The 72,089-nt window shown below is 37.2% G+C and overlaps 3 protein-coding genes and 3 long non-coding RNA genes across 6 annotated transcripts; all 6 read left to right on the forward strand.

The window, feature by feature from the left end:
- Positions 1-9,920: 9,920 nt before the first annotated feature.
- On the forward strand, positions 9,921-13,176 carry LOC113327797. The gene is made up of 3 exons (XR_003349218.1): positions 9,921-10,001; positions 11,694-12,850; positions 13,006-13,176. It is a non-coding gene; the product is annotated as an uncharacterized LOC113327797 (long non-coding RNA).
- Positions 13,177-21,553: 8,377 nt separating this feature from the next.
- LOC113283652 (polyadenylate-binding protein 4-like) lies at positions 21,554-23,022 on the forward strand. Its single transcript, XM_026532985.1, has 2 exons — positions 21,554-21,828; positions 22,109-23,022. The coding sequence occupies exons 1-2, from the start codon at positions 21,726-21,728 to the stop codon at positions 22,708-22,710; spliced, it is 705 nt and encodes a 234-aa protein (XP_026388770.1). The 5' UTR covers positions 21,554-21,725; the 3' UTR covers positions 22,711-23,022.
- Positions 23,023-29,902: 6,880 nt separating this feature from the next.
- LOC113283660 lies at positions 29,903-31,347 on the forward strand. Its single transcript, XR_003327568.1, has 2 exons — positions 29,903-30,157; positions 30,434-31,347. It is a non-coding gene; the product is annotated as an uncharacterized LOC113283660 (long non-coding RNA).
- A 6,863-nt stretch (positions 31,348-38,210) lies between these two features.
- On the forward strand, positions 38,211-39,607 carry LOC113283667. The gene is made up of 2 exons (XR_003327574.1): positions 38,211-38,417; positions 38,696-39,607. It is a non-coding gene; the product is annotated as an uncharacterized LOC113283667 (long non-coding RNA).
- A 6,961-nt stretch (positions 39,608-46,568) lies between these two features.
- Positions 46,569-48,014, forward strand: LOC113283684. The gene is made up of 2 exons (XM_026533016.1): positions 46,569-46,817; positions 47,098-48,014. Exons 1-2 carry the CDS (start codon positions 46,715-46,717, stop codon positions 47,697-47,699), a joined length of 705 nt encoding a protein of 234 aa, XP_026388801.1. The 5' UTR covers positions 46,569-46,714; the 3' UTR covers positions 47,700-48,014.
- Positions 48,015-54,882: 6,868 nt separating this feature from the next.
- On the forward strand, positions 54,883-56,229 carry LOC113283674 (polyadenylate-binding protein 4-like). The gene is made up of 2 exons (XM_026533004.1): positions 54,883-55,035; positions 55,316-56,229. The coding sequence occupies exons 1-2, from the start codon at positions 54,933-54,935 to the stop codon at positions 55,915-55,917; spliced, it is 705 nt and encodes a 234-aa protein (XP_026388789.1). The 5' UTR covers positions 54,883-54,932; the 3' UTR covers positions 55,918-56,229.
- Positions 56,230-72,089: the final 15,860 nt, after the last annotated feature.

Consider the following 72,089-nt stretch of genomic DNA (forward strand, 5'->3'; position numbering starts at 1 on the left):
TGTTTGTCTTGTAGGTGCAATCCATCATAAGAACATCACAACATGTATGAGCCAATTGTGAAAGCAAAGGATGTGCAATGAATATTTGAAGGGGTTTGTTGTCCTGTCCTCTTTTAATGATACGCGTGTAGTTGTGATCCCAATATTTGAAGGGGTTTGTTGGTTCATCATATAACTCCAATTTTGAGTTGTTATCATTAACCAAAGATTGAAGATATGAATGTTGTTGTAGTTAAACTAAAGATTCAGCAGCTGCAAGTCTCTCATCACAATCATCTTTCATTTTCAAAAAAAAAAAATTCCACTCAAAATTTGTTTTCCCTCCTAGTACTCTCAACTAACCCACTCAAAAATTCAAATAAAAATAAATACACACTAATTTATCCCCCAAATCATTAAAATTTTACTAATTATAATTAATCACTAAATCCTTATTAGTGGGGGCAAGATTAGAAATAAATAATTTAATTACATAATGGGTGACCCAGCTAGGATATTTGGATCCCTATTTTGTCTTGTAGATATATCCCCCAATTAATTCCCATATCCCCCAATTGCCGTTCATAAAGAAGTCTAGGCCAAAAAATATTGAAGGCACGTCTAATCCCTTGTATTTGCATAAGTTCGAACCACTGAAACAAAAGACATAAGACATACATGGTTAGAGGAAATCGAAATATTTCTCAAAAAAAAAAAAAAAAGAACACTACCTGGTAAGAGACCAGGGTACGTTTCACTTCGACTTGTATAAATAGGTCTTACCTATTTCCACCGAACAAAAAGTTCAGTCAGCAGCAATACAATACTCAGAAATATTTTCTAGCTTTCCATATGTTAGCTTCCCATTTTCTGATACAAGTCTTGAAACAACTACTCTTCCAGAATCAACCTGGTCTAAATACTTTCTTCGCTTCCCTCCCCCAAAACAAACCCATTCTCCTTCACTTTGTGACCGAATCAAGTATGGAATGACCATTTCTTGGTTTAGGCCGGACTTGTACAGATTTATCTCTCGAATCTAAAGTACTTCCGTGCATTACATTTTTTAGGGTTTAAATTCGTTTCTCACCCACACACCCGAAATTACCGAAATCGGCATAAACCATTTTCACCACAAACACTTTCATAAGAGATAATTGCTACCATCGAGGATAGTTCATATTATCTAAATAAATAGTTGACGAACTACGGTCGTGCTTGATCCTTTCGGGGTACGTAGGCATCCGCTCTGCGGTTCAGCACATGGTTGTTCATATCGTCTAAGAGGGGTGGTTGCTGCTTGACAGTTCATCCCATCAGTTTGAGATGATTGCAACCCTTTCGAGGTAGTTGTAGCCAGTTTAGTGGTTATTTATACGGCCTGGTAAGAGATAATTGTTACCATCCTAGGTAATTCATATCATCTGTCCGATCAACACGTGCGATAGAGATGATTGTTACCATTCGAGGTAAATCATATCATCTAACTCCTAACATCAGATAAGAGATGATTATTACCAATCGAGGTAATTCATATCATTTGTCTCGGTACTTGAGAAGGGGTGGTTACTTCCTATAGTGGCATTTCATACCACCGATCCAGTAATGACTACGAACTCCTTGGGAAGTTCATATAATTTTAAAAATATGTTCTGTTAAGCTTGACTGAGTAATGTGAGTTTGCCAGGCCCACTGGCCCCCACACCTACGGGTGGAAACCCGGAATACCGTTAGTTGTAACGGTAGCTGGTATCGTACTACCATGGCATTGAATTACCGTTTGTTTGATAACGACGCGTTCTGTCATGCCTTAATTGGCATCCCACCTAAGGGTGGCAACCCGGAAGACCGTTAGCTGTAATGGTGGCTGGTATTCTATTACTCTGGCAAGAGATAAAATGTATCCTCATAGTAAAAATATGGAAATTATTTATCCAATTCGATGACCCTTGAGAAGTTGGGAAATGTTTGTGGGATTATGAGTATTATGGTATGGGACATAAGCTCAAAAAACCTAGAAAATTTGAAAGCCTTATTTCTCACATGACGTATTGGGAAGTTAGAGCTTGCGAAACCGGTCGTAACCCGTTCCATTTAGAAAAAAAATACTGGTCTGTCGCATCTTTGATATTAGGAATGAATATTCTATATTCGAACAGCGGATTAGCACTTACAATTTGATAAAACATGTTTATGATTTAATCAAAATATTTCAGGAATCTAACTAAATCAGGATTCTCATCTCCAATCTAATCAAAGTTCTAAAATCATTTATTTTAAGGTTTATTGTTTGCAATCCCGAATTCATTTTATTCTCTTGAATCTTAATTACATTGTTAAGGAATCAAACAGTCTTACATCGGATTGTTTAGGGTTAAAACTTGAAATGGGTTTCTTTCTAAAACCTAAACTAGTTCTAACAACCACCACATAAATTCTTTAGATAGATAGTATATAAGACAACGGTGATGGAAATTCAAAAAAAAAACAATTTGATTTTGATCAAACGTATCGTTCTCGGAGAAACAATGTATAAAAAAAAGTGGTTTCAAACCGATTTACAATCCAATAAACACGGATGGAATGTACAAACCGGTTTTAGAGGGGTGCACAAAGTTGGACTCAAGTTGCATCTATATAAAAATAAAAAAGTTAAAGGGTATATGCATTTTTCTAAAAGTAATTTTACGTTGATTGATTTTATAAACACTAAGAAAGGTTTGTTGATTATTTAGAATTAAGATCTTGATCTCTGTCATATTTCTCCAAGAAAGTAAGACACATTTGTTTCATTATATAATTATATAATGCGTAAGGTGGAAATATCGATGTTTTGGTTAGATTTGTGGAGTGGTGGTTGAACTTAGGGTTACGGGTTTCCATGTTAACGATCACGACAGCAAGGATGCTTCCTTAGAAGTCAGTTAGAATCATAATTCTTTTGGTACAGATGAATTAAGTCAGTTTCCCAAAAGTAGAAATACATATTAATGTGTTTTGGTTTCTTAATACGAGGAGACACTGCAAAAAAACCTCTGATGCTAAAACTAGATAGAGTTTTTCACAGGAGATTTTGTGTGGAAGATTGCTTACCATTTGGGGTTGTGAACCTCTGTATTTATATGGTGCGCATTAGGTTCATAACCTTTTTCTATGATGAGTAATTATTCCAATGCATGCCTCCCTGCAATAATTTCCCTGCATGTCTCCCTGTGATAAATGCCATTTATGATTCCCTGACATAACTGGCCCTTGCATGCCTCATGTCATGAATTTGATTGACTGGCCCTTGCATGCCTCCTAGAAGTTTTCAGAAACTTATCCTATGGTTATGGAAAAATCTAGCGAGCCAACTCGGATGAGTTTCCTTGGCTTGGCTCAGCTGGGGTGGAAACATACCACGTTTCACTCAGAGGGGCGTATAAATCAAAGAGCTACGGAATTAAACTAGACCGCGATGCGTTGAATCAGGGCCACAATACTAAATAGCGTCGCGATACACAGAAGCAAATTAACAGGCCGGCAAGGGTAGGTCGCCAGCGGTGACCGCCGGCCGTGGTCTCCCGACGTGATCGCCGGTGGTGGCCTCCCGCCGACCTTGACCGTCGGTTGTGGTCGTCGACCGTGATCGCCGACGTGTTGATAACTCGGCGTTCTGCCGGCAAGTTGTTTGCTGACGTGTCATGCCGACATGGCACTCGGATGCTGACGTGGCATGCAGGTGTGGCACTTTTGTGCTGACATGCCATCCACCGGTTGGTCATTACTGTTGATGTGGCACGCTGATGTGGCACCTTGTTGTTGACGTTTCATGCTGACGTGGCAATGGTAATGGGGCTCCTTACTTGATTTAGACCTTTGCACATGGGCTTCTATGTATGGTGTTTGTGTGGCATTAATTAGTCGTACTTGGCTTTTAAAGGAAGAATGCTTAGGCCCAATGAACCATACTTAGCTAATTTGAGGAGCTTTTTAGGCCTAAGTTAGCCCATTTTTGGTGTAGAATATTAGGGGTACAAACACATATTGCTTAACTAGATGCAGGAATTGATAATTGAAAAAACATTTCCCAACCAAACCGTAGTTCAGTTACGTCGCGAAAAACATTTCCCAACCGAACCTTAGTTCGGTTACATCGCGAAAAACATTTCCCAACCGAACTAAGTTTCGGTTACGTCGCAAAATATATTTCCCAACCGAACCTTTGTTCAACTTTTTTAATTTAATCTTGCACTAATCATTTAGTTTAGTTTATTTTTTTTTAGCTTAATCTTTTTTTTATTTAATATTGCAGTAATCACTAAATATATTAACCGAATGATACAACTAATCACTACACTAACTTAATTGAAATGGGTAATTTTGATATTGCTACTAACCTCCCTAAATAGATTAAACCCCCTGATTTCAGGGTCGCTAATTGCTAGTATTTATGTTTAACTAACACCACACCTATCTTGCTCTTCACTTCAAATCTCCAAAGATCTCATTTTTCTTCTTCCACAGAACATACACCACACCCATCTTGCTTTATCGAGTCTTTCTTGGATGTTGTCTTGGCCATGTTGATTGTTCGTCCATGTGAATGGGTCCCCTTTGAAACCAAGAACAATGTGTTCCATCTGATCCATTAAATTAAGAAAAGGATGTGTTTGTGCATTGGTGACTGGTATGCCGTCTTTTTTCTCTGATTGGTCTGTCACTTCGTTGAAATCTCCCAGGAGTAATCAAGGTGTTAAAGTGCTGGGAAAAATTGTTGGAAAGTCTTCCCAAAAGAATTTTCTTAGGTCTGGGTGTGAAGGGCATACATACCTGTATAATTCCAAGGAGGGCCTGGAGTAGGGGTGTGAAGAGTGCATGAATGTAATTCAGGGACTTCAAGATGATTTGGACATTGACCTCGTTTTCCATAATAGGCATAAGCTTACCTTTCCACCTTCTTTAGGAACAAAATAATGGTTTTGAATTATAATGTTTGCGCGATGTGCATTATTTGAACTACATTGGACAACGTTTCTGAAAGCAATAAAATGGTCGGTTTATACGTCGAGATAAGTCATGTAGGTGCTGAATTGTTGTTGGTTGGTTTAAACCTTGATAATTCCATGTTAGAGTAGTCATATTCCGTGGTTTGGAATGATATTGATGGTAATCTTGGTGGAACTATCTTGACTGGACTTGGTGGGTTCAAATTTGTGTGTTCCTCGAGGTTCTTCTAAATGAAATGGTATAAGAGATTGAGTGTTGAATTATAGGCTTGGGTATGGGAAGGTGTTTCGTAATTGATGTTGTGAAATACTCTGTGATGTAATTTTAAAGTGGTAAGTAAGGTTGTCGTTCACTCGGACTTGTGTAGACTCGATTTTAGACTCAAAAATAGAAAACACTAAAAATAAAGGAAATATATTCACAAAAGGTTATCACAGTATCGAGAGGTACTGAGACTCAGGATTCCACCAAATTCCATTCATGTGATTCAAATAATAATTCCAATCAATTACAGTTCAAATAATAAAAATATGGACTCTTGTTCTTTGCCAAAAATAGATTTTTGAAAAGCAATGACTGTAAATCACAAGCATGATGTATCAAAAATACATAGACCAAGCATACACTATCAAACGAAATCACACCCATTTAATAAAAATCATAAGTGAATTAAAAATCAATGCAAATAGTCATAAATTAATTATTAGAATTACCACATGCGTGAAATATGGCTTCCTCCATCATCCCAGTGTTGGGGTTTAGCTCCTCATATAAATCACTTGCTCAAAATACATGTTTATAGCTCAGAAGTTGATTAAAAGAGTGAAAAGAATAAAATCAGTGAATCTGAGAAGCACAGAAAGCGTCCAGAGAAGAACGATAGAAAAGAAGTGCGTCTGTTTATGTTGTTTTAAGACTGAGCCACGTCTCTCCTTGTTACTGTTGAAGAACGACTGTCTCTGAGAGTCTGCTCTTCGTGTTCTTCGTGCTCTTAAATGGCAGCAGCAGCAACAACAGTGTACAGAAATCTCCTTATTCACGCCTCCTGAGCTCTCCTATCGACCCCAAAATCCTCGTCCCCCCTTCTATATGACCCAACCAATCTATTTATATCAAAAAGACCGATTAAATCTCTCCCAAATCTTCCAAAATCTCTTCCTTTCTCTTCACGGAAAAGTTGCGGCAATTTCTTGTTTTAGAATTTATACGCGTTTATGAGCTTCCCCACTTATCTAAAACTCTTCCTTAGATAGATACAAAACTTTTGGAAGGTTTATAGCACTTTAATCTCTCTAAAATTTCCTAAAACAGGTCACACACGTGACTTTCCATATTTTGCTGTTGTGATAAAAATCCGTCGATTGAGCCCAAGTTGATTGAGTTAAACATCCATATTAGATTCCTAGACCCATAAGGCGTCTATCCTATGAAAATCAGAGGTTTAGTCGACCTCAAACTCCTCCAAATCACGATCACCAAATCTGCCAGTTAAGTTCTTTATTTTCCCGCCAAAACAGTATTTGAATGTCAAAGGGAAAGGTTACCCCTTATCCGGGATGCTGGGGTCCGCATAACACTTATCCCTTGGGTTCCTTTTGTAAATTTTTTTGGATGTTTGTAACACTTCTTCGGGGTTCCTCTGGGGTATTTCTGGCATGTCTCCAACATACTTCTGGGGTGCTTCTGGTACGTTATCTACGGAGGTTCAAATGCCACATTTTGAGCCAATTTCGCTGCAAAAGCTTATTTTTCCAAAAACACCTACAAAGACACAAAAAGCCATAATAAATACAAAATAGAGCACCAACAATATATACAAATGAGATTATATAAGACACAAAAACGTGTTATCACTCTGGAAGATCAATATTGATGAAATTATCTAAATTTATTTGAATAAAAGAAGATTTTATATTATGTTAATGTCATTTACTGTGGATGAAAAATTTATTTAATGCTCTTTAGTCGTCATCAAGATTAGCGTGCGATTCAGGATGATGGGTATTCAGGGTTTGACCGAGTGATAATAGTCAACTTATGGAGACTCACAAAAAAAAATCATGCAAAATACATAAAAAAATTTGAAGAACTAAACTACAGCGGAACCTATGGAATTCATATGTGAAAAGGTATGAGAGTAATATGATGTCAGTTACCCGCAAATATATTCTGAAGGGTAACTGAACATATCTTTTTCCTACACCTATGGTACACCACTTATATGAAATTCAATTGATATCGACATCCGACCGACTTATGTTCTCTAGTGAAACCGTATACCAAAACCAAGAACGTTGTGTCCATAGTACGATGAAAACAAAAGAAAAGAGACAGCCCCCGTCTTCCATCTCTATTTTTCTTAATTATTTAGTCATGTAAATTTCCGTTGGATGTTTTCATCAAGAAATATAAGCACCTCAAGAAAAGAAAAAAAAAGATGGACCATAAAAGCGAAGGAGTTGGTTCAGCTGTCGAAGATAAGAATCTTAGTTCGTTTTAGGTCACGATAAGCCTCAGACAATCTTGTACTCTCCAAATAATAACACAAAAGGCTATAACAAGGTTGTTAAAGGGTTATCATAAGAGAGTATGCGACGCCCTAACATCCAAACACAATTGGATCAAAAAAATATAGTAACATGATAGTAAAGTAAAATACGAATAGGGTTAAAATCGTAACATTAGTAAATGTTAGAATTGATGAAGTGGATGTGGATGATGTACTCTGGACTAGAGGTTCGTTTAGAGATGAAGGCTGTTTTTAGGCATACCTAAAAATTTCTTTGCATACCAAGTGAAGACAAAAAAGGGATACCAAATAACAAAATCAGAAAGCCCCTTAACCAAATTTTTTTATAATGACAAATCTTCCCTTTATGTATTAGTGTTAATAATCTGGATTAGTGATTAAAATTTTTGTTTAGTGATTAGGATAATTTTCAGAATTATAAGGTTTGTTTGCGTAGATGAAAAATTTTGGGGGAAAAAAAATTTATTGAGAAGGAAAGAAGGAGAAGGAGAAAGTGAGAATAAAAATTTCTTGATTCAATGGAGGATGAGGAGGGTCATTCTTCATACAAAAAACCTAGAAAAATACATATCAACTACAACAATGATTCCCAAATGCCTGATTTCTTAGATTATGAGAATGATTTTGCGAATCATGAACAGTTCGGCTTACATCTATAAGCCGAACCAATCCCTTGATGAACAGTTCGGCTAGCTGAAACTGTTTAGGTATGTGCCGAACATATATTTTCCACTTCCAACCCATTTGCTAGACACTAGTTCGGCTTGTATAAAATTTTTTAGAAAGCCGAACCTATTCCTGAGAGTTCTGGAATAAAAAAAATTAACGGTTCGGCTTATATAATGAAAATCGTATGAGCCGAACCATTTCTTTCATGAATGAAAAGGGTATATTCTGCACAACCAAAATAATGAAGGGCATCTCATACAGTTTATTCTTTCCATTCATGAATGAAAAGGGTATTTCGTGTACTTCAACTAATGAACAGTTCGGCAAGCTGAAAGTGTTATTATTATGAGCCGAACCTACTAGTTCGGCTTGTTTAAAAATGTCATAATGAGCCGAACCTAATCCTGTGTGACCTGGAAGAAAAATTATGTGAGGTTCGGCTTATATTGAGAAAATCGTAAGCGCCGAACCTTTTGGTAGTACATGGTTCGGCTATTTATATAAGTATTATATAAGCCGAACCTGATCATTTATATTCCTGATAATTTTTGGGGTAAGAATTTTGTATTGGTTCGGCACGTAATGTGAATATCGTAATAGCTGAACCTCGTAAATGTGCAAGGTTCGGCACATATTATGATTATCGAATACGTCGAACCCCTATGCATCTTTATCTGTGACTAGGTTCGTCTTGAAATTTCATGTCGAACTGTTCATATACACTTACAGGATGGTTTTGTGAAGAACACTATATTACCACCTGGGAAGTTCGGCTATCGTTTATAAATGAATTATCAGCCGAACTGTTCATAAGAACTTTCAAAACGAAGAACAATGAACAGTTCGGCTCATAATTCATCTCGCTAATCAGCCGAACTTCGTTCTGTAACCACAACAAGTTCTAGTTTTTTCTCAATTAATCATATTTCATCAATCAAGAACAATAAAATAAGAGAGGGTTTATAGAAAATACATTCTAATCATCATTTTAAGAGTTGGTTCTTCACTCCGTTGAATTTATGCGTCCGATCCTTCAATTTCTTCGTGTCATTCAATTGGCGGATTCGAAGAAGATTTAGAATGATTACCTACTACTGATTTCTTTGTGCCTGTTATTTTTGTAGTTGTGTTTGATCAACGATAAAATTTTCACCAATCGACGATTAAACTTTCACGATCAAATATTTTGTCGATGGTTTTGGGAGAGGGGATTGGGTAGAGAAGAAGAGAAGATGTTTAAGTTTAAAACTGATTTTGATTTTTGATTTTTAAATTAAGAATAAAGGTAATTTTAGATATGCCTAAAAACAGCCTTCTTAGATATGCCCTAGAAAGTGCTAGAGAGGTTTGTCGGTTGAACAACTGGGATTGGATCATAGATGGACGAAGTTGAAGCCCAACACACTCTATTATGTATATATAGACTTTACTATATATAACAGAAACATAAGCCAATTTCTCTCCATATTCTTTTTCTTCTCAGATTCAGTTTCTCTCTCTCAACCCCCCCCCCCTCTTCCTCTCCTCTTCTCTACTGATGCGGGAAATCTTGTTTTTTCTTCATTCATTTTCTCCATTCTTTAATTTCTAGTTTTTTGTATTAAGATAATTCTAGTTCTCATTAGATCTGATCTCATCTCATCTGAGTATTTGCTTGTTTTTCAGGGAAGGAGATGTGTTTGGAAGGAGAGGAAATCGACAGCTTAAACAACTCTGGAGACTTCGTGGATTATTAGAACGATTATATGTTGCACTCATTGTTCTTTTGATCTGTTGTATCTCTCTTTTCACTACTTTCAAGAGTACTACCAATCGCCCTGGGATTCACTCCGGTGTAAGTTCTCTCACTCTCTTTAACTCATTTCTGTTTTAATTCGCGTTCATAGACATGAATCAAGTTAAGCCCCAGGTATTCAGCAAAAAAGATTTTTATATTTGATGAGATTTAGGAAGAAATTATCATCATCAATCAAATTATTGTTGTATTGTGTGCTGGACACAATCTGAATGATTGGAAATATTGGGAATGATGATGGTGATGATATGAATGGGAACCTATTTTCTTTTTCTTGATCTTGCATTGTTTGGTGATTTTTTCGATCCGTACATATATATGGTCCTTTTTGATGTTTGATTTTTCGATCTCCATGCTTTGTTAGTTTATTCTCGTGAAAATAGGTCAGATCTAGATGGATCCTCACATTTTTTGTTTATTTCGTTATGAGATTTTCCTATACTAGTTTCTTTTTGTTAGTTTTAGATTTTTTTCACTTTGTTTTTCTTTATGAACCATCAATACATATATGATGTACTGGTAGTTTTTGATGAAAATAGTTCAGATCATGCTTGTTTGTTGTTACAAATTGTTTGGACCATCAGTACATATATGGAATACTGATAAAAATATCTTTAATTTTGTTGTATTTATAGTTTTTTAAATTTTTTTTGCTTGATCTAGAAGTACATATATGCAATACTGAGATATAACTATTTTGATTTTGTTGTATTTGTAGATTTATAAGTTTTTTTTGACATGCAGTTGATTTTTACTTATGAATCATAGGTACATATATGGAATACTGAAAAGAACTTCCTTAATTTGATTATCTTTTTGTTTTTCGCTTCAAAACCACGCTTGTTTGTAGATTCAGATGTTATTATCCACAAGTACATATGTCAGATACTGATATGAAGTGCTCTTTGTTGTGTTTGATTCATAGTTTTGTCACCTTTTTAGTCTTATCCTTCAGTAAGTATGTTAAATACGGTAATATGTCTTTCTATTCTCTTATTTTTCATAGATCTGTCACCTATTCTTGTCATGCAGTTGATTTGTAATTCAAGAATCTTTAGTACATATGTCACATAGTGATAGTAAGTGCTTTTTGTTGTGTTTGATTCAGTACGTGTGTGAAATACTGAAATAGATTCTAGTTTTGTTGATGTGTTTTACGCGGTACGTATTCATATACAGGTTTGTACTCGCCATTTTGCAGGTACAACCATGGTTTAATTTCCCTCCTTTTGGTATTGCTTCTTTTTCTCCCGCTGATGTACCTATGAAATCCATGAAAAGTAGATTACTGTGTAGAATAGGCTTTCATTGGTGTTTCCTTTTGCCGTGTGTTGTTTTTGCTGCTCAAAACCACCGTTACTCCATTGGTACTGCCTTTTGGTATTGCTTCTCAACCATATGTATCAAACGACATCAAAGTTGGCTGGGAGACAACCGGCCGTTGATGATGAGCATATGGAGTTGGTACTATGGTGTTGAGCTGTTAATATTGAACTAAAGCCCCAACTGCTATGGAGTTGCATTAGCCAATACAGTCTACATGAGTCGTGTATACAAATAACTAACCTTAAGTTAATTACTATCAAAGAATATTTCTATCTTGCAACGATTGTCGTTTTTAAGAATGCATTTTAGCTCCAGTCTGTTCTCCCTGACACCAATGTTGATCTTTTTTTTATCAACTCTATATACAACTAAATGGTTAACCATTTCTTTATTTTTCCTTTGCAGGAAGAGTCGACCAAAGATGAGAAAAATGCTATTGAAAAATTGCCACAATAATAGGGATTTTCCGGTGTAGAATGATTGCTCTCACAGGTTTGGTTCAGTTAATATGTTAACTTAACTTTCTTATTTATCATCTGGACAGTTGTTAATGCTGACTAAGTTGAACACATCAGATGAAACAATGGTTTTGATAAAGCTTAGGAAATGAGCATAAATTGGAGACATGGCGCAGAACTCAGGAATTGATTTAGATGTCTTTGAAAAGAATTCTTCTTCAATGGAACATTAATTGATTTTTTCCATGACCATTGTCTTCTATATTGATATTTTCAGGAGTTTGGGTTTTGCTATTTTATTATCCTATCGAGTATATATTTCCATGACAATAATAGAGCCTTGCAAGCAGATTAAATTTATTAATATGTGCGCATGTCTGAGTTGCATAACAAATGTGACATAGAGAACTTCGTTGTTGGAACAGATGTGTACTTTTCTCAGTAACACTCAAGGTTGGGGTTCCTTCATTGATCCACCTAATTGCAATCCCTGTGCTTGCTTAGAACCATTTTTATTTTAGATGTTAAATTAATGTCTCCTGCGTTTCAGATTCGGCTCTTCTTAGATTTGATTAAGCTACTGTTGATAAAAAAATTCTCATTATGTGGTAACAATCGACAGGTAAAATCATTGATAACCTCCCATGGTAATTTGAATTTAATTACACCCCTTTTAAATTCTTTATGGCTATGATTGAGGAAAACTATTAATGTTAGATTTGGGGTAAAGCACAGCTTATGCTGTAAATGTCTTCTCATTGTTGATACTAATGTTTTTTTTCTTTTTCTTAATGTATTAACTGTTTGTGTATTAGATGCTTTGGATTAATGACAGGGGCATCAAGAATGCCAATTATGTGCTTCCAGTTTAGTTTTTTGGTTGTCGATTAACTGTAAGAAACTAACAAAAACAAAGAACATAGTTGCACGACTTATTTCAGCAGAAGTAATATGGTTTTTCAGTTATATTATGACTGGATTTCTATGAGATTGCTGCTTTGTTGACCAGACTTCGATGTATTTCTGCAGGATTTATTGGTGGAGACCGCGACAGATCAGGATGGCTCAGTCAGTAATATCACCGTGCAGCCCACAGTTTTTCAGGTTCATTAAATTCTGGATTTATTGGTGTAGACCATTTGTCGTGCATTATGAGTTTTATTTGCATTGGTTTGTATGGTTCCTCAAATTAGACTCTGTATGTTTGGGCATAAGTTATGGCCCCTATGATGAACGTTTAAATTTTTGTGTGTCTGCAGGCATTGGTACTAGTAGTACGTAAAGCGAGTCAATCTATATGCAGTTAAGAAGAAAACGATAATAGAAGATCCTTGCTTTGCCCCCAGAAGCATGGCAATACAGTCGAAGAAAAATTATAATCATCACAATGTATGTGATGTAACACGTTTTCTAATTTATTTATCATTGATTCTTACAGATTTGTATTCTACCTGGAAGCAGTGCAGCAAATATGTACTCGAATTTGTAAGCATTCAGATATATAATCGGATTTGTAAGCAGTACGACAGATATGTACTCAGATTTCTAAGCAGTGCGACAGATATGTACTCAAATTTGTAAGCAGTGTAGCAAATATGTACTCGAATTTTTAAGCAGTGTACCAGATATGTACTCAAATTTGTAAGCAGTGTAGACACACACGTATGGTAGTAATGGGCATTATGAACATTTCCATGTTTTAATTAATTTTGGACCTCCGGATAAAAAAAAATCCGGTTGGACCCTACTATAAATAACTATATGGGCCTAGGACCAAACAAGAAATTTTCCTTCCCCTATATCGGTTGAACTCCCTGATTTGAGGTTCGCTATTTTGCTTGTATTTTATGTTCGCTAAATAATCAATTGATGTGCTAAAAACCACAGGTGTATTTAGATTGATACTGTTAGTAACCCCCCTAAATCGATTAAACCCCCTGATTTGAGGGTCTAGTATTTATGTTTAAATAATCAATTTCAATTTTGAGATCCCAAGCCACCAATTAAAATTTCCTAATTCTCTAGTCTAAAAACCACAGGTGTTGATACCAAGAACCTCAAGACCCATACCTGCGGCAATTGTGGGATTATTGGTGATCACTGGACAATAAACACTATCCGTTTTAAAAACCTCCCAGCAGGTATCCTCAACAGTAACCTGAAACGGCTCTGCCTTGACTATGGCCCGGTTGAAGTTGAGGTAATAAGAGACGTCGGTCTGGTATCCTTTGAGAACAGGGAAGATGCACAAATGGCAATTGACAAGCTCAATGGTTCGACTTTTAAAGGTCACGTTATCACAGTCGAGTGGCCTTCTAAACCAGAACCCCAGATAAACTCATGCAGGCATTGTTTAAAGACCGACTCGGATTTGATAACTCGCAAGACATTGTTGGATTTGTATGTCCATAACACTATCCGTGTTAGATATTTATCAGGAAAGGACAAGTCAGACATAGCCACACTATGTGGTACTATTGGGCCAGTTTCTCGTGTTATTGGGCCTGGATTGTATGAGGGCCCGGAACATCTGAGGTTGCTGGTGACCTTTGAGAACAAGGAGGATGCAGTGAAGGCAGTTGACACGCTCAACGGTTCTCTTTTTAAAGGTCGCGTTCTCACAGTCGAGCGGCCTTAAGGTTATATCTGTTCTCCCGCAGTCGAGTGGCCTTCCACGAAATCGTATAAAGTTATCTCTGTAGTTTGTTATTTCTCGTATGTATTAACTCGTATCACTCATCTAACCCAACTTATGCCTAAACCAAATTATGCCCTTGCGCAGGGTATGTTTGGGGCATATCTTTGAGTGCTATCTGTAGTTAGTTTATTTATGTTATCTGTTAACTGGAAATGCACACTTGATGGAAGTGTTTTATGAGCCGACCTCTCAGGCTGGATGATATTTTCATGTAGTTCAACTTTAATGCATGGTTTCCTTATATTACTATATAAACAAGAGTGTCATCTGTCATTATCCCTCTCAATTCAGATTAGAACGCTTTTGGGGTGTCTGTTGGGTCGAATCAACAGATTGACTATCTTTGCAAGGGCCTATAAGCTTCACTGTACCGTTTATCATCAGATGGTGGCAACCACATTTTGGAGCATATTTTCAGTTAAAAGTAGTATGTTTTTTTAGCACTGCAATGCGGTTAGTAGACCAAACAGTAGTGTTGCACCAAGTTTCCTCTATCCAATTCGAGTACAACCCTGTCTTTCATTCATAAACCTAACTTCATTGAAATCCCACGGATACACCACGGAATGGGCCAAATGGACTTCATTATATAAAGTTCTCTCCAAAGTCTTCTTCTTTCGGCAACACTGCAAGAAGCATAAACTCAAGAGAAAAGCAAAGAAAAATAACCAATGCAGTTTTTAAAGGGTTTTTGGCCGAAACTATGTTTGATTTCAATAATAGGGTGAAAACTGGATGGGAATAATAGGGTGAAAACTGGATGGGGTTGGCGAACGTGACCAAAACTAAATGTATTTTGGTATTTGGACGTTTCTGCCCTTACCTTTTTATTTTATGACCTGTTTTTCCTTGTCCGTTCCCAACATCCGATTTTATTTTTTAACAGTTACCGATTATTATTTGACTGTGGCTTACGTGGGTTTTGGGATAACTCATCCAGACACCGTATAAATGTCGGGAGGATAGGTATAAGGGATATCTATCAGAGTCTCGACATCAATTTTGTGGAGTCCCGACACTGCATATTTGGATCTCATTATACGTTTACTAAACGTGATTATCAAAAAATTATACAATCATTAGCGAAATAGTTATTATTAATCGGCCTCGATGTCTAGATGTTGTTACTCAAATCTTTTATTTCTCATCTTGCTCTTCACTTCTATTTCTTCAACTTCAGGTCTCCAAAGAGCTCATTTTTCTTCTTCCACAGAACATACACGACACCCATCTTGCTTTATCGAGTCTTTCCTGGATGTTGTCTTGGCCATGTTGATTGTTCGTCCATGTGAATGGGTCCCCTTTGAAACTAAGATCAATGTGTCCCATCTGATCCATTAAATTAAGAAAAGGATGTGATTGTGCATTGGTGACTGGTATGCCGTCTTTTTTCTCTGATTGGTCTGTCACTTCGTTGAAATCTCCCAGGAGTAATCAAGGTGTTCAAGTGCTAGGAAAAATTGTTGAAAAGACTTCCCAAAAGAATTTTCTTAGGTCTGGGTGTGGAGGGCATACATACCTGTGCAATTCCAAAGAGGCCCTGGAGCAGGGGGTGTGAAGAGTGCATGAATGTAATTCAGGGACTTCAAGATGATTTGGACATTGACCTCGTTTTCCATAATAGGCATAAGCCTCCCTTTCAACCTTCTTTAAGAAAACAATAATGGTTTTGACATTATAATGTTTGCGCGATGCGCATGATTTGAAATACATTGGACAACGTTTCTGAAAGCAATAAAATGGTCGGTTTATACGTCGAGATAAGTCACGTAGGTGTTGAATTGTTGTTGGTTGGTTTAAACCTTGATAATTCCATGATAGAGTAGTCATATTCCGTGGTTTGGAATGATATTGATGGTAATCTTGGTGGAATTATTGCACTAATCACTAATTATATTAACCGAATGATACAACTAATCACTACACTAACTTAATTGAAATGGGTAATTTTGATATTCTTACTAACCTCCCTAAATCGATTAAACCCCCTGATTTGAGGGTCGCTAATTGCTAGTATTTATGTTTAACTACACCACACTTATCTTTCTCTTCACTTCAGGTCTCCAAAGAGCTCATTTTTCTTCTTCCACAGAACATACACCACACCCATCTTGCTTTATCGAGTCTTTCCTGGATGTTGTCTTGGCCATGTTGATTGTTCGTCCATGTGATTGGGTCCCCTTTGAAACCAAGAACAATGTGTCCCATCTGATCCATTAAATTAAGAAAAGGATGTGTTTGTGCATTGGTGACTGGTATGCCGTCTTTTTTCTCTGATTGGTCTGTCACTTCGTTGAAATCTCCCAGGAGTAATCAAGGTGTTAAAGTGCTGGGAAAAATTGTTGGAAAGTCTTCCCAAAAGAATTTTCTTAGGTCTAGGTGTGGAGGGCATACATACCTGTGCAATTCCAAGGAGGGCCTGGAGTAGGGGGTGTGAAGAGTGCATGAATGTAATTCAGGGACTTCAAGATGATTTGGACATTGACCTCGTTTTACATAATAGGCATAAGCCTACCTTTCTACCTTCTTTAGGAACAAAATAATGGTTTTGAATTATAATGTTTGCGCGATGTGCATTATTTGAACTACATTGGACAACGTTTCTGAAAGCAATAAAATGGTCGGTTTATACGTCGAGATAAGTCATGTAGGTGCTGAATTGTTGTTGGTTGGTTTAAACCTTGATAATTCCATGTTAGAGTAGTCATATTCCGTGGTTTGGAATGATATTGATGGTAATCTTGGTGGAACTATCTTGACTGGACTTGGTGGGTTCAAATTTGTGTGTTCCTCGAGGTTCTTCTAAATGAAATGGTATAAGAGATTGAGTGTTGAATTATAGGCTTGGGTATGGGAAGGTGTTTTGTAATTGATGTTGTGAAATACTCTGTGATGTAATTTTAAAGTGGTAAGTTTTTTTCATTCACTCGGACTTGTGTAGACTCGATTTTAGACTCAAAAATAGAAAACACTAAAAATAAAGGAAATATATTCACAAAAGGTTATCACAGTATCGAGAGGTACTGAGACTCAGGATTCCACCAAATTCCATTCATGTGACTCAAATAATAATTCCAATCAATTACAGTTCAAATAATAAAAATATGGACTCTTGTTCTTTGCCAAAAATAGATTTTTGAAAAGCAATGACTGTAAATCACAAGAATGATGTATCAAAAATACATAGACCAAGCATACACTATCAAACGAAATCACACCCATTCAATAAAAATTATAAGTGAATTAAAAATAAATGCAAATAGTCATAAAAGAATTATTAGAATTACCGCATGCGTGAAATATGGCTTCCTCCATCATCCCAGTGTTGGGGTTTAGCTCCTCATATTAATCACTTTCTCAAAATACATGTTTATAGCTCAGAAGTTGATTAAAAGAGTGAAAAGAATAAAATCAGTGAATCTGAGACGCACAGAAAGCGTCCAGAGAAGAACGATAGAAAAGAAGTGCGTCTGTTTTTGTTGTTTTAAGACTGAGCCACGTCTCTCCTTGTTACTGTTGAAGAACGACTGTCTCTGAGAGTCTGCTCTTCGTGTTCTTCGTGCTCTTCAATGGCAGCAGCAGCAACAACAGTGTACAGAAATCTCCTTATTCACGCCTCCTGAGCTCTCCCATCGACCCCAAAATCCTCGTCCCCCCTTCTATATGACCCAACCAATCTATTTATATCAAAAAGACCGATTAAATCTCTCCCAAATCTTCCAAAATCTCTTCCTTTCTCTTCACGGAAAAGTTGCGGCAATTTCTTGTTTTAGAATTTATACGCGTTTATGAGCTTCCCCACTTATCTAAAACTCTTCCTTAGATAGATACAAAACTTTTGGAAGGTTTATAGCACTTTAATCTCTCTAAAATTTCCTAAAACAGGTCACACACGTGACTTTCCATATTTTGCTGTTGTGATAAAAATCCGTCGATTGAGCCCAAGTTGATTGAGTTAAACATCCATATTAGATTCCTAGACCCATAAGGCGTCTATCCTATGAAAATCAGAGGTTTAGTCGACCTCAAACTCCTCCAAATCACGATCACCAAATCTTCCAGTTAAGTTCTTTATTTTCCCGCCAAAACAATATTTGAATGTCAAAGGGAGAGGTTACCCTTTATCCGGGATGCTGGGGTCCGCATAACATTTATCCCTTGGGTGCCTTTTGTAAATTTTTTGGGATGTTTTTAACACTTCTTCGGGGTTCCTCTGGGGTATTTCTGGCATGTCTCCAACATACTTCTGGGGTGCTTCTGGTACGTTATCTACGGAGGTTCAAATGCCACATTTTATGCCAATTTCGCTGCAAAAGCTTATTTTTCCAAAAACACCTACAAAGACACAAAAAGCCATAATAAATACAAAATCGAGCACCAACAATATATACAAATGAGATTATATAAGACACAAAAACGTGTTATCACTCTGGAAGATCAATATTGATGAAATTATCTAAATTTATTTGAATAAAAGAAGAGTTTATATTATGTTAATGTTATTTACTGTGGATGAAAAATTTATTTAATGCTCTTTAGTCGTCATCAAGATTAGCATGCGATTCAGGATGATGGGTATTCGGGGTTTAACCGAGTGATAATAGTCAACTTATGGAGACTCACAAAAAAAATCATGCAAAATACAATTTTTTTTTGAAGAACTAAACTACAACGGAACCTATGGAATTCATATGTGAAAAGGTATGAGAGTAATATGAGGTCAGTTACCCGCCAATATATTCTGGCAGGTAACTGAACATATCTTTTTCCTACACCTATGGTACACCACTTATATGAAATTCAATTGAGATCGACATCCGACCGACTTATGTTCTCTAGTGAAACCGTATACCAAAACCAAGAACGTTGTGTCCATAGTACGATGAAAACAAACGAAAAGAGAAAGTCCCCGTCTTCCATCTTTATTTTTCTTAATTATTTAGTCATGTAAATTTCCGTTGGATGTTTTCATCAAGAAAAATAAGCTCCCCGAGAAAAGAAAAAAAAGGATGGACCATAAAAGCGAAGGAGTTGGTTCAGATGTCGAAGATAAGAGTCTTGGTTCGTTTTAGGTCACGATAAGCCTCAGCCAAGCTTGTACTCTCCACATAATAACTCACAAGGCTATAACAAGGATGCTAAAGGGTTATAATAGGAGAGTATGCGACGCCCTAACATCCAAACACAATTGGATCAAAAATATATAGTAACATGATAGTAAAGTAAAATACGAATAGGGTTAAAATCGTAACATTAGTAAATGTTAGAATTGATGAAGTGGATGTGGATGATGTACTCTGGACTAGAGGTTCGTTTAGAGATGAAGGGTGTTTTCAGGCATACCTAAAAATTTATAGGCATACCAAGTGAAGACAAAAAGGGATACCAAATAACAAAATCAGAAAGCCCCTTAACCAAATTTTTTTATAATGACAAATCTGCCCTTTATATATTAGTGTTAATAATCTGGATTAGTGATTAAAATTTTTGTTTGTGATTAAGATAATTTTCAGAATTATAAGGTTTGTTTGTGTAGATGAAAAATTTTGGGGGAAAAAAATTTTTATTGAGAAGGAGAAGGAGAAAGTGAGAATAAAAATTTCTTGATTCAATGGAGGATGAGGAGTATCATTCATCATACAAAAAACCTAGTAAAATACATATCAACTACAACAATGATTCCCAAATGCCTGATTTCTTAGATTATGAGAATGATTTTGCGAATCATGAACAGTTCGTCTTACATCTATAAGCCGAACCAATACCTTGATGAACAGTTCGGCTAGCTGAAACTGTTTAGGTATGTGCCGAACATATATTTTCCACTTCCAACCCATTTGCTAGACACTAGTTCGGCTTGTATAAAATTTTTCTAGAAAGACGAACCTATTCCTGAGAGTTCTGGAATAAAAAAATTTAACGGTTCGGCTTATATAATGAAAATCGTATGAGCCGAACCATTTCTTTCATGAATGAAAAGGGTATATTCTGCACAACCAAAATAATGAAGGGCATCTCATACAGTTTATTCTTTCCATTCATGAATGAAAAGGGTATTTCGTGTACTTCATCTAATGAACAGTTCGGCAAGCTGAAAGTGTTATTATTATGAGCCGAACCTACTAGTTCGGCTTGTTTAAAAATGTCATAATGAGCCGAACCTAATCCTGTGTGATCTGGAGGAAAAATTATGTGAGGTTCGGCTTATATTGAGAAAATCGTAAGCGCCGAACCTTTTGGTAGTACATGGTTCGGCTATTTATATAAGTATTATATAATCCAACCTGATCATTTATATTCCTGATAATTGTTGGGGTAAGAGTTTTGTATTGGTTCGGCACGTAATGTGAATATTGTAATAGCCGAACCTCGTAAATGTGCAAGGTTCGGCACATATTATGATTATCGAATATGCCGAACCCCTATGCATCTTTATCTGTGACTAGGCTCGGATTGAAATTTCATGCCGAACTGTTCATATACACTTACATGAAGGTTTTGTGAAGAACACTATATTACCACCTGGGAAGTTCGGCTATCGTTTATAAATGAATTATCAGCCGAATTGTTCATAAGAACTTTCAGAATGAAGAACAATGAACAGTTCGGCTCATAATTCATCTCGCTAATCAACCGAACTTCGTTCTGTAACCACAACAAGTTCTAGTTTTTTCTCAATTAATCATATTTCATCAATCAAGAACAATAAAATAAGAGAGGGTTTATAGAAAATACATTCTAATCATCATTTTAAGAGTTGGTTCTTCACTCCGTTGAATTTATGCGTCCGATCCTTCAATTTCTTCGTGTCATTCAATTGGCGGATTCGAAGAAGATTTAGAATGATTACCTACTACTGATTTCTTTGTGCCTGTTATTTTTGTAGTTGTGTTTGATCAACGATAAAATTTTCACCAATCGACGATTAAACTTTCACGATCAAATATTTTGTCGATGGTTTTGGGAGAGGGGATTGGGTAGAGAAGAAGAGAAGATGTTTAAGTTTAAAACTGATTTTGATTTTTGATTTTTAAATTAAGAATAAAGGTAATTTTAGATATGCCTAAAAACAGCCTTCTTAGATATGCCCTAGAAAGTGCTAGAGAGGTTTGTCGGTTGAACAGCTGGGATTGGATCATAGATGGACGAAGTTGAAGCCCAACACACTCTATTATGTATATATAGACATAGTCTGTTCATGGAACCCTAAATAAAATCTAGAGCCGCTTCAATTTCTCGATCCATCAAAAGATAAAAGAAAAGAAAATCCGTCGATTAGTCATGTCGAAATCCACCGGCAGGTTTCATGAAGAAAAAGAAGTTCTTGAATTGAAAAGGCAAAAGATCGACCATGGAAGCCAAGGTGTTGGTTCTGCTGCTGAAGGTATTATCAATCTGAAATATTGCTATTAGTAATTCCCCTAAATCGGTTGAACTCCCTGATTTGAGGTTCGCTATTTTGCTTGTATTTTATATTCGCTAAATAATCAATTGATGTGTTAAAAACCACAGGTGTATTTAGATTGATACTGTTAGTAACCCCCCTAAATCGATTAAACCCCCTGATTTGAGGGTCTAGTATTTATGTTTAAATAATCAATTTCAATTTTGAGATCCCAAGCCACCAATTAAAATTTCCTAATTCTCTAGTCTAAAAACCACAGGTGTGGATACCAAGAACCTCAAGACCCATACCTGCGGCAATTGTGGGATTATTGGTGATCACTGGACAATAAACACTATCCGTTTTAAAAACCTCCCAGCAGGTATCCTCAACAGTAACCTGAAACGGCTCTGCCTTGACTATGGCCCGGTTGTTTCTGTTGAGATAATGAGAAACGTCGGTCAGGTATCCTTTGAGAACAGGGAAGGTGCACAAATGGCAATTGACAAGCTCAATGGTTCGACTTTTAAAGGTCACGTTATCACAGTCGAGTGGCCTTCTAAACAAGAACCCCAGATAAACTCATGCAGGCATTGTTTAAATACCGACTCGGATTTGATAACTCGGAAGACATTGTTGGATTTGTATGTCCATAACACTATCCGTGTTAGATATTTCTCAGGAAATGACAAGTCAGACATAGCCACACTATGTGGTACTATTGGGCCAGTTTCTCGTGTTATTGGGCCTGAATTGTATGAGGGCCCGGAACATCTGAGGTTGCTTGTGACCTTTGAGAACAAGGAGGACGCAGTGAAGGCAATTGACACGCTCAACGGTTCTCTTTTTAAAGGTCGCGTTCTCACAGTCGAGCGGCCTTAAGGTTATATCTGTTCTCTCGCAGTTGAGTGGACTTCCACGAAATCGTATAAAGTTATCTCTGTAGTTTGTTATTTCTCGTATGTATTAACTCGTATCACTCTATCTAACCCAACTTATGCCTAAACCAAATTATGCCCTTGCGCAGGGTATGTTTGGGGCATATCTTTGAGTGCTATCTGTAGTTAGTTTATTTATGTTATCTGTTAACTGGAAATGCACACTTGATGGAAGTGTTTTATGAGCCGACCTCTCAGGCTGGATGATATTTTCATGTAGTTCAACTTTAATGCATGGTTTCCTTATATTACTATATAAACAAGAGTGTCATCTGTCATTATCCCTCTCAATTCAGATTAGAACGCTTTTGGGGTGTCTGTTGGGTCGAATCAACAGATTGACTATCTTTGCAAGGGCCTCTTAGCTTCACTGTACCGTTTATCATCAGATGGTGGCAACCACATTTTGGAGCATATTTTCAGTTAAAAGTAGTATGTTTTTTTAGCACTGCAATGCGGTTAGTAGACCAAACAGTAGTGTTGCACCAAGTTTCCTCTATCCAATTCGAGTACAACCCTGTCTTTCATTCATAAACCTAACTTCATTGAAATCCCACGGATACACCACGGAATGGGCCAAATGGACTTCATTATATAAAGTTCTCTCCAAAGTCTTCTTCTTTCGGCAACACTGCAAGAAGCATAAACTCAAGAGAAAAGCAAAGAAAAATAACCAATGCAGTTTTTAAAGGGTTTTTGGCCGAAACTATGTTTGATTTCAATATAGGGTGAAAACTGGATGGGTATAGGGTGAAAACTGGATGGGGTTGGCGAACGTGACCAAAACTAAATGTATTTTGGTATTTGGACGTTTCTGCCCTTACCTTTTTATTTTATGACCTGTTTTTCCTTGTCCGTTCCCAACATCCGATTTTATTTTTTAACAGTTACCGATTATTATTTGATGGCTTACGTGGGTTTTGGGATAACTCATCCAGACACCGTATAAATGTCGGGAGGATAGGTATAAGGGATATCTATCAGAGTCTCGACATCAATTTTGTGGAGTCCCGACACTGCATATTTGGATCTCATTATACGTTTACTAAACGTGATTATCAAAAAATTATAAATCATTAGCGAAATAGTTATTATTAATCGGCCTCGATGTCTAGATGTTGTTACTCAAATCTTTTATTTCTCATCTTGCTCTTCACTTCTATTTCTTCAACTTCAGGTCTCCAAAGAGCTCATTTTTCTTCTTCCACAGAACATACACCACACCCATCTTGCTTTATCGAGTCTTTCCTGGATGTTGTCTTGGCCATGTTGATTGTTCGTCCATGTGAATGGGTCCCCTTTGAAACTAAGATCAATGTGTCCCATCTGATCCATTAAATTAAGAAAAGGATGTGATTGTGCATTGGTGACTGGTATGCGTCTTTTTTCTCTGATTGGTGTCACTTCGTTGAAATCTCCCAGGAGTAATCAAGGTGTTGAAGTGCTAGGAAAAATTGTTGAAAAGACTTCCCAAAAGAATTTTCTTAGGTCTGGGTGGAGGGCATACATACCTGTGCAATTCCAAAGAGGGCCTGGAGCAGGGGGTGTGAAGAGTGCATGAATGTAATTCAGGGACTTCAAGATGATTTGGACATTGACCTCGTTTTCCATAATAGGCATAAGCCTCCCTTTCAACCTTCTTTAAGAACACAATAATGGTTTTGAAATTATAATGTTTGCGTGATGCGCATGATTTGAAATACATTGGACAACGTTTCTGAAAGCAATAAAATGGTCGGTTTATACGTCGAGATAAGTCACGTAGGTGTTGAATTGTTGTTGGTTGGTTTAAACCTTGATAATTCCATGATAGAGTAGTCATATTCCGTGGTTTGGAATGATATTGATGGTAATCTTGGTGGAATTATTGCACTAATCACTAATTATATTAACCGAATGATACAACTAATCACTACACTAACTTAATTGAAATGGGTAATTTTGATATTCTTACTAACCTCCCTAAATCGATTAAACCCCCTGATTTGAGGGTCGCTAATTTCTAGTATTTATGTTTAACTACACCACACTTATCTTGCTCTTCAACTTCAGGTCTCCAAAGAGCTCATTTTTCTTCTTCCACAGAACATACACCACACCCATCTTGCTTTATCGAGTCTTTCCTGGATGTTGTCTTGGCCATGTTGATTGTTCGTCCATGTGAATGGGTCCCCTTTGAAACCAAGAACAATGTGTCCCATCTGATCCATTAAATTAAGAAAAGGATGTGTTTGTGCATTGGTGACTGGTATGCCGTCTTTTTTCTCTGATTGGTCTGTCACTTCGTTGAAATCTCCCAGGAGTAATCAAGGTGTTAAAGTGCTGGGAAAAATTGTTGGAAAGTCTTCCCAAAAGAATTTTCTTAGGTCTAGGTGTGGAGGGCATACATACCTGTGCAATTCCAAGGAGGGCCTGGAGTAGGGGTGTGTGAAGAGTGCATGAATGTAATTCAGGGACTTCAAGATGATTTGGACATTGACCTCGTTTTACATAATAGGCATAATCCTTCCTTTCTACCTTCTTTAGGAACAAAATAATGGTTTTGAATTATAATGTTTGCGCGATGTCCATTATTTGAACTACATTGGACAACGTTTCTGAAAGCAATAAAATGGTCGGTTTATACGTCGAGATAAGTCATGTAGGTGCTGAATTGTTGTTGGTTGGTTTAAACCTTGATAATTCCATGTTAGAGTAGTCATATTCCGTGGTTTGGAATGATATTGATGGTAATCTTGGTGGAACTATCTTTACTGGACTTGGTGGGTTCAAATTTGTGTGTTCCTCGAGGTTCTTCTAAATGAAATGGTATAAGAGATTGAGTGTTGAATTATAGGCTTGGGTATGGGAAGGTGTTTTGTAATTGATGTTGTGAAATACTCTGTGATGTAATTTTAAAGTGGTAAGTTCTTTTCGTTCACTCGGACTTGTGTAGACTCGATTTTAGACTCAAAAATAGAAAACACTAAAAATAAAGGAAATATATTCACAAAAGGTTATCACAGTATCGAGAGGTACTGAGACTCAGGATTCCACCAAATTCCATTCATGTGACTCAAATAATAATTCCAATCAATTACAGTTCAAATAATAAAAATATGGACTCTTGTTCTTTGCCAAAAATAGATTTTTGAAAAGCAATGACTGTAAATCACAAGCATGATGTATCAAAAATACATAGACCAAGCATACACTATCAAACGAAATCACACCCATTCAATAAAAATTATAAGTGAATTAAAAATAAATGCAAATAGTCATAAAAGAATTATTAGAATTACCGCATGCGTGAAATATGGCTTCCTCCATCATCCCAGTGTTGGGGTTTAGCTCCTCATATTAATCACTTTCTCAAAATACATGTTTATAGCTCAGAAGTTGATTAAAAGAGTGAAAAGAATAAAATCAGTGAATCTGAGACGCACAGAAGCGTCCAGAGAAGAACGATAGAAAGAAGCGTCGTTTTTTGTTGTTTTAAGACTGAGCCACGTCTCTCCTTGTTACTGTTGAAGAACGACTGTCTCTGAGAGTCTGCTCTTCGTGTTCTTCGTGCTCTTCAATGGCAGCAGCAGCAACAACAGTGTACAGAAATCTCCTTATTCACGCCTCCTGAGCTCTCCTATCGACCCCAAAATCCTCGTCCCCCCTTCTATATGACCCAACCAATCTATTTATATCAAAAAGACCGATTAAATCTCTCCAAAATCTTCCAAAATCTCTTCCTTTCTCTTCACGGAAAAGTTGCGGCAATTTCTTGTTTAGAATTTATACGCGTTTATGAGCTTCCCCACTTATCTAAAACTCTTCCTTAGATAGATACAAAACTTTTGGAAGGTTTATAGCACTTTAATCTCTCTAAAATTTCCTAAAACGGTCACACACGTGACTTTCCATATTTTGCTGTTGTGATAAAAATCCGTCAATTGAGCCCAAGTTGATTGAGTTAAACATCCATATTAGATTCCTAGACCCATAAGGCGTCTATCCTATGAAAATCAGAGGTTTAGTCGACCTCAAACTCCTCCAAATCACGATCACCAAATCTTCCAGTTAAGTTCTTTATTTTCCCGCCAAAACAATATTTGAATGTCAAAGGGAGAGGTTACCCTTTATCCGGGATGCTGGGGTCCGCATAACATTTATCCCTTGGGTGCCTTTTGTAAATTTTTTGGGATGTTTTAACACTTTTCGGGGTTCCTCTGGGGTTTTCGGGCATGTATCCAACACTTCTGGGGTGCTTCTGGTACGTTATCTACGGAGGTTCAAATGCCACATTTTGAGCCAATTTCGCTGCAAAAGCTTATTTTTCCAAAAACACCTACAAAGACACAAAAAGCCATAATAAATACAAAATCGAGCACCAACAATATATACAAATGAGATTATATAAGACACAAAAACGTGTTATCACTCTGGAAGATCAATATTGATGAAATTATCTAAATTTATTTGAATAAAAGAAGAGTTTATATTATGTTAATGTTATTTACTGTGGATGAAAAATTTATTTAATGCTCTTTAGTCGTCATCAAGATTAGATGCGATTCAGGATGATGGGTATTCGGGGTTTAACCGAGTGATAATAGTCAACTTATGGAGACTCACAAAAAAAATCATGCAAAATACAAATTTTTTTTGAAGAACTAAACTACAACGGAACCTATGGAATTCATATGTGAAAAGGTATGAGAGTAATATGAGGTCAGTTACCCGCCAATATATTCTGGCAGGTAACTGAACATATCTTTTTCCTACACCTATGGTACACCACTTATATGAAATTCAATTGAGATCGACATCCGACGGACTTATGTTCTCTAGTGAAACCGTATACCAAAACCAAGAACGTTGTGTCCATAGTACGATGAAAACAAATGAAAAGAGAAAGCCCCCGTCTTCCATCTTTATTTTTCTTAATTATTTAGTCATGTAAATTTCCGTTGGATGTTTTCATCAAGAAAAATAAGCTCCCCGAGAAAAGAAAAAAGAGGATGGACCATAAAAGCGAAGGAGTTGGTTCAGCTGTCGAAGATAAGAATCTTGGTTCGTTTTAGGTCACGATAAGCCTCAGCCAAGCTTGTACTCTCCACATAATAACTCACAAGGCTATAACAAGGATGCTAAAGGGTTATCATAGGAGAGTATGCGACGCCCTAACATCCAAACACAATTGGATCAAAAATATATAGTAACATGATAGTAAAGTAAAATACGAATAGGGTTAAAATCGTAACATTAGTAAATGTTAGAATTGATGAAGTGGATGTGGATGATGTACTCTGGACTAGAGGTTCGTTTAGAGATGAAGGGTGTTTTAGGCATACCAAGTGAAGACAAAAAGGGATACCAAATAACAAAATCAGAAAGCCCCTTAACCAAATTTTTTTATAATGACAAATCTGCCCTTTATATATTAGTGTTAATAATCTGGATTAGTGATTAAAATTTTTGTTTGTGATTAAGATAATTTTCAGAATTATAAGGTTTGTTTGTGTAGATGAAAAATTTTGGGGGAAAAAAATTTTTATTCAGAGAAGAAGGAGAAAGTGAGAATAAAAATTTCTTGATTCAATGGAGGATGAGGAGGATCATTCTTCATACAAAAAACCTAGTAAAATACATATCAACTACAACAATGATTCCCAAATGCCTGATTTCTTAGATTATGAGAATGATTTTGCGAATCATGAACAGTTCGTCTTACATCTATAAGCCGAACCAATCCCTTGATGAACAGTTCGGCTAGCTGAAACTGTTTAGGTATGTGCCAAACATATATTTTCCACTTCCAACCCATTTGCTAGACACTAGTTCGGCTTGTATAAAATTTTTCTAGAAAGACGAACCTATTCCTGAGAGTTCTGGAATAAAAAAATTTAACGGTTCGGCTTATATAATGAAAATCGTATGAGCCGAACCATTTCTTTCATGAATGAAAAGGGTATATTCTGCACAACCAAAATAATGAAGGGCATCTCATACAGTTTATTCTTTCCATTCATGAATGAAAAGGGTATTTCGTGTACTTCACTAATGAACAGTTCGGCAAGCTGAAAGTGTTATTATTATGAGCCGAACCTACTAGTTCGGCTTGTTTAAAAATGTCATAATGAGCCGAACCTAATCCTGTGTGATCTGGGAAAAATTATGTGAGGTTCGGCTTATATTGAGAAAATCGTAAGCGCCGAACCTTTTGGTAGTACATGGTTCGGCTATTTATATAAGTATTATATAAGCCAACCTGATCATTTATATTCCTGATAATTGTTGGGGTAAGATTTTGTATTGGTTCGGCACGTAATGTGAATATTGTAATAGCCGAACCTCGTAAATGTGCAAGGTTCGGCACATATTATGATTATCGAATATGCCGAACCCCTATGCATCTTTATCTGTGACTAGGCTCGGATTGAAATTTCATGCCGAACTGTTCATATACACTTACATAAGGTTTTGTGAAGAACACTGTATTACCACCTGGGAAGTTCGGCTATCGTTTATAAATGAATTATCAGCCGAACTGTTCATAAGAACTTTCAGAACGAAGAACAATGAACAGTTCGGCTCATAATTCATCTCGCTAATCAGCCAAACTTCGTTCTGTAACCACAACAAGTTCTAGTTTTTTCTCAATGAATCATATTTCATCAATCAAGAACAATAAAATAAGAGAGGGTTTATAGAAAATACATTCTAATCATCATTTTAAGAGTTGGTTGTTCACTCCGTTGAATTTATGCGTCCTTCAATTTCTTCGTGTCATTCAATTGGCGGATTCGAAGAAGATTTAGATGATTACCTACTACTGATTTCTTTGTGCCTGTTATTTTTGTAGTTGTGTTTGATCAACGATAAAATTTTCACCAATCGACGATTAAACTTTCACGATCAAATATTTTGTCGATGGTTTTGGGAGAGGGGATTGGGTAGAGAGAAGAGAAGATGTTTAAGTTTAAAACTGATTTGATTTTGTTTAATTAAGAATAAGGTGTAATAATATATATTGTTTTTATAGGTCATTTCATTTAGAATATAAAGTTAGAATAAATGGTATGTAATTTTAGGTATGCCTAAAAACAGCCTTCTTAGATATGCCCTAGAAAGTGCTAGAGAGTTTTGTCGGTTGAACAGCTGGGATTGGATCATAGATGGACGAAGTTGAAGCCCAACACACTCTATTATGTATATATAGACATAGTCTGTTCATGGAACCCTAAATAAAATCTAGAGCCGCTTCAATTTCTCGATCCATCAAAAGATAAAAGAAAAGAAAATCCGTCGATTAGTCATGTCGAAATCCACCGGCAGGTTTCATGAAGAAAAAGAAGTTCTTGAATTGAAAAGGCAAAAGATCGACCATGGAAGCCAAGGTGTTGGTTCTGCTGCTGAAGGTATTATCAATCTGAAATATTGCTATTAGTAATTCCCTAAATCGGTTGAACTCCCTGATTTGAGGTTCGCTATTTTGCTTGTATTTTATGTTCGCTAAATAATCAATTGATGTGAAAAACCACAGGTGTATTTAGATTGATACTGTTAGTAACCCCCTAAATCGATTAAACCCCCTGATTTGAGGGTCTAGTATTTATGTTTAAATAATCAATTTCAATTTTGAGATCCCAAGCCACCAATTAAAATTTCCTAATTCTCTAGTCTAAAAACCACAGGTGTGGATACCAAGAACCTCAAGACCCATACCTGCGGCAATTGTGGGATTATTGGTGATCACTGGACAATAAACACTATCCGTTTTAAAAACCTCCCAGCAGGTATCCTCAACAGTAACCTGAAACGGCTCTGCCTTGACTATGGCCCGGTTGTTCGTGTTGAGATAATGAGACGTCGGTCAGGTATCCTTTGAGAACAGGGAAGGTGCACAAATGGCAATTGACAAGCTCAATGGTTCGACTTTTAAAGGTCACGTTATCACAGTCGAGTGGCCTTCTAAACAAGAACCCCAGATAAACTCATGCAGGCATTGTTTAAATACCGACTCGGATTTGATAGCTCTCAAGACATTGTTGGATTTGTTTGTCCATAACACTATCCGTGTTAGATATTTCTCAGGAAATGACAAGTCAGACATAGCCACACTATGTGGTACTATTGGGCCAGTTTCTCGTGTTATTGGGCCTGAATTGTATGAGGGCCCGGAACATCTGAGGTTGCTTGTGACCTTTGAGAACAAGGAGGACGCAGTGAAGGCAATTGACACGCTCAACGGTTCTCTTTTTAAAGGTCGCGTTCTCACAGTCGAGCGGCCTTAAGGTTATATCTGTTCTCTCGCAGTGAGTGGACTTCCACGAAATCGTATAAAGTTATCTCTGTAGTTTGTTATTTCTCGTATGTATTAACTCGTATCACTCATCTAACCCAACTTATGCCTAAACCAAATTATGCCCTTGCGCAGGGTATGTTTGGGGCATATCTTTGAGTGCTATCTGTAGTTAGTTTATTTATGTTATCTGTTAACTGGAAATGCACACTTGATGGAAGTGTTTTATGAGCCGACCTCTCAGGCTGGATGATATTTTCATGTAGTTCAACTTTAATGCATGGTTTCCTTATATTACTATATAAACAAGAGTGTCATCTGTCATTATCCCTCTCAATTCAGATTAGAACGCTTTTGGGGTGTCTGTTGGGTCGAATCAACAGATTGACTATCTTTGCAAGGGCTCTTAGCTTCACTGTACCGTTTATCATCAGATGGTGGCAACCACATTTTGGAGCATATTTTCAGTTAAAAGTAGTATGTTTTTTAGCACTGCAATGCGGTTAGTAGACCAAACAGTAGTGTTGCACCAAGTTTCCTCTATCCAATTCGAGTACAACCCTGTCTTTCATTCATAAACCTAACTTCATTGAAATCCCACGGATACACCACGGAATGGGCCAAATGGACTTATATAAAGTTCTCTCCAAAGTCTTCTTCTTTCGGCAACACTGCAAGAAGCATAAACTCAAGAGAAAAGCAAAGAAAAATAACCAATGCAGTTTTTAAAGGGTTTTTGGCCGAAACTATGTTTGATTTCAATAATAGGGTGAAAACTGGATGGGAATAATAGGGTGAAAACTGGATGGGGTTGGCGAACGTGACCAAAACTAAATGTATTTTGGTATTTGGACTTTCTGCCCTTACCTTTTTATTTTATGACCTGTTTTTCCTTGTCCGTTCCCAACATCCGATTTTATTTTTTAACAGTTACCGTTATTATTTGACTGTGGCTTACGTGGGTTTTGGGATAACTCATCCAGACACCGTATAAATGTCGGGAGGATAGGTATAAGGGATATCTATCAGAGTCTCGACATCAATTTTGTGGAGTCCCGACACTGCATATTGGATCTCATTATACGTTTACTAAACGTGATTATCAAAAAATTATACAATCATTAGCGAAATAGTTATTATTAATCGGCCTCGATGTCTAGATGTTGTTACTCAAATCTTTTATTTCTCATCTTGCTCTTCACTTCTATTTCTTCAACTTCAGGTCTCCAAAGAGCTCATTTTTCTTCTTCCACAGAACATACACCACACCCATCTTGCTTTATCGAGTCTTTCCTGGATGTTGATTGGCCATGTGTGAATGGGTCCCCTTTGAAACTAAGATCAATGTGTCCCATCTGATCCATTAAATTAAGAAAAGGATGTGATTGTGCATTGGTGACTGGTATGCCGTCTTTTTTCTCTGATTGGTCTGTCACTTCGTTGAAATCTCCCAGGAGTAATCAAGGTGTTGAAGTGCTGGGAAAAATTGTTGAAAAGACTTCCCAAAAGAATTTTCTTAGGTCTGGGTGTGGAGGGCATACATACCTGTGCAATTCCAAAGAGGGCCTGGAGGGGGGTGTGAAGAGTGCATGAATGTAATTCAGGGACTTCAAGATGATTTGGACATTGACCTCGTTTTCCATAATAGGCATAAGCCTCCCTTTCAACCTTCTTTAAGAACACAATAATGGTTTTGAAATTATAATGTTTGCGCGATGCGCATGATTTGAAATAATTGGACAACGTTTCTGAAAGCAATAAAATGGTCGGTTTATACGTCGAGATAAGTCACGTAGGTGTTGAATTGTTGTTGGTTGGTTAAACCTTGATAATTCCATGATAGAGTAGTCATATTCCGTGGTTTGGAATGATATTGATGGTAATCTTGGTGGAATTATTGCACTAATCACTAATTATATTAACCGAATGATACAACTAATCACTACACTAACTTAATTGAAATGGGTAATTTTGATATTCTTACTAACCTCCCCAAATCGATTAAACCCCCTGATTTGAGGGTCGCTAATTGCTATATTTATGTTTAACTACACCACACTTATCTTGCTCTTCACTTCAGGTCTCCAAAGAGCTCATTTTTCTTCTTCCACAGAACATACACCACACCCATCTTGCTTTATCGAGTCTTTCCTGGATGTTGTCTTGGCCATGTTGATTGTTCGTCCATGTGAATGGGTCCCCTTTGAACCAAAAGAACAATGTGTCCCATCTGATCCATTAAATTAAGAAAAGGAGTGTTTGTGCATTGGTGACTGGTATGCCGTCTTTTTCTCTGATTGGTCTGTCACTTCGTTGAAATCTCCCAGGAGTAATCAAGGTGTTAAAGTGCTGGGAAAAATTGTTGGAAAGTCTTCCCAAAAGAATTTTCTTAGGTCTAGGTGTGGAGGGCATACATACCTGTGCAATTCCAAGGAGGGCCTGGAGTAGGGGTGTGAAGAGTGCATGAATGTAATTCAGGGACTTCAAGATGATTTGGACATTGACCTCGTTTTACATAATAGGCATAAGCCTACCTTTCACCTTCTTTAGGAACAAAATAATGGTTTTGAATTATAATGTTTGCGCGATGTGCATTATTTGAACTACATTGGACAACGTTTCTGAAAGCAATAAAATGGTCGGTTTATACGTCGAGATAAGTCATGTAGGTGCTGAATTGTTGTTGGTTGGTTTAAACCTTGATAATTCCATGTTAGAGTAGTCATATTCCGTGGTTTGGAATGATATTGATGGTAATCTTGGTGGAACTATCTTGACTGGACTTGGTGGGTTCAAATTTGTGTGTTCCTCGAGGTTCTTCTAAATGAAATGGTATAAGAGATTGAGTGTTGAATTATAGGCTTGGGTATGGGAAGGTGTTTTGTAATTGATGTTGTGAAATACTCTGTGATGTAATTTTAAAGTGGTAAGTTTTTTTCGTTCACTCGGACTTGTGTAGACTCGATTTTAGACTCAAAAATAGAAAACACTAAAAATAAAGGAAATATATTCACAAAAGGTTATCACAGTATCGAGAGGTACTGAGACTCAGGATTCCACCAAATTCCATTCATGTGACTCAAATAATAATTCCAATCAATTACAGTTCAAATAATAAAAATGGGACTCTTGTTCTTTGCCAAAAATAGATTTTTGAAAAGCAATGACTGTAAATCACAAGAATGATGTATCAAAAAACATAGACCAAGCATACACTATCAAACGAAATCACACCCATTCAATAAAAATTATAAGTGAATTAAAAATAAATGCAAATAGTCATAAAAGAATTATTAGAATTACCACATGCGTGAAATATGGCTTCCTCCATCATCCCAGTGTTGGGGTTTATCTCCTCATATTAATCACTTTCTCAAAATACATGTTTATAGCTCAGAAGTTGATTAAAAGAGTGAAAAGAATAAAATCAGTGAATCTGAGACGCACAGAAAGCGTCCAGAGAAGAACGATAGAAAAGAAGTGCGTCTGTTTCTGTTGTTTTAAGACTGAGCCACGTCTCTCCTTGTTACTGTTGAAGAACGACTGTCTCTGAGAGTCTGCTCTTCGTGTTCTTCGTGCTCTTCAATGGCAGCAGCAGCAACAACAGTGTACAGAAATCTCCTTATTCACGCCTCCTGAGCTCTCCTATCGACCCCAAAATCCTCGTCCCCCCTTCTATATGACCCAACCAATCTATTTATATCAAAAAGACCGATTAAATCTCTCCCAAATCTTCCAAAATCTCTTCCTTTCTCTTCACGGAAAAGTTGCGGCAATTTCTTGTTTTAGAATTTATACGCGTTTATGAGCTTCCCCACTTATCTAAAACTCTTCCTTAGATAGATACAAAACTTTTGGAAGGTTTATAGCACTTTAATCTCTCTAAAATTTCCTAAAACAGGTCACACACGTGACTTTCCATATTTTGCTGTTGTGATAAAAATCCGTCGATTGAGCCCAAGTTGATTGAGTTAAACATCCATATTAGATTCCTAGACCCATAAGGCGTCTATCCTATGAAAATCAGAGGTTTAGTCGACCTCAAACTCCTCCAAATCACGATCACCAAATCTTCCAGTTAAGTTCTTTATTTTCCCGCCAAAACAGTATTTGAATGTCAAAGGGAAAGGTTACCCCTTATCCGGGATGCGGGGGCCGCATAACATTTATCCCTTGGGTGCCTTTTGTAAATTTTTTGGGATGTTTTTAACACTTCTTCGGGGTTCCTCTGGGGTATTTCTGGCATGTCTCCAACATACTTCTGGGGTGCTTCTGGTACGTTATCTACGGAGGTTCAAATGCCACATTTTGAGCCAATTTCGCTGCAAAAGCTTATTTTTCCAAAAACACCTACAAAGACACAAAAATCCATAATAAATACAAAATCGAGCACCAACAATATATACAAATGAGATTATATAACACAAAAACGTGTTATCACTCTGGAAGATCAATATTGATGAAATTATCTAAATTTATTTGAATAAAGAAGAGTTTATATTATGTTAATGTTATTTACTGTGGATGAAAAATTTATTTAATGCTCTTTAGTCGTCATCAAGATTAGCATGCGATTCAGGATGATGGGTATTCGGGGTTTAACCGAGTGATAATAGTCAACTTATGGAGACTCACAAAAAAAATCATGCAAAATACAAATTTTTTTGAAGAACTAAACTACAACGGAACCTATGGAATTCATATGTGAAAAGGTATGAGAGTAATATGAGGTCAGTTACCCGCCAATATATTCTGGCAGGTAACTGAACATATCTTTTTCCTACACCTATGGTACACCACTTATATGAAATTCAATTGAGATCGACATCCGACCGACTTATGTTCTCTAGTGAAACCGTATACCAAAACCAAGAACGTTGTGTCCATAGTACGATGAAAACAAAAAAAGAGAAAGCCCCGTCTTCCATCTTTTTTTCTTAATTATTTAGTCATGTAAATTTCCGTTGGATGTTTTCATCAAGAAAAATAAGCTCCCAGAAAAGAAAAAAAGGATGGACCATAAAAGCGAAGGAGTTGGTTCAGCTGTCGAAGATAAGAATCTTGGTTCGTTTTAGGTCACGATAAGCCTCAGCCAAGCTTGTACTCTCCACATAATAACTCACAAGGCTATAACAAGGATGCTAAAGGGTTATCATAGGAGAGTATGCGACGCCCTAACATCCAAACACAATTGGATCAAAAATATAGTAACATGATAGTAAAGTAAAATACGAATAGGGTTAAAATCGTAACATTAGTAAATGTTAGAATTGATGAAGTGGATGTGGATGATGTACTCTGGACTAGAGGTTCGTTTAGAGATGAAGGGTGTTTTCAGGCATACCTAAAAATTTATAGGCATACCAAGTGAAGACAAAAAGGGATACCAAATAACAAAATCAGAAAGCCCCTTAACCAAATTTTTTTATAATGACAAATCTGCCCTTTATATTAGTGTTAATAATCTGGATTAGTGATTAAAATTTTTGTTTGTGATTAAGATAATTTTCAGAATTATAAGGTTTGTTTGTAGATGAAAAATTTTGGGGGAAAAAAATTTTTATGAGAGGAGAAGGAGAAAGTGAGAATAAAAATTTCTTGATTCAATGGAGGATGAGGAGGGTATCATTCATCATACAAAAACCTAGTAAAATACATATCAACTACAACAATGATTCCCAAATGCCTGATTTCTTAGATTATGAGAATGATTTTGCGAATCATGAACAGTTCGTCTTACATCTATAAGCCGAACCAATCCCTTGATGAACAGTTCGGCTAGCTGAAACTGTTTAGGTATGTGCCGAACATATATTTTCCACTTCCAACCCATTTGCTAGACACTAGTTCGGCTTGTATAAAATTTTTCTAGAAAGACGAACCTATTCCTGAGAGTTCTGGAATAAAAAAATTTAACGGTTCGGCTTATATAATGAAAATCGTATGAGCCGAACCATTTCTTTCATGAATGAAAAGGGTATATTCTGCACAACCAAAATAATGAAGGGCATCTCATACAGTTTATTCTTTCCATTCATGAATGAAAAGGGTATTTCGTGTACTTCAACTAATGAACAGTTCGGCAAGCTGAAAGTGTTATTATTATGAGCCGAACCTACTAGTTCGGCTTGTTTAAAAATGTCATAATGAGCCGAACCTAATCCTGTGTGATCTGGAAGAAAAATTATGTGAGGTTCGGCTTATATTGAGAAAATCGTAAGCGCCGAACCTTTTGGTAGTACATGGTTCGGCTATTTATATAAGTATTATATAAGCCGAACCTGATCATTTATATTCCTGATAATTGTTGGGGTAAGAGTTTTGTATTGGTTCGGCACGTAATGTGAATATAATAGCCGAACCTCGTAAATGTGCAAGGTTCGGCACATATTATGATTATCGAATATGCCGAACCCCTATGCATCTTTATCTGTGACTAGGCTCGGATTGAAATTTCATGCCGAACTGTTCATATACACTTACATGAAGGTTTTGTGAAGAACACTATATTACCACCTGGGAAGTTCGGCTATCGTTTATAAATGAATTATCAGCCGAACTGTTCATAAGAACTTTCAGAACGAAGAACAATGAACAGTTCGGCTCATAATTCATCTCGCTAATCAACCGAACTTCGTTCTGTAACCACAACAAGTTCTAGTTTTTTCTCAATTAATCATATTTCATCAATCAAGAACAATAAAATAAGAGAGGGTTTATAGAAAATACATTCTAATCATCATTTTAAGAGTTGGTTCTTCACTCCGTTGAATTTATGCGTCCGATCCTTCAATTTCTTCGTGTCATTCAATTGGCGGATTCGAAGAAGATTTAGAATGATTACCTACTACTGATTCTTTGTGCCTGTTATTTTTGTAGTTGTGTTTGATCAACGATAAAATTTTCACCAATCGACGATTAAACTTTCACGATCAAATATTTTGTCGATGGTTTTGGGAGAGGGGATTGGGTAGAGAAGAAGAGAAGATGTTTAAGTTTAAAACTGATTTTGATTTTTGATTTTTAAATTAAGAATAAAGGTAATTTTAGATATGCCTAAAAACAGCCTTCTTAGATATGCCCTAGAAAGTGCTAGAGAGTTTGTCGGTTGAACAGCTGGGATTGGATCATAGATGGACGAAGTTGAAGCCCAACACACTCTATTATGTATATATAGACATAGTCTGTTCATGGAACCCTAAATAAAATCCAGAGCCGCTTCAATTTCTCGATCCATCAAAAGATAAAAGAAAAGAAAATCCGTCGATTAGTCATGTCGAAATCCACCGGCAGGTTTCATGAAGAAAAAGAAGTTCTTGAATTGAAAAGGCAAAAGATCGACCATGGAAGCCAAGGTGTTGGTTCTGCTGCTGAAGGTATTATCAATCTGAAATATTGCTATTAGTAATTCCCCTAAATCGGTTGAACTCCCTGATTTGAGGTTCGCTATTTTGCTTGTATTTTATTCGCTAAATAATCAATTGATGTGTTAAAAACCACAGGTGTATTTAGATTGATACTGTTAGTAACCCCCCTAAATCGATTAAACCCCCTGATTTGAGGGTCTAGTATTTATGTTTAAATAATCAATTTCAATTTTGAGATCCCAAGCCACCAATTAAAATTTCCTAATTCTCTAGTCTAAAAACCACAGGTGTGGATACCAAGAACCTCAAGACCCATACCTGCGGCAATTGTGGGATTATTGGTGATCACTGGACAATAAACACTATCCGTTTTAAAAACCTCCCAGCAGGTATCCTCAACAGTAACCTGAAACGGCTCTGCCTTGACTATGGCCCGGTTGTTCTGTTGAGATAATGAGAAACGTCGGTCAGGTATCCTTTGAGAACAGGGAAGGTGCACAAATGGCAATTGACAAGCTCAATGGTTCGACTTTTAAAGGTCACGTTATCACAGTCGAGTGGCCTTCTAAACAAGAACCCCAGATAAACTCATGCAGGCATTGTTTAAATACCGACTCGGATTTGATAGCTCGCAAGACATTGTTGGATTTGTTGTCCATAACACTATCCGTGTTAGATATTTCTCAGGAAATGACAAGTCAGACATAGCCACACTATGTGGTACTATTGGGCCAGTTTCTCGTGTTATTGGGCCTGAATTGTATGAGGGCCCGGAACATCTGAGGTTGCTTGTGACCTTTGAGAACAAGGAGGACGCAGTGAAGGCAATTGACACGCTCAACGGTTCTCTTTTTAAAGGTCGCGTTCTCACAGTCGAGCGGCCTTAAGGTTATATCTGTTCTCTCGCAGTTGAGTGGACTTCCACGAAATCGTATAAAGTTATCTCTGTAGTTTGTTATTTCTCGTATGTATTAACTCGTATCACTCTATCTAACCCAACTTATGCCTAAACCAAATTATGCCCTTGCGCAGGGTATGTTTGGGGCATATCTTTGAGTGCTATCTGTAGTTAGTTTATTTATGTTATCTGTTAACTGGAAATGCACACTTGATGGAAGTGTTTTATGAGCCGACCTCTCAGGCTGGATGATATTTTCATGTAGTTCAACTTTAATGCATGGTTTCCTTATATTACTATATAAACAAGAGTGTCATCTGTCATTATCCCTCTCAATTCAGATTAGAACGCTTTTGGGGTGTCTGTTGGGTCGAATCAACAGATTGACTATCTTTGCAAGGGCCTCTTAGCTTCACTGTACCGTTTATCATCAGATGGTGGCAACCACATTTTGGAGCATATTTTCAGTTAAAAGTAGTATGTTTTTTAGCACTGCAATGCGGTTAGTAGACCAAACAGTAGTGTTGCACCAAGTTTCCTCTATCCAATTCGAGTACAACCCTGTCTTTCATTCATAAACCTAACTTCATTGAAATCCCACGGATACACCACGGAATGGGCCAAATGGACTTCATTATATAAAGTTCTCTCCAAAGTCTTCTTCTTTCGGCAACACTGCAAGAAGCATAAACTCAAGAGAAAAGCAAAGAAAAATAACCAATGCAGTTTTTAAAGGGTTTTTGGCCGAAACTATGTTTGATTTCAATAATAGGGTGAAAACTGGATGGGAATAATAGGGTGAAAACTGGATGGGGTTGGCGAACGTGACCAAAACTAAATGTATTTTGGTATTTGGACGTTTCTGCCCTTACCTTTTTATTTTATGACCTGTTTTTCCTTGTCCGTTCCCAACATCCGATTTTATTTTTTAACAGTTACCGATTATTATTTGACTGGCTTACGTGGGTTTTGGGATAACTCATCCAGACACCGTATAAATGTCGGGAGGATAGGTATAAGGGATATCTATCAGAGTCTCGACATCAATTTTGTGGAGTCCCGACACTGCATATTTGGATCTCATTATACGTTTACTAAACGTGATTATCAAAAAATTATACAATCATTAGCGAAATAGTTATTATTAATCGGCCTCGATGTCTAGATGTTGTTACTCAAATCTTTTATTTCTCATCTTGCTCTTCACTTCTATTTCTTCAACTTCAGGTCTCCAAAGAGCTCATTTTTCTTCTTCCACAGAACATACACCACACCCATCTTGCTTTATCGAGTCTTTCCTGGATGTTGTCTTGGCCATGTTGATTGTTCGTCCATGTGAATGGGTCCCCTTTGAAACTAAGATCAATGTGTCCCATCTGATCCATTAAATTAAGAAAAGGATGTGATTGTGCATTGGTGACTGGTATGCCGTCTTTTTTCTCTGATTGGTCTGTCACTTCGTTGAAATCTCCCAGGAGTAATCAAGGTGTTGAAGTGCTAGGAAAAATTGTTGAAAAGACTTCCCAAAAGAATTTTCTTAGGTCTGGGTGTGGAGGGCATACATACCTGTGCAATTCCAAAGAGGGCCTGGAGCAGGGGGTGTGAAGAGTGCATGAATGTAATTCAGGGACTTCAAGATGATTTGGACATTGACCTCGTTTTCCATAATAGGCATAAGCCTCCCTTTCAACCTTCTTTAAGAACACAATAATGGTTTTGAAATTATAATGTTTGCGTGATGCGCATGATTTGAAATACATTGGACAACGTTTCTGAAAGCAATAAAATGGTCGGTTTATACGTCGAGATAAGTCACGTAGGTGTTGAATTGTTGTTGGTTGGTTTAAACCTTGATAATTCCATGATAGAGTAGTCATATTCCGTGGTTTGGAATGATATTGATGGTAATCTTGGTGGAATTATTGCACTAATCACTAATTATATTAACCGAATGATACAACTAATCACTACACTAACTTAATTGAAATGGGTAATTTTGATATTCTTACTAACCTCCCCAAATCGATTAAACCCCCTGATTTGAGGGTCGCTAATTGCTAATATTTATGTTTAACTACACCACACTTATCTTGCTCTTCACTTCAGGTCTCCAAAGAGCTCATTTTTCTTCTTCCACAGAACATACACCACACCCATCTTGCTTTATCGAGTCTTTCCTGGATGTTGTCTTGGCCATGTTGATTGTTCGTCCATGTGAATGGGTCCCCTTTGAAACCAAGAACAATGTGTCCCATCTGATCCATTAAATTAAGAAAAGGATGTGTTTGTGCATTGGTGACTGGTATGCCGTCTTTTTTCTCTGATTGGTCTGTCACTTCGTTGAAATCTCCCAGGAGTAATCAAGGTGTTAAAGTGCTGGGAAAAATTGTTGGAAAGTCTTCCCAAAAGAATTTTCTTAGGTCTAGGTGTGGAGGGCATACATACCTGTGCAATTCCAAGGAGGGCCTGGAGTAGGGGTGGTGAAGAGTGCATGAATGTAATTCAGGGACTTCAAGATGATTTGGACATTGACCTCGTTTTACATAATAGGCATAAGCCTTCCTTTCACCTTCTTTAGGAACAAATAATGGTTTTGAATTATAATGTTTGCGCGATGTATTATTTGAACTACATTGGACAACGTTTCTGAAAGCAATAAAATGGTCGGTTTATACGTCGAGATAAGTCATGTAGGTGCTGAATTGTTGTTGGTTGGTTTAAACCTTGATAATTCCATGTTAGAGTAGTCATATTCCGTGGTTTGGAATGATATTGATGGTAATCTTGGTGGAACTATCTTGACTGGACTTGGTGGGTTCAAATTTGTGTGTTCCTCGAGGTTCTTCTAAATGAAATGGTATAAGAGATTGAGTGTTGAATTATAGGCTTGGGTATGGGAAGGTGTTTTGTAATTGATGTTGTGAAATACTCTGTGATGTAATTTTAAAGTGGTAAGTTTTTTCGTTCACTCGGACTTGTGTAGACTCGATTTTAGACTCAAAAATAGAAAACACTAAAAATAAAGGAAATATATCACAAAAGGTTATCACAGTATCGAGAGGTACTGAGACTCAGGATTCCACCAAATTCCATTCATGTGACTCAAATAATAATTCCAATCAATTACAGTTCAAATAATAAAAATATGGACTCTTGTTCTTTGCCAAAATAGATTTTTGAAAAGCAATGACTGTAAATCACAAGCATGATGTATCAAAAATACATAGACCAAGCATACACTATCAAACGAAATCACACCCATTCAATAAAAATTATAAGTGAATTAAAAATAAATGCAAATAGTCATAAAAGAATTATTAGAATTACCACATGCGTGAAATATGGCTTCCTCCATCATCCCAGTGTTGGGGTTTAGCTCCTCATATTAATCACTTTCTCAAAATACATGTTTATAGCTCAGAAGTTGATTAAAAGAGTGAAAAGAATAAAATCAGTGAATCTGAGACGCACAGAAAGCGTCCAGAGAAGAACGATAGAAAAGAAGTGCGTCTGTTTTTGTTGTTTTAAGACTGAGCCACGTCTCTCCTTGTTACTGTTGAAGAACGACTGTCTCTGAGAGTCTGCTCTTCGTGTTCTTCGTGCTCTTCAATGGCAGCAGCAGCAACAACAGTGTACAGAAATCTCCTTATTCACGCCTCCTGAGCTCTCCTATCGACCCCAAAATCCTCGTCCCCCCTTCTATATGACCCAACCAATCTATTTATATCAAAAAGACCGATTAAATCTCTCCAAAATCTTCCAAAATCTCTTCCTTTCTCTTCACGGAAAAGTTGCGGCAATTTCTTGTTTTAGAATTTATACGCGTTTATGAGCTTCCCCACTTATCTAAAACTCTTCCTTAGATAGATACAAAACTTTTGGAAGGTTTATAGCACTTTAATCTCTCTAAAATTTCCTAAAACAGGTCACACACGTGACTTTCCATATTTTGCTGTTGTGATAAAAATCCGTCAATTGAGCCCAAGTTGATTGAGTTAAACATCCATATTAGATTCCTAGACCCATAAGGCGTCTATCCTATGAAAATCAGAGGTTTAGTCGACCTCAAACTCCTCCAAATCACGATCACCAAATCTTCCAGTTAAGTTCTTTATTTTCCCGCCAAAACAATATTTGAATGTCAAAGGGAGAGGTTACCCTTTATCCGGGATGCTGGGGTCCGCATAACATTTATCCCTTGGGTGCCTTTTGTAAATTTTTTGGGATGTTTTTAACACTTATTCGGGGTTCCTCTGGGGTATTTCGGGCATGTATCCAACATACTTCTGGGGTGCTTCTGGTACGTTATCTACGGAGGTTCAAATGCCACATTTTGAGCCAATTTCGCTGCAAAAGCTTATTTTTCCAAAAACACCTACAAAGACACAAAAAGCCATAATAAATACAAAATCGAGCACCAACAATATATACAAATGAGATTATATAAGACACAAAAACGTGTTATCACTCTGGAAGATCAATATTGATGAAATTATCTAAATTTATTTGAATAAAAGAAGAGTTTATATTATGTTAATGTTATTTATTGTGGATGAAAAATTTATTTAATGCTCTTTAGTCGTCATCAAGATTAGGATGCGATTCAGGATGATGGGTATTCGGGGTTTAACCGAGTGATAATAGTCAACTTATGGAGACTCACAAAAAAAAATCATGCAAAATACAAAATTTTTTTGAAGAACTAAACTACAACGGAACCTATGGAATTCATATGTGAAAAGGTATGAGAGTAATATGAGGTCAGTTACCCGCCAATATATTCTGGCAGGTAACTGAACATATCTTTTTCCTACACCTATGGTACACCACTTATATGAAATTCAATTGAGATCGACATCCGACCGACTTATGTTCTCTAGTGAAACCGTATACCAAAACCAAGAACGTTGTGTCCATAGTACGATGAAAACAAACGAAAAGAGAAAGTCCCCGTCTTCCATCTTTATTTTTCTTAATTATTTAGTCATGTAAATTTCCGTTGGATGTTTTCATCAAGAAAAATAAGCTCCCCGAGAAAAGAAAAAAGAGGATGGACCATAAAAGCGAAGGAGTTGGTTCAGCTGTCGAAGATAAGAATCTTAGTTCGTTTTAGTCACGATAAGCCTCATCCAAGCTTGTACTCTCCACATAATAACTCACAAGGCTATAACAAGGATGCTAAAGGGTTATCATAGGAGAGTATGCGACGCCCTAACATCCAAACACAATTGGATCAAAAAAATATAGTAACATGATAGTAAAGTAAAATACGAATAGGGTTAAAATCGTAACATTAGTAAATGTTAGAATTGATGAAGTGGATGTGGATGATGTACTCTGGACTAGAGGTTCGTTTAGAGATGAAGGGTGTTTTTAGGCATACCAAGTGAAGACAAAAAGGGATACCAAATAACAAAATCAGAAAGCCCCTTAACCAAATTTTTTTATAATGACAAATCTGCCCTTTATGTATTAGTGTTAATAATCTGGATTAGTGATTAAAATTTTTGTTTGTGATTAAGCTAATTTTCAGAATTATAAGGTTTGTTTGTGTAGATGAAAAATTTTGGGGGAAAAAAATTTTTTTTTAGAAGGAGAGAAGGAGAAGGAGAAAGTGAGAATAAAAATTTATTGATTCAATGGAGGATGAGGAGGGTCATTCTTCATACAAAAAACCTAGTAAAATACATTTCAACTACAACAATGATTCCCAAATGCCTGATTTCTTAGATTATGAGAATGATTTTGCGAATCATGAACAGTTCGTCTTACATCTATAAGCCGAACCAATCCCTTGATGAACAGTTCGGCTAGCTGAAACTGTTTAGGTATGTGCCGAACATATATTTTCCACTTCCAACCCATTTGCTAGACACTAGTTCGTCTTGTATAAAATTTTTCTAGAAAGCCGAACCTATTCCTGAGAGTTCTGGAATAAAAAAATTTAACGGTTCGACTTATATAATGAAAATCGTATGAGCCGAACCATTTCTTTCATGAATGAAAAGGGTATATTCTGCACAACCAAAATAATGAAGGGCATCTCATACAGTTTATTCTTTCCATTCATGAATGAAAAGGGTATTTCGTGTACTTCAACTAATGAACAGTTCGGCAAGCTGAAAGTGTTATTATTATGAGCCGAACCTACTAGTTCGGCTTGTTTAAAAATGTCATAATGAGCCGAACCTAATCCTGTGTGATCTGGAAGAAAAATTATGTGAGGTTCGGCTTATATTGAGAAAATCGTAAGCGCCGAACCTTTTGGTAGTACATGGTTCGGCTATTTATATAAGTATTATATAAGCCAACCTGATCATTTATATTCCTGATAATTGTTGGGGTAAGAATTTTGTATTGGTTCGGCACGTAATGTGAATATTGTAATAGCCGAACCTCGTAAATGTGCAAGGTTCGGCACATATTATGATTATCGAATATGCCGAACCCCTATGCATCTTTATCTGTGACTAGGCTCGGCTTGAAATTTCATGCCGAACTGTTCATATACACTTACATAAAGGTTTTGTGAAGAACACTGTATTACCACCTGGGAAGTTCGGCTATCGTTTATAAATGAATTATCAGCCGAACTGTTCATAAGAACTTTCAGAACGAAGAACAATGAACAGTTCGGCTCATAATTCATCTCGCTAATCAGCCAAACTTCGTTCTGTAACCACAACAAGTTCTAGTTTTTTCTCAATGAATCATATTTCATCAATCAAGAACAATAAAATAAGAGAGGGTTTATAGAAAATACATTCTAATCATCATTTTAAGAGTTGGTTGTTCACTCCGTTGAATTTATGCGTCCTTCAATTTCTTCGTGTCATTCAATTGGCGGATTCGAAGAAGATTTAGGATGACTACCTACTACTGATTTCTTTGTGCCTGTTATTTTTGTAGTTGTGTTTGATCAACGATAAAATTTTCACCAATCGACGATTAAACTTCCACGATCAAATATTTTGTCGATGGTTTTGGGAGAGGGGATTGGGTAGAGAAGAAGAGAAGATGTTTAAGTTTAAAACTGATTTTGGTTTTTGGTTTTTAAATTAAGAATAAAGGTAATGTAATAATATATATTGTTTAAGGGTATATAGGTCATTTCATACCCGTTAGAACCCCTTATAAACACACCCTAGTTAGGAAAATAAATTGGTATGCCTAGAAAATTTTAGGTATGCCTAAAAACAGCCTTCTTAGATATGCCCTAGAAAGTGCTAGAGAGTTTTGTCGGTTGAACAGCTGGGATTGGATCATAGATGGACGAAGTTGAAGCCCAACACACTCTATTATGTATATATAGACATAGTCTGTTCATGGAACCCTAAATAAAATCTAGAGCCGCTTCAATTTCTCGATCCATCAAAAGATAAAAGAAAAGAAAATCCGTCGATTAGTCATGTCGAAATCCACCGGCAGGTTTCATGAAGAAAAAGAAGTTCTTGAATTGAAAAGGCAAAAGATCGACCATGGAAGCCAAGGTGTTGGTTCTGCTGCTGAAGGTATTATCAATCTGAAATATTGCTATTAGTAATTCCCTTAAATCGGTTGAACTCCCTGATTTGAGGTTCGCTATTTTGCTTGTATTTTATGTTCGCTAAATAATCAATTGATGTGCTAAAAACCACAGGTGTATTTAGATTGATACTGTTAGTAACCCCCTTAAATCGATTAAACCCCCTGATTTGAGGGTCTAGTATTTATGTTTAAATAATCAATTTCAATTTTGAGATCCCAAGCCACCAATTAAAATTTCCTAATTCTCTAGTCTAAAAACCACAGGTGTTGATACCAAGAACCTCAAGACCCATACCTGCGGCAATTGTGGGATTATTGGTGATCACTGGACAATAAACACTATCCGTTTTAAAAACCTCCCAGCAGGTATCCTCAACAATAACCTGAAACGGCTCTGCCTTGACTATGGCCCGGTTGTTCGTGTTGAGATAATGGGAGACGTCGGTCAGGTATCCTTTGAGAACAGGGAAGGTGCACAAATGGCAATTGACAAGCTCAATGGTTCGACTTTTAAAGGTCACGTTATCACAGTCGAGTGGCCTTCTAAACAAGAACCCCAGATAAACTCATGCAGACATTGTTTAAATACGGACTCGGATTTGATAGCTCTCAAGTCATTGTTGGATTTGTTTGTCCATAACACTATCCGTGTTAGATATTTCTCAGGAAATGACAAGTCAGACATAGCCACACTATGTGGTACTATTGGGCCAGTTTCTCGTGTTATTGGGCCTGAATTGTATGAGGGCCCGGAACATCTGAGGTTGCTGGTGACCTTTGAGAACAAGGAGGATGCAGTGAAGGCAATTGACACGCTCAACGGTTCTCTTTTTAAAGGTCGCGTTCTCACAGTCGAGCGGCCTTAAGGTTATATCTGTTCTCTCGCAGTCGAGTGGCCTTCCACGAAATCGTATAAAGTTATCTCTGTAGTTTGTTATTTCTCGTATGTATTAACTCGTATCACTCATCTAACCCAACTTATGCCTAAACCAAATTATGCCCTTGCGCAGGGTATGTTTGGGGCATATCTTTGAGTGCTATCTGTAGTTAGTTTATTTATGTTATCTGTTAACTGGAAATGCACACTTGATGGAAGTGTTTTATGAGCCGACCTCTCAGGCTGGATGATATTTTCATGTAGTTCAACTTTAATGCATGGTTTCCTTATATTACTATATAAACAAGAGTGTCATCTGTCATTATCCCTCTCAATTCAGATTAGAACGCTTTTGGGGTGTCTGTTGGGTCGAATCAACAGATTGACTATCTTTGCAAGGGCCTATAAGCTTCACTGTACCGTTTATCATCAGATGGTGGCAACCACATTTTGGAGCATATTTTCAGTTAAAAGTAGTATGTTTTTTAGCACTGCAATGCGGTTAGTAGACCAAACAGTAGTGTTGCACCAAGTTTCCTCTATCCAATTCGAGTACAACCCTGTCTTTCATTCATAAACCTAACTTCATTGAAATCCCACGGATACACCACGGAATGGGCCAAATGAACTTCATTATATAAAGTTCTCTCCAAAGTCTTCTTCTTTCGGCAACACTGCAAGAAGCATAAACTCAAGAGAAAAGCAAAGAAAAATAACCAATGCAGTTTTTAAAGGGTTTTTGGCCGAAACTATGTTTGATTTCAATAATAGGGTGAAAACTGGATGGGAATAATAGGGTGAAAACTGGATGGGGTTGGCGAACGTGACCAAAACTAAATGTATTTTGGTATTTGGACTTTCTGCCCGTACCTTTTTATTTTATGACCTGTTTTTCCTTGTCCGTTCCCAACATCCGATTTTATTTTTTAACAGTTACCGATTATTATTTGACTGTGGCTTACGTGGGTTTTGGGATAACTCATCCAGACACCGTATAAATGTCGGGAGGATAGGTATAAGGGATATCTATCAGAGTCTCGACATCAATTTTGTGGAGTCCCGACACTGCATATTTGGATCTCATTATACGTTTACTAAACGTGATTATCAAAAAATTATACAATCATTAGCTAAATAGTTATTATTAATCGGCCTCGATGTCTAGATGTTGTTACTCAAATCTTTTATTTCTCATCTTGCTCTTCACTTCTATTTCTTCAACTTCAGGTCTCCAAAGAGCTCATTTTTCTTCTTCCACAGAACATACACCACACCCATCTTGCTTTATCGAGTCTTTCCTGGATGTTGTATTGGCCATGTTGTGAATAGGTCCCCTTTGAAACTAAGATCAATGTGTCCCATCTGATCCATTAAATTAAGAAAAGGATGTGATTGTGCATTGGTGACTGGTATGCCGTCTTTTTTCTCTGATTGGTCTGTCACTTCGTTCAAATCTCCCAGGAGTAATCAAGTGTTGAAGTGCTGGGAAAAATTGTTGAAAAGACTTCCCAAAAGAATTTTCTTAGGTCTGGGTGTGGAGGGCATACATACCTGTGCAATTCCAAAGAGGGCCTGGAGTAGGGGGTGTGAAGAGTGCATGAATGTAATTCAGGGACTTCAAGATGATTTGGACATTGACCTCGTTTTCCATAATAGGCATAAGCCTCCCTTTCAACCTTCTTTAAGAACACAATAATGGTTTTGAAATTATAATGTTTGCGCGATGCGCATGATTTGAAATAAATTGGACAACGTTTCTGAAAGCAATAAAATGGTCGGTTTATACGTCGAGATAAGTCACGTAGGTGTTGAATTGTTGTTGGTTGGTTTAAACCTTGATAATTCCATGATAGAGTAGTCATATTCCGTGGTTTGGAATGATATTGATGGTAATCTTGGTGGAATTATTGCACTAATCACTAATTATATTAACCGAATGATACAACTAATCACTACACTAACTTAATTGAAATGGGTAATTTTGATATTCTTACTAACCTCCCAAATCGAAAAAACCCCCTGATTTGAGGGTCGCTAATTGCTAATTTATGTTTAACTACACCACACTTATCTTGCTCTTCACTTCAGGTCTCCAAAGAGCTCATTTTTTTCTTCCACAGAACATACACCACACCCATCTTGCTTTATCGAGTCTTTCCTGGATGTTGTCTTGGCCATGTTGATTGTTCGTCCATGTGAATGGGTCCCCTTTGAAACCAAGAACAATGTGTCCCATCTGATCCATTAAATTAAGAAAAGGATGTGTTTGTGCATTGGTGACTGGTATGCCGTCTTTTTCTCTGATTGGTCTGTCACTTCGTTGAATCTCCCAGGAGTAATCAAGGTGTTAAAGTGCTGGGAAAAATTGTTGGAAAGTCTTCCCAAAAGATTTTCTTAGGTCTAGGTGTTGGAGGCATACATACCTGTGCAATTCCAAGGAGGGCATGGAGTAGGGGGTGTTGAAGAGTGCATGAATGTAATTCAGGGACTTCAAGATGATTGGACATGACCTGCTTTTACATAATAGGCATAAGCCTACCTTTCAACCTTCTTTAAGAACACAATAATGGTTTTTGAAATTATATGTTTGCGCGATGTGCATTATTTGAACTACATGGACAACGTTTCTGAAAGCATTAAAATGGTCGGTTTATACGTCGAGATAAGTCATGTAGGTGCTGAATTGTTGTTGGTTGGTTTAAACCTTGATAATTCCATGTTAGAGTAGTCATATTTCCGTGGTTTGGAATGATTTGATGGTAATCTTGGTGGAACTATCTTGACTGGACTTGGTGGGTTCAAATTTGTGTGTTCCCGAGGTTCTTCTAAATGAAATGGTATAAGAGATTGAGTGTTGAATATAGGATTGGGTATGGGAAAGTGTTTTGTAATTGATGTTGTGAAATACTCTGTGATGTAATTTTAAAGTGGTAAGTTTTTTTCGTTCACCTCGGACTGTGTAGTCGATTTTAGACTCAAAAATAGAAACACTAAAAATAAAGGAAATATATTCACAAAAGGTTATCACAGTATCGAGAGGTACTTAGGAACTCAGGATTCCACCAAATTCCATTTCATGTGACTCAAATAATAATTCCAATCAATTACGTTCAAATAAAAAATATGGACTCTTGTTCTTTGCCAAAATAGATTTTTGAAAAGCAATGACTGTAAATCACAAGAATGATATCAAAAATACATAGACCAAGCATACACTATCAAACGAAATCACACCCATTCAATAAAATTATAAGTGAATTAAAATAAATGCAAATAGTCATAAAAGAATTATTAGAATTACCACATGCGTGAAATATGGCTTCCTCCATCATCCCAGTGTTGGGGTTTATCTCCTCATATTAATCACTTCTCAAAATACATGTTTATAGCTCAGAAGTTGATTAAAGAGTGAAAAGAATAAAAGCAGTGAATCTGAGACGCACAGAAGCGTCCAGAGAAGAACGATAGAAAAGAAGTGCGTCTGTTCTGTTGTTTTAAGACTGAGCCACGTCTCCTGTTACTGTTGAAGAACGACTGTCTCTGAGAGTCTGCTCTTCGTGTTCTTCGTGCTCTTCAATGGCATAGCAGCAGCAACAACAGTGTACAGAAATCTCTTATTCACGCCTCCGAGCTCTCCTATCGACCCCAAACTCCTCGTCCCCCCTTCTATAGACCCAACCAATCTATTTATATCAAAAAGACCGATTAAATCTCTCCCAAATCTTCAAATCTCTTCTTCCGCTGACGGAAAGTTGCGGCAATTTCTTGTTTTAGAATTTATACGCGTTTATGAGCTTCCCCACTTATCTAAACTCTTCCTTAGATAGATACAAATCTTTGGAAGGTTTATAGCACTTTTATCTCCTAAAATTCCTTAAAACAGGTCACACACGTGACTTTCCATATTTCTGTTGTGATAAAAAATCCGTCGATGAGCCCAAGTTGATTGAGTAAACATCCATATAGATCCTAGACCCATAAGGCTCTATCTATGAAAATCGAGTTTAGTCGACCTCAAACTCCTCCAAATCACGATCACCAAATCTTCCAGTTAAGTTCTTTATTTCCCGCCAAAACAGTATTTGAATGTCAAAGGGAAAGGTTACCCCTTATCCGGGATGCGGGGGCCGCATAACATTTATCCCTTGGGTGCCTTTGTAAATTTTTTGGGATGTTTTTTAAACACTTCTCGCGGGGTTCCTCTGGGGTATTCTGGCATGTCTCCAACATACTTCTGGGTGCTTCTGGTACGTTATCTACGGGGTTCAAATGCCACATTTTGACCAATTTCGCTGGCAAAGCTTATTTTTCCAAAACACCTACAAAGAACAAAAATCCATAATAATACAAATCGAGCACCAACAATATATACAAATGAGATTAATAAGACACAAAAACGTGTTCACTCTGGGAAGATCAATATGATGAAATTATCTAATTTATTTGAATAAAAGAAGAGTTTATATTATGTTCATGTTATTACTGTGGAGTGAAAAATTTATTAATGCTCTTTAGTCGTCATCAAGATTAGCATGTGATTCAGGATGATGGGTATTCGGGTTTAATAACAGAGTGATAATAGTCAACTTATGGGACTCACAAAAAAATCATGCAAAATACAATTTTTTTGAAGAACGAAATACAACGGAACCTATGGAATTCATATGTGAAAAGGTATGAGAGTAATATGAGGTCAGTTACCCCCATACATTCTGGCAGGTAACTGAACATATCTTTTTTCCTACACCTATGTACACCACTTATATGAAATCAATTGAGATCGACATCCGACGGACTATTGTTCTCTAGTGAAACCGTATCCAAACCAAGAACGTTGTGTCCATAGTACTATGAAAACAAATGAAAAGAGAAAGCCCCGTCTTCCATCTTTTATTTTTCTTAATTATTTAGTCATGTAAATTTCCGTTGTATGTTTTCATCAAGAAAAATAAGCTCCCGAGAAAAAAAAAGGATGGACCATAAAAGCGAAGGAGTGGTTCAGCTGTCGAAGATAAGAACTGGTTCGTTTTAGGTCACGATAAGCCTCTGCACGCTTGTACTCTCCACATAATAACTCACAAGGCTATAACAAGGATGCTAAAGGGTTATCATAGGAGAGTAGCGACGCCCTAACATCCAAACCACAATTGGATCAAAATATATAGTAACATGAGTAGTAAGTAAAATACGAATAGGGTTAAAATCGTAACATAGTAATGTTAGAATGATGAAGTGGATGGGTGGATGTACTCTGGACTAGAGGTTCGTTTAGAGATGAAGGGTGTTTTCAGGCATACCTAAAATTTATAGGCATACCAAGTGAGACAAAAAGGGATACCAATAACAAAATCAGAAAGCCCCTTAACCAAATTTTTTTAATGACAATCTGCCCTTTATATATTAGTGTTAAAATCTGGATTAGTGATTAAAAATTTTTGTTTGTGATTAAGATAATTTTCAGAATTATAAGGTTTGTTTGTGTAGATGAAAAATTTTTGGGGGAAAAAAATTTTTATCAGAGAAGAAGGAGAAAGTGAGAATAAAATTTCTTGATTCAATGGAGGATGAGGAGGATCATCTTCATACAAAAAACCTAGTAAAATACATATCAACTACAACAATGATTCCAAATGCTGATTTCTTAGAGTTATGAGAATGATTTTGCGAATCATGAACAGTTCGTCTTACATCTATAAGCCGAACCAATCCCTTGATGACAGTTCGGCTAGCTGAAACTGTTTAGGTATGTGCCAACATATATTTTCCACTTCCAACCCATTTGCTAGACACTAGTTCGGCTTGTATAAAATTTTTCTAGAAAGACGAACCTATTCCTGAGAGTTCTGGAATAAAAAAATTTAACGGTTCGGCTTATATAATGAAAATCGTATGAGCCGAACCATTTCTTTCATGAATGAAAAGGGTATATTCTGCACAACCAAAATAATGAAGGGCATCTCATACAGTTTATTCTTTCCATTCATGAATGAAAAGGGTATTTCGTGTACTTCAGCTAATGAACAGTTCGGCAAGCTGAAAGTGTTATTATTATGAGCCGAACCTACTAGTTCGGCTTGTTTAAAAATGTCATAATGAGCCGAACCTAATCCTGTGTGATCTGGAAGAAAAATTATGTGAGGTTCGGCTTATATTGAGAAAATCGTAAGCGCCGAACCTTTTGGTAGTACATGGTTAGGCTATTTATATAAGTATTATATAAGCCGACCTGATCATTTATATTCCTGATAATTGTTGGGGTAAGAGTTTTGTATTGGTTCGGCACGTAATGTGAATATTGTAATAGCCGAACCTCGTAAATGTGCAAGGTTCGGCACATATTATGATTATCGAATATGCCGAACCCCTATGCATCTTTATCTGTGACTAGGCTCGGATTGAAATTTCATGCCGAACTGTTCATATACACTTACATGAAGGTTTTGTGAAGAACACTATATTACCACCTGGGAAGTTCGGCTATCGTTTATAAATGAATTATCAGCCGAACTGTTCATAAGAACTTTCAGAACGAAGAACAATGAACAGTTCGGCTCATAATTCATCTCGCTAATCAACCGAACTTCGTTCTGTAACCACAACAAGTTCTAGTTTTTTCTCAATTAATCATATTTCATCAATCAAGAACAATAAAATAAGAGAGGGTTTATAGAAAATACATTCTAATCATCATTTTAAGAGTTGGTTCTTCACTCCGTTGAATTTATGCGTCCGATCCTTCAATTTCTTCGTGTCATTCAATTGGCGGATTCGAAGAAGATTTAGAATGATTACCTACTACTGATTCTTTGTGCCTGTTATTTTTGTAGTTGTGTTTGATCAACGATAAAATTTTCACCAATCGACGATTAAACTTTCACGATCAAATATTTTGTCGATGGTTTTGGGAGAGGGGATTGGGTAGAGAAGAAGAGAAGATGTTTAAGTTTAAAACTGATTTTGATTTTTGATTTTTAAATTAAGAATAAAGGTAATTTTAGGTATGCCTAAAAACAGCCTTCTTAGATATGCCCTAGAAAGTGCTAGAGAGTTTTGTCGGTTGAACAGCTGGGATTGGATCATAGATGGACGAAGTTGAAGCCCAACACACTCTATTATGTATATATAGACATAGTCTGTTCATGGAACCCTAAATAAAATCCAGAGCCGCTTCAATTTCTCGATCCATCAAAAGATAAAAGAAAAGAAAATCCGTCGATTAGTCATGTCGAAATCCACCGGCAGGTTTCATGAAGAAAAAGAAGTTCTTGAATTGAAAAGGCAAAAGATCGACCATGGAAGCCAAGGTGTTGGTTCTGCTGCTGAAGGTATTATCAATCTGAAATATTGCTATTAGTAATTCCCCTAAATCGGTTGAACTCCCTGATTTGAGGTTCGCTATTTTGCTTGTATTTTATGTTCGCTAAATAATCAATTGATGTGTTAAAAACCACAGGTGTATTTAGATTGATACTGTTAGTAACCCCCCTAAATCGATTAAACCCCCTGATTTGAGGGTCTAGTATTTATGTTTAAATAATCAATTTCAATTTTGAGATCCCAAGCCACCAATTAAAATTTCCTAATTCTCTAGTCTAAAAACCACAGGTGTGGATACCAAGAACCTCAAGACCCATACCTGCGGCAATTGTGGGATTATTGGTGATCACTGGACAATAAACACTATCCGTTTTAAAAACCTCCCAGCAGGTATCCTCAACAGTAACCTGAAACGGCTCTGCCTTGACTATGGCCCGGTTGTTCGTGTTGAGATAATGAGAAACGTCGGTCAGGTATCCTTTGAGAACAGGGAAGGTGCACAAATGGCAATTGACAAGCTCAATGGTTCGACTTTTAAAGGTCACGTTATCACAGTCGAGTGGCCTTCTAAACAAGAACCCCAGATAAACTCATGCAGGCATTGTTTAAATACCGACTCGGATTTGATAGCTCGCAAGACATTGTTGGATTTGTTTGTCCATAACACTATCCGTGTTAGATATTTCTCAGGAAATGACAAGTCAGACATAGCCACACTATGTGGTACTATTGGGCCAGTTTCTCGTGTTATTGGGCCTGAATTGTATGAGGGCCCGGAACATCTGAGGTTGCTTGTGACCTTTGAGAACAAGGAGGACGCAGTGAAGGCAATTGACACGCTCAACGGTTCTCTTTTTAAAGGTCGCGTTCTCACAGTCGAGCGGCCTTAAGGTTATATCTGTTCTCTCGCAGTTGAGTGGACTTCCACGAAATCGTATAAAGTTATCTCTGTAGTTTGTTATTTCTCGTATGTATTAACTCGTATCACTCTATCTAACCCAACTTATGCCTAAACCAAATTATGCCCTTGCGCAGGGTATGTTTGGGGCATATCTTTGAGTGCTATCTGTAGTTAGTTTATTTATGTTATCTGTTAACTGGAAATGCACACTTGATGGAAGTGTTTTATGAGCCGACCTCTCAGGCTGGATGATATTTTCATGTAGTTCAACTTTAATGCATGGTTTCCTTATATTACTATATAAACAAGAGTGTCATCTGTCATTATCCCTCTCAATTCAGATTAGAACGCTTTTGGGGTGTCTGTTGGGTCGAATCAACAGATTGACTATCTTTGCAAGGGCCTCTTAGCTTCACTGTACCGTTTATCATCAGATGGTGGCAACCACATTTTGGAGCATATTTTCAGTTAAAAGTAGTATGTTTTTTTAGCACTGCAATGCGGTTAGTAGACCAAACAGTAGTGTTGCACCAAGTTTCCTCTATCCAATTCGAGTACAACCCTGTCTTTCATTCATAAACCTAACTTCATTGAAATCCCACGGATACACCACGGAATGGGCCAAATGGACTTCATTATATAAAGTTCTCTCCAAAGTCTTCTTCTTTCGGCAACACTGCAAGAAGCATAAACTCAAGAGAAAAGCAAAGAAAAATAACCAATGCAGTTTTTAAAGGGTTTTTGGCCGAAACTATGTTTGATTTCAATAATAGTGTGAAAACTAGATGGTGTTGGCGAACGTGACCAAAACTAAATGTATTTTGGTATTTGGACGTTTCTGCCCTTACCTTTTTATTTTATGACCTGTTTTTCCTTGTCCGTTCCCAACATCCGATTTTATTTTTTAACAGTTACCGGTTATTATTTGACTGTGGTTTACGTGGGTTTTGGGATAACTCATCCAGACACCGTATAAATGTCGGGAGGATAGGTACAAGGGATATCTATCAGAGTCTCGACATCAATTTTGTGGAGTCCCGACATCAATTTTGTGGAGTCCCGACACTGCATATTTGGATCTCATTATACGTTTACTAAACGTGATTATCAAAAAATTATACAATCATTAGCGAAATAGTTATCATTAATCGGCCTCGATGTCTAGATGTTGTTACTCAAATCTTTTATTTCTCATCTTACTCTTCACTTCTATTTCTTCAACTTCAGGTCTCCAAAGAGCTCATTTTTCTTCTTCCACAGAACATACACCACACCCATCTTGCTTTATCGAGTCTTTCCTGGATGTTGTCTTGGCCATGTTGATTGTTCGTCCATGTGAATGGGTCCCCCTTTTAAACCAAGATCAATGTGTCCCATCTGATCCATTAAATTAAGAAAAGGATGTGTTTGTGCATTGGTGATTGGTATGCTTTCTTTTTTCTCTGAGTGTTGTGTCACTTCGTTGAAATCTCCCAGGAGTAATCAAGGTGTTGAAGGGCTGGGAAAAATTGTTGAAAAGTCTTCCCAAAAGAATTTTCTTAGGTCTGGGTATGGAGGGCACATATACCTATACATTTCCAAAGAGGGCCTGGAGCAGGGGGTGTGAAGAGTGCATGAATGTAATTCAGGGACTTCAAGATGATTTGGACATTGACCTCGTTTTCCATAATAGGCATAAGCCTCCCTTTCTACCTTCTTTAGGAACAAAATAATGGTTTTGAAATTATAATGTTTGTGCGATGCGCATTATTTGAACTACATTGGACAACGTTCTGAAAGCAATAAAATGGTCGGTTTATACGTCGAGATAAGTCACGTAGGTGCTGAATTGTTGTTTGTTGGTTAAACCTTGATAATTCCATGATAGAGTAGTCATATTCCGTGGTTTGGAATCATATTGATGGTAATCTTGATGGAACTATCTTGACTGGACTTGGTGGATTCAAATTTGTGTGTTCCTCAAGGTTTTTCTAAATTTGTGTGTTCCACAAGCAGATATATTGATATTAGATTTATCTACTAATAACTGTTTTTCATGTTCAGTGAAGGTATATCCTATTCAAAAAGAATTATGAGCACCATTTTCATTATAAAGTAAAATTAAAACAGAAAGAAGAGAGAAGAACAATGAACACAGTAAGCAAACCAGACAGTTAAGACTTAGGAACACCATTTGCATCATAGTTGCATTAATCCTTTAAAGTTCAAACTAAAATAAGGAGCTAGGAAAGACGATATTTAAGACGTCATTAAAGTAATTAATTCAAACTAAATAACAAATTGTTTTCTCAATACTTCTCAAGAGTTGGTGAAAAACATCAAATTGTTTTCTCAGTACTTCTCAAGAATTGGTGAAATATAATCCATCCACTCTCTTTTGATTTCATCAATTTCTGACGTACCATAGTTCATCCCCGAAACATCTGCAGTCAAAGAGTTCAAACACATGTAAGCTCTGTCAAAAACATTTATACTGCAACATCGTGGAAACATCTTGAGCTGCATGAAGAAGTTGAATCACTACCTCTTTAGGGTTCCTCATTGAAGTGTCATGACTTTCTATAATGTGCTTCATGTACAGCATCACAAAAAATCTACACTCCCAATCTCCTTTTTGTTTAGGGTTGTGATGCATGTATTATTATCATCAATTCTATTTCTAAAATACTCTTAAGAGTTAAGAAAATAATGGTAAAATAACGATATTAATCTTAAGTTTCTTTTTCTTACCTTCACGTCCATCCAGAATATTTTCTCTACAGATCGCTTGACACCTAATTTTCTTATAGCTTTTGAAACGCTAGTGAAGAAAAAAAAAATATTTAGTAAAAGCTGGATACTGGTTTCACAAATCCTTCAATGGAAGTGCCATGAGTTTAAGCATTTTGCCTTCTATACATACAAAAAAGTTCAAACCCAAAATCAACTTACGTGCTCATTTGCTCCTCCAGTTTGTATCTACACTTCTCATCCAACGAATTTAAATAATAAAATACCCCATCGAAAAATACGATTAGTACCCAATGAATTCTACAAAGTGAACAGAGAATAGGTTAATATATGCAAGATATGCAAAAGCAATGTCAGCAACACCAGATGATATTAAAGAATACCCCTATGCTTCAAAAAAAAAAGGATACCCTAACTCTAATGGTTTTTTTTTACTGGATATGCAAATTAAGATTAAAATCTGAAAAAAAAAAAATATATCTAAATTCGAGATGAATAATGCAATGCATCTTCCGCTTACCCTGTATTACAAGGAATAAATATGTATTTTCGACTCGGTACTGAATCTTTCAGCCTATTTAATACACTATCCACGTATTTTGTTTCATTGACTGAAAAATGAACTGCCACTGGATTCATAAATCCGAACTTGTTTTTGCGTGCATCGGCATCCAATTTTTCATACAAAAATCTGGGAACAAATAAAAACACGATTTCCAATAGCATACCTTTAACTAGTCAACAAGAAGCAATTATTTATGAAAGCAACAATCAACAAAGAATTACCGGATGAATAAGACTATAACATTGTTCGTAAGTTTCTGAGACGTGCAAACAAACTCAATATATTCTAGTGACATTTGTATAGGCACATCTACAGTTTGACCAAACACATTGCGATGCAACTCAACTTCGATCAAAGCCCTGTTTCTGAACACTTCTCTTGCTCTCTTAAGAAATTCATCAAATGCATCCAATCTCGTTCGCTCCTGCAATAAAAAATGCTCTAGTACAAGACGACCAACACCTAAAAGAGATATTAAACTATGCCGTAAATGATTTTAGAATTAAAAAGAAATCGGAAATGCTATTCAGCACTCCACTTAGAGCTCTATTAACAACTCAGTGATAGGTGTCACAAGGACACTGGTTCAAAACAATTCAGCCAGGACACATCTTTGTATAAAAAGGTTATTCATTTGAGAGATGTATGGTGGAGATGCTTTGAGCTGTAAGTAGAGTGCTGTTTTAGTGCTCTGAATAGCATTTCCCAAAAGAAATAACGAGATTTAAATACTTTTCCGACAAGGACCACCAAGTGTTTTAGCCATTGAACAATACTTTCACGGGCATCATACACAGTAACAAAATCACCAGATGGACATGGAAGTATTGCAGTTTTTATCTCCACAAGATCCACCGACACACGCAAGCAATCATCTCGCATTTTTTTCCCATGAATCATTTTTGAATCGCTGTGAATAACATGTCCCACTGCAACAACCCTGTTGATGTTGTCGTACAATTCACATGGATGGCTCTGCATGACAAATATTAAAATTGTATTTGGATTTTCATAGTTTCAGATGAGGAATCCATTAGTAGGGAGTCCTTAGATTAAGAAACTAACCATGTTAGAAGGTGGATAAGGTGGTCCTGTTGGTGTCTGCACACGTCATATAAATAACATGCGAATGTCGTGCATAATCGATTTCTGTGGTTCAATTTTTAATAAATTAAACAACTCACCTGTGCAACCACTTTTTTTTTTGAGGAGTACATCGAATTAGGAACCTAGATAAATCAAATGAGTAACAAAATCAGGATCAACAAAATTAACTATGATTTATCACCATATCATAATTAGGTACAAGATTACAAACATTTGAGGATAACAAATGTAGAAAAGAAACCGAATAAAACACTCACTTGGGCGGGCACTTTAAGAGAGGCCGGGATAGATGTACTGTTCAATTCTTGAGACGTATTTCTAGCATCCAGTTTATAGCTTTTGGCCACATTATGTCTCTAAAAAATTGATATCCAACGAAAAAAATTCATCAATCTCAATATATCCTGATTGATTAATGCAACTCGATTACGACAAAGGTACGTCGTACACAAGAACAATAAGTATATGTCTAAAGTTCAAATTTTGACAAACCCAAATTTTTTGGGCCTTTCCTTTCGGATCGTGAATAGCTTCTCCACAAGTTTCAGCTAATTCCTTATCCTCAGCACCCTGAAATAAATTGCAATGTCATTTCCATTAAGGTGTTCAAAACAGATCAAACTAGATTAACCCAATTCATACGGGTTCAAGATACCATATTTAACTTCATCATAACAAACATTAAATTGTATTTACTTCTTCATAACTTTCTATATTCATCGTACTATCTATATTTCTAACTAATTAGAAATATAAACTAAAAAAACAACTCACTGAGGCAGGGACATTTTCTGAGGACGTCATAGGTGGCTGAACCGTATCAGATTGGGATTTGCCAAATAATTCTTTGAACTGAAGGAATTGTTGCTGCAATTTTCTCTCAGTGTCAAGTTACTGTTCATTCAATTGTTGTTGGAATTCTTTTCTCAAGTTCTCTTCACTTATTCTTGCTTGCACATCTTTCGCTCTTAGCTTCTCTTCTAGTTCTCTAATTTTATTCAGATTATCTTTATTTGATGATCCACACTGTCGAGGAGTGTGAAAATACTGACTATGGGTCACTCTTGTACCTGCAGCCCTTACTCTTCCACCATGTTCTTCACCCAAAATCTTTACAAGGGAATATGTCTTACCTTCACAGGTAATTGTACCCTCTTTGATCTGTTTTGAGCAGTCATCCTGTTACAAAACCAAAATTTTGCAAACATAAAGAGCTAAACTGGATAACTACTTATTTTAAAATAGAACCTGTGTATAATTAAATTGAAATTGTGTATCTTACAATTTGAGCAGCAACTTCACCAATCTCATCGGTCTTATACTCCCCATTTTCATTTTGGCGTGCAAGTATCCATAATAGTTCTCGTGGAGGGGGCGCATCACTTGTCCACTTTCGTTCTCTTTTCTGTACAGCAAATACATTAATATCAGTATGATGCTTATGTTTATATTTCATCTAAAAGCTTATGTCGACAGAACACAACAAAATTGAAGTTAGAAACTTTGGAAGCAGATAACAAACTCAAGTAAAAAAACAGAAGGAAAAAAAATGAGAATGTACTCAACAATTAATTTCAACATTCAACTTCACACACAAATAAAATAAAATAAAAAAAGACTTATGAATGCAAACCAGTTTGTCCTTTAATCCAGCATAGGTCCTTCGTCCCATTCTATGCGGATATTTGTGGTGAGCTTGCACCCTTTTGCCAATTTCATACAACTCCTGAAAATTAAAAATGTATTAGTTCTATATCGTAACAAAATAATTCTCGATCCAATCTTGTTTAGCTCAATTGACATACCTTGCATTTCTCGCTCAATCTCCGTTTTACATATTCTTTCCATTCTTCTTGTTCTACAAAACCTCTTCTCTGAAGGAACATTCTTAAGCATTTTTCGGCTTTTTCCGAATGGGGTAACATGCTTGGCAGCAGTTCGTTTCCTCCATCCTCGCTACAAGTCAGAAAATTGTCTCAATACATCCTTCCTCCTTGATTCATCGAGATCAAACTTAAATTGGAGGTAAATACACATCGGCAAAGTATATATATATATATATATAAAACATTGGTAGAGATTTTACCATTAGGAATTTCATTAATTAATACACACCGTTACGTCCTCCCATAACTTTTTCTTCACTACAGGTGGAACTTCTTTCCAACAGGTATACTTCAGTCCAAGACTTGGACCAACTTCGCTGCCTATGTAACTTGAGAGCAAGCAACCATTTTACCATTTTCTTGGTTGGCTTCATCATAAGTAACAGTCCGCCTTTTACCATTAGTATCCCTTAAAAGCTTTGGTAATCTTGTCTTAACCCACTTTCCTTTATTCTCATCCGCGTTATCTTCACTTGAAATTTGAGATAAAAAAAAAACCGAACAAAAAAAAATGAATTAATAAGTGCTTGGCGTGGTACAACCTTAAGGAGTTTTATATCGTCAAATTGTTTTTGTCGAATCAACCATGTATACTGCAAGAAAACACTTAAACAACAAACCTGATTGTTCGCTGGGGAATCTGACTGTTGTTCGCTGTGGGAATATGAATACTCTTGAAGCCCGCCATCAGACTCTGTATCTAAAGTATCCATGAAATGAGCTGCAAGAACAGATAACATATAAGCAGCTAGGAGCAAAAAATTACAAAAATATCCAATGTGCTATTACTAATGAGAGATCGGCTAGTATTTGCTATTACTAATGAAAATAGATTTCTATTCGATTTTAGCATGAAAAAAATGTGGTTAACTAATGAGAGATGATAGGCCTCAAAGAGGCGCCAAAAACTTGGCAGGCCTCTAAAAGGGTATTAGAAATTATCCCCGGCCAAAAACTTGGTGGACCCGGAGATATGTATAAAATTATGCGCAATGAACACGGGGGCCTACAGTAATACCGCAAGTGCACGGTCGTCAGTTGTAGCTCGTGCAAGTACGGGTCGATCCACAGAGATCGGGTGTGTTTTGGAAGTGTTTTAGCTATTTGGGTTCCTAAATTGCTATTGGGCTATGAAGCCTTTTGGCTTCAATTGGGCTTGGTAGTGAACTAGGCTTTGGCCTTAACTGGGCTTCAGAGGCTTTTGGGTTCAATGGGATTGAGCTAACAGTGGACTGTGGCTGGACTTGAGGGTCTTTGGCTTAGTGAACTGTGGGCTTGGTGAGGAAGCAGCAATGGAGCTGCAGCAGACAACAGCTGCAGAAGTGGGGTGGCAGCAACAGCTGCAGAAAGGCAGCAGCAGCAGCTTGGCAGAGGCAACACAAGGAGGGCAACAGCAACAGCAGCTGCAAGAGAAAGAGCTGCACAGCAAGGCCAAGAAAAAGAAGTATCAATGCAGCAGTGGTAGCAGACAATGCAAAACAGCAGCAGCTGCACAAGCAGTGCACAGCAGCACTAGGAGTGGTAAACAGTAGCTCTAGGCCAAATTGGAAGCAAACCAGAGAAGCAACAGAGTTGCAGGGAAGGGAAGAAACAACAAGGCAAAAGCAATGGAAAAACTAAACAGCAAAAACAAAACAGTGAACAAAAGCGAAACAAAACAAGAATGAACCAAGGCCTAAGGCCAAGGGCAGGGATGTGGAGAAACTGAAAGAGCAAGGCTAAGCTAAGGCAAGATTACAGGAGGTATACTAAAAGAATGGGAAGAGAATTAGCTTGCTCATTGTCACTAGTGAGCACTAATTTCTCCCAATGCTCAATCAACAGTGCAACCTAAGCATACACAAGGAATGGCAAGAAAATCAGCTTGCTATGAGCACTGATTTCTTCCATTGCACAATCACATCAATGCTTCACAGATATCTAGCCTAGCATTCCATCAATTGTGACAGCAAATTAAACACAACATTACACAAACATTACATGGCAGTGAGCAACAACACATGTTAACAGGACAAATGTAACAGGAATGAATTGGAAATCAAAACATGAAATTAAACATGCACATTAACAGGATACATTTAACAGGATATGAAAGTCTAACATGAACATGAAACTAAGTAGCAAATTGAACTAAAAAAACAACATTAACAGAACATGGAAATTGAACTGAACTGAGCTTGTAAATTATCATTTAACAGAACTTGAAAGTTCTGGATGCAGGCTAATCCAAACATAAAGTTTCTACACCAATCCCACACCCATATTTATACCCACAACACAAATTTCTCAAAACTACAAAATTAGGGTTCTTCCCCAAAAATCAGTTGAATTAGGTTTACCTAATTCCTTTGAAATTGATCCTTGAAATCGTCGACCCATGCTTTGTAATTTCTCCTACTCCATACCCATGCTCTATTTTGTTCTCTAGACTCATCTGTTTTAATGATTTATCACCTAGGGTTATGGTGTGAAATCATTAAAATAGAGGGCTAGAGAGAGTGAAAGGAAAGGGGGGAAGTGTGGAGGTGATGTTTAGGGTGGTAGGGTGATGATGGTGTTCGTTGTGGTGATTGAGGTGGAGAAGGTGGTGGTGTACGGTGGAAGGGGAAGGTGATGGTGGTTCTCTGCTGTGGAGAAGTGAGGGAGGAGAGGTCGACTGTTTTGGGAAGGAGGGTATTAGGTATTTGGGTGTTAGGCGAGCGTATCGAGTTTGATGTTCTGCGACGCTGAGTCACTGGATGCGAAGCTGGTAGGTGCATCGGACGGTGATGCGGAGGCAAGCTAGGAGCGACCGTCGGATGAATGGATACAACGAAACGAACGGTACTTGATAGAGTTAGGTACTGTAGTGTAAGGCGGAGATATCAATCTTCGATGCACAGCAAGGGAGCGACCGTTGGATTCAACTACCATCTAATCTGAAGGCTTGGAATTTCAGCGCTGTGGTGCTTGGCAGAGACTTCAGATTTTGATGCTCTATGAAGGAGCGACCATCGGATGCTTCTGAGAACTGATCTGATGGCTGAGAACGGAGGCGCTTTTGTGTGTAGAAAATGAGGTTGTGCGCACCATTCTTCGCGGTTTCCTTGCGTGATTTCTCCCGGCTTTTCACTACTTTTCTGCTCTTTTTGCCCCGCGACTCATCCGAACTTTATTTATTACCTAAAAATGCAAAATTAAGTAAGAAAAATATTTATTCTTGAAAACAATGAAAATACAGAATATGGGATAAAATGTAGAATTAATGCACAAAAGATGAGTTAAATGCCAACAAAAAGGGATAAATATATACAATATTTGGCACTCATCAAATACCCCCAAACCTGAATTTTACTTGTCCTCAAGTAAAACAAAACTAAGGAAATCCTAACTATACCACTGTCGCTGGTCTCTCGAATGCATTTAGCGTATGCACTAAGCCTTTTAAACCACTAAGTGTCCCTAGTGGACGAGTTGAAGTCTCGTGAAGGTTTACCAGAGGTGTGCCTACAAAACCTAAGGACAAAATATAAGCTCAGATTCCATCAAATGTGACATGTGCAAAACAGTTAAGCTCACAGCAAAATGGAGATGTCAATCTAGCTATCAAAGGCACAATCCTAGCACTGATAACAAATAAGGACATGTGATAAGAGTGTAAAGTGTATCTACACATGTGTAAAGAAAGATCTGAAGTCATGGCTACTAATCACCAAGAGATAGTTTCTCAGGCTAAGAACTGAGGTCGAAATCTAGCTAGCTGTCCGGACTTTACGAGAATTGTGAATGAGTTGGAGGTATTTCACAATTACTCGCGTTGTACATCAATGGCATACACCCTCCTTGCTTATTACAATGAAACAACAAAAGATGACTCTTTACATGACTCTTATTTACATTGACTATTCTTTTTTATTTTTGGAACAAGAGAGGATGGAATTGAACAATACTTGATTTTTTTTTTTGTATTTTTCTGAATATATACATCGATTTTTTTTTTTTTTTTTTTTTTTTTTTTTTTTTTTTTTTAACAAGGAAACACTTTTGATACATAACAAAAAGAAACAAAAGATTACATGACACTTTGCAAGAGGTAGCCCTTTTTGATGCACCCAGTTAAATTCGATGGTTGTCTTTCTTAATGTAACCTCCACCTTCTATCCCAACCAACCAAAGAACAAGCAAGTCAAGTTTCGTTCAGTATTCTAAAGTGATTGGCAATCGTAACTTCCTATCAAACACCTTGAAGATCGAGGCCATACATGTATTGGTAGATCGTGCGCGTGCAAATTTCTTATCACTATGTGAATTGTGCTAGAATCAGGGTGCCTAAATATCTAGACTAAGACTCCTAATAAAAATACATATTTGCACAAGAGTCAACATTTCAAGGTAAATGAGCTCCATTTTTATGATTTTTTTCAATTTTTTTAATTTTTTTTTTGAATTTTGATTTTTCAATTTTTTTTGGAATTTTTCAATTTTTTTTTCAAAAAGAAGAAGGAGTTCGTTTTCAATTATGGCAAATTATCATGGTATCTACTTTATACCCCCAAACCTAAACTAAACATTGTCCTCAATGTTTCAAAATATGGAAAGAATTAAAATGCAACATATGGAAAGGGACATGCTGAGTAGAGTAAAAGGAGAGAGAATACCCGATTTCGGCGAAAGCAGAATTAAAACTCCGTTATTCAAGGCAAAAATCCAACATATTTCAGCCGAGGTCATATTGGATTAGCAAAATATATACAAAAGGAACAAAAGTTTTTAAAATTTATCTACTTGATTATATACAAAAAATTCACCATACACTAACAATCTAAAGAGTTGAGGATCAACCCAAAAGAAAAAGTGTAGAGACAAAGGAAGTTTCGAAACACTAAAATTGGACTTAAATGGGAATGAGAGTGAAAAACCGAATGAATTACCCCTAAACCAAAATTTTTCAACAGGTTTACTTTTAAGCACAAAATCTTTTAATTTTAAGGGTTCAGGATTCAAAAGGTCTAACTCATAATGGACTGTTTTCGGGATGGGCAAACATGCAATTTCCAACTGTGGCTCGTTAAAAGTGTTATATTTTGAAGCAAAATAGTCCAAGAGGACTTGGGAAGCACACAGTTCCAATCCTAGATTAGGAATTTTCAGAAAAATTGGTTTTACAATATGGGTACAAATCAAATCTAGGTTGGGTGGAAGACCATCAGATTGTGACTTAGGTAGAAGAATAGGCATATCATTATCAATCAAATCAAAATCTTCTAACTCATCTACACATGTCACATCATGCTCACAATCATCAAATAAATTGGCAAGATTACAATCAGAATTATCAACATCATCAACAGATTTATTTTCGTGTATCGGCACATCAGGGGAAACATCACATGGAATACTAGAAGAAATATCATGCATTAAGGTCGGGGCAGAGAAGCCTAATGTATTTGAACCCAAAGGTTCCATAACATTTTCAGTATAGACATGTTCTTCTAACATAACATTATAATCATCATCATCATCATGATAGGCATTTTGCAATCTAGGATAATTTTCAATCCTAAGGTCGGAGCTATTACAAGAATAAAACTCTAATTCATGGGGATGACTCATATCATGTGGTGTTGTTCCTGTTTCCCTAACGGATTCCCATTGATGGGTTTTCTCTGCAATCTCGGCTAAAAAATTCCATGCATCATCCACAGATTTATCAATAAACTCACCATTACACATAGACTCAACCATGGTTCGAGATTTAAAGTCTAGTCCCTCATAGAGGATGACGACAAGTCTCCACTTCTCAATTCCATGGTGCGGACATTGGAGCAATAATTCATTGAATCTCTCCAGGTATCTAGCTAAGGTCTCACCTTCTAATTGCACAAAGCTATTCAGACTTTGACGAATTGTCGCAGTCTTGTGGTTCGGGAAAAACTTTTTGAAAAACTCCTTTGTGAGGTCATCCCATGTCATGATGGATTGAGGCTGTAAAGCATAGAGCCAGGCCTTTGCCTTATCTTTCAGGGAGAAAGGAAAAAGCCTTAACTTCAGGGTTTCGTCGGTCATTTGAGTGAAACGTAGAGTTCCACAAATTTCCTCGAATTTTCTCACGTGGTGGTACGGGTTTTCATTGTCAACACCTCTAAAAATAGGAAGCATCTGTATTGTGCTTGATTTCAGCTCATAATGGCCATTAGCCTCGGGTAGCACAATACAAGAAGGTTGACTGGCTCTAGTTGGGTACATATAATCCTTTAGAGTACGTGGTTCTCCCATTGTTTCTGGTTGATCTGGACTGTCTCCCTCAGAACTTAGAATTTCGATAGGTTCGTCTGGGTTAATTCTAACAAGTCTGTTTGTCTGGTCTCTGTAGGTCACAATCATGTCCTAGTAGGTACCTTAACTAACATGTTGGTCAGACAGAGCAATCGGAAACAGTTTGGCCCACAAGGGTTATGAAGATTTTGTTTTGAATGGGTTTTGGTTTAAAGAAGGGGTTTTGTTTTTGGTTTAAAAATTGGGCTTTGGAAAAGTTTTTGAACTAAACCTAGCATAAATTAGCACAACTCATAAAAGAAAATAAAAACAATAATAATAATTAAGACAAGCCCATAAAAGAAAAAAGAAAAATAAAAGAAAAATAAAGAAAAACAAAAAAAATAATTACAGTCCCAAATATAAAAAAAAAAGAAAAAGAAAATAAATAAAAATTATTACAATCCCCAAATAAATAATTAAATTAATTATTACAAGCCCGAATTTGAATTTAAATGAGGCCCAAGTGGGTTAACTCATGGGTTAGGCTTACTTGTTTTTTGGAGGGAAGCCCAAAAATAGGCTTTTAGTCCCCTTTTAGTTGCACAGCCCAGTTGGGCTTTATGATCGTCCTAAGCAGCTCACGTCCAAGCCCAGCAGCAACAGGTGGAGCAGAGCCCAGCAGAATCTGCAGCGAAGCCCAGCTCACAGAAGACCACGAGCCCAGCAACAAAAGGAGGCAGAGCCCAGCAGCACTTGGTGAAGCCCAATTCAGAAAAGTACAAGCCCACTAGAAGAAGGCAGAGCCCAGCAGCTTCACTTCAGTTGGCAGCCCAGCAGCTTCACTTGGCAGCAGCAGTTGCTTTGGTTCACCAGCAGCAACAGCAGCAACAGACTTTGGCTTGGCAGCAACAGCACAGCACAGCAACAGCACAGCACAGCAGCAACAGCAGCAGCAGCAGCAGCAGCAGGCTTTGCAGCAGGCTTGGCAGCAACAACAAATAATGCACAGCTCCAGCAGCAGTTAGCAAGTGAACAAGATAGCAATGAACACACACAACTATGCAAGCACAACAAGGCCACAACAGCTATGAAAACTTCAAAAATATGGCAGCCAGCTCCCCGGCAGCGGCGCCAAAAACTTGATAGGCCTCAAAGAGGCGCCAAAAACTTGGCAGGCCTCTAAAAGGGTATTAGAAATTATCCCCGACCAAAAACTTGGTGGACCCGGAGATATGTATAAAATTATGCGCAATGAACACGGGGGCCTACAGTAATACCGCAAGTGCACGGTCGTCAGTTGTAGCTCGTGCAAGTACGGGTCGATCCACAGAGATCGGGTGTGTTTTGGAAGTGTTTTAGCTATTTGGGTTCCTAAATTGCTATTGGGCTATGAAGCCTTTTGGCTTCAATTGGGCTTGGTAGTGAACTAGGCTTTGGCCTTAACTGGGCTTCAGAGGCTTTTGGGTTCAATGGGATTGAGCTAACAGTGGACTGTGGCTGGACTTGAGGGTCTTTGGCTTAGTGAACTGTGGGCTTGGTGAGGAAGCAGCAATGGAGCTGCAGCAGACAACAGCTGCAGAAGTGGGGTGGCAGCAACAGCTGCAGAAAGGCAGCAGCAGCAGCTTGGCAGAGGCAACACAGGAGGGCAACAGCAACAGCAGCTGCAAGAGAAAGAGCTGCACAGCAAGGCCAAGAAAAAGAAGTATCAATGCAGCAGTGGTAGCAGACAATGCAAAACAGCAGCAGCTGCACAAGCAGTGCACAGCAGCACTAGGAGTGGTAAACAGTAGCTCTAGGCCAAATTGGAAGCAAACCAGAGAAGCAACAGAGTTGCAGGGAAGGGAAGAAACAACAAGGCAAAAGCAATGGAAAAACTAAACAGCAAAAACAAAACAGTGAACAAAAGCGAAACAAAACAAGAATGAACCAAGGCCTAAGGCCAAGGGCAGGGATGTGGAGAAACTGAAAGAGCAAGGCTAAGCTAAGGCAAGATTACAGGAGGTATACTAAAAGAATGGGAAGAGAATTAGCTTGCTCATTGTCACTAGTGAGCACTAATTTCTCCAATGCTCAATCAACAGTGCAACCTAAGCATACACAAGGAATGGCAAGAAAATCAGCTTGCTATGAGCACTGATTTCTTCCATTGCACAATCACATCAATGCTTCACAGATATCTAGCCTAGCATTCCATCAATTGTGACAGCAAATTAAACACAACATTACACAAACATTACATGGCAGTGAGCAACAACACATGTTAACAGGACAAATGTAACAGGAATGAATTGGAAATCAAAACATGAAATTAAACATGCACATTAACAGGATACATTTAACAGGATATGAAAGTCTAACATGAACATGAAACTAAGTAGCAAATTGAACTAAAAAAACAACATTAACAGAACATGGAAATTGAACTGAACTGAGCTTGTAAATTATCATTTAACAGAACTTGAAAGTTCTGGATGCAGGCTAATCCAAACATAAAGTTTCTACACCAATCCCACACCCATATTTATACCCACAACACAAATTTCTCAAAACTACAAAATTAGGGTTCTTCCCCAAAAATCAGTTGAATTAGGTTTACCTAATTTCTTTGAAATTGATCCTTGAAATCGTCGACCCATGCTTTGTAATTGCTCCTACTCCATACCCATGCTCTATTTTGTTCTCTAGACTCATCTTTTAATGATTTATCACCTAGGGTTATGGTGTGAAATCATTAAAATAGAGGGCTAGAGAGAGTGAAAGGAAAGGGGGAAGTGTGGAGGTGATGTTTAGGGTGGTAGGGTGATGATGGTGTTCGTTGTGGTGATTGAGGTGGAGAAGGTGGTGGTGTACGGTGGAAGGGGAAGGTGATGGTGGTTCTCTGCTGTGGAGAAGTGAGGGAGGAGAGGTCGACTGTTTTGGGAAGGAGGGTATTAGGTATTTGGGTGTTAGGCGGGCGTATCGAGTTTGATGTTCTGCGACGCTGAGTCACTGGATGCGAAGCTGGTAGGTGCATCGGACGGTGATGCGGAGGCAAGCGAGGAGCGACCGTTGGATGAATGGATACAACGAAACGAACGGTACTTGATGGAGTTAGGTACTGTAGTGTAAGGCGGAGATATCAATCTTCGATGCACAGCAAGGGAGCGACCGTTGGATTCAACTACCATCTAATCTGAAGGCTTGGAATTTCAGCGCTGTGGTGCTTGGCAGAGACTTCAGATTTTGATGCTCTATGAAGGAGCGACCATCGGATGCTTCTGAGAAATGATCTGATGGCTGAGAACGGAGGCGCTTTTGTGTGTAGAAAATGAGGTTGTGCGCACCATTCTTCGCGGTTTCCTTGCGTGATTTCTCCCGGCTTTTCACTACTTTTCTGCTCTTTTTGCCCCGCGACTCATCCGAACTTTATTTATTACCTAAAAATGCAAAATTAAGTAAGAAAAATATTTATTCTTGAAAACAATGAAAATACAGAATATGGGATAAAATGTAGAATTAATGCACAAAAGATGAGTTAAATGCCAACAAAAAGGGATAAATATATACAATATTTGGCACTCATCAAGAGACCGGCTAGTATTTGTTAAAATGAAGTGCTTTCACTATACCAAATATCATAACCATTCAAGCCAGTTA

The sequence above is a fragment of the Papaver somniferum genome, chromosome 1 (genome assembly GCF_003573695.1).
Source record: "Papaver somniferum cultivar HN1 chromosome 1, ASM357369v1, whole genome shotgun sequence".
Classification (NCBI taxonomy): Eukaryota; Viridiplantae; Streptophyta; class Magnoliopsida; order Ranunculales; family Papaveraceae; genus Papaver; species Papaver somniferum.

Bases quoted from the DNA above. Each gene is read 5' to 3' on its own strand.
- LOC113283652 (XM_026532985.1), top strand. From the start codon at position 21,726: ATGTCGAAATCCACCGGCAGGTTTCATGAAGAAAAAGAAGTTCTTGAA. The intron at 21,829-22,108 runs GTATTATCAATC...TAAAAACCACAG, and splicing joins TGTTGGTTCTGCTGCTGAAG to GTGTGGATACCAAGAACCTC.
- LOC113283684 (XM_026533016.1), top strand. From the start codon at position 46,715: ATGTCGAAATCCACCGGCAGGTTTCATGAAGAAAAAGAAGTTCTTGAA. The intron at 46,818-47,097 runs GTATTATCAATC...TAAAAACCACAG, and splicing joins TGTTGGTTCTGCTGCTGAAG to GTGTTGATACCAAGAACCTC.
- LOC113283674 (XM_026533004.1), top strand. From the start codon at position 54,933: ATGTCGAAATCCACCGGCAGGTTTCATGAAGAAAAAGAAGTTCTTGAA. The intron at 55,036-55,315 runs GTATTATCAATC...TAAAAACCACAG, and splicing joins TGTTGGTTCTGCTGCTGAAG to GTGTGGATACCAAGAACCTC.